General features: G+C 34.0%; 1 protein-coding gene across 2 annotated transcripts; it reads left to right on the top strand.

Moving 5' to 3' along the window:
* The first annotated feature begins 16,388 nt into the window (after positions 1-16,388).
* On the top strand, positions 16,389-41,911 carry LOC136976986 (cholinesterase-like). Of its 2 annotated transcripts, XM_067272385.1 has the most exons (4): positions 16,440-16,454; positions 20,676-20,737; positions 34,080-35,553; positions 41,432-41,911. In XM_067272385.1, exons 3-4 carry the CDS (start codon positions 34,088-34,090, stop codon positions 41,610-41,612), a joined length of 1,647 nt encoding a protein of 548 aa, XP_067128486.1. In that variant the 5' UTR covers positions 16,440-16,454; positions 20,676-20,737; positions 34,080-34,087; the 3' UTR covers positions 41,613-41,911. The 2 variants fall into 2 exon arrangements, with proteins under 2 accessions (XP_067128485.1, XP_067128486.1); XM_067272384.1 differs by lacking the exon at positions 20,676-20,737 and having other exon boundaries at positions 16,389-16,454.
* Positions 41,912-51,114: the final 9,203 nt, after the last annotated feature.

The raw sequence follows: 51,114 nt of genomic DNA, 5'->3' as shown, positions 1-51,114 counted from the left end.
TTATCCACATATAAAATGTTTAGAATTAGTCGATCGTTACTTGCTTTAAGGAAAGCACTAAAATAACGTTAATTTTATTCGATTCACGGGTTTGAGCCGTAACATATATACTGGATACATACGAGTGTTCCATAAGTTTGGAACCGTAGGAGTTATGTTGCTCTTTGCTTATTATTTTACGATTAAGGATGGCACTCGACAAGAAATAAAGAATTCAAGTTATTTTGATGGTGAGGTACAGAAAGTGTACAGACAGCTGTGTGATTGGTAGGTCTGGACTCAGCCTGTTAAAATCTGACATCATCACCATCATCAAAATAACTTGTATTCCTTATTACTTACTCAGGCCGGGACGTCACCTAAAAAAGAATAAGCAACTCCTTAACTAGTTTAAATTTCCTTTAATAGAAATAATTACCTTTAAAGGTATTTTTTTGGTAACTGGATAGATACCGCCTATCGATAGTCTCAAAGAGACTTTACCAAATCTTTTCATAAAGTCAACAATCTGAAAAGACAAAAACCAATTTATTTTCTAGTAAAAATTAAGAAGTGCTGTAAATTAGAGATGGATAGTTTCGCCTGGAACCGTTCCAAAGAAACTATTGCAGTTTCAGCAGCGGAGCTGGATCTCCCACCTCTCCTATAGATAGCTGCTAAGCACAAAACCTACTTTTAGTTTCTGTTTCAGTTCTATATTACGTTGAGCATAGACTCGAATATCTTGAAAGGTATTCTCCATCTGTAAAGTAGAATAAACAATAATAATATACACTGAAATATAAAATTTGTTTATTGTAATTGACATTACCATGAACGCAAAAGAGCATAATACGCAGCCAAGTACGATGCATATGAACGTGCAGAGAGTAAGAAAAGCTAAAACTCCGTATGTAAGTGTTGTATTTAGCTTTACAAACAGGAATACGTAACAAAAGAAGCATGTTGTAAACAGCGTAGAAAAATAAACGATCATCAAAAAAAACTTTTGTTTATTACTAAACTCTTCTAGAATGATCCACAGTTCTTCATAATTCACTATGAATTGGTTCAATCTTGCTTTTAGATTGTTATCATGCTTACTTATTGAGAAGAGTTCATTCGAAAGGTTTTCAAATTCTTTTAGAGCAATAAATACTAAAATTGCACCCATTATCAGCAAAAATACCAACCCTCCAACAATAAAATTCACGGCTAATCCAAATTCAATGCAACAAAAAAGACCTTCTCCATGATATTTCTGTGCATTTTTTAACGCTGGATAAATTAAGAACACGTTCGATATTTGAAACCAGATTAAAGAAAATATCACAACCAAAGAAATAAAATTAGCAATATAATTTATGGCAACATTCTCTTCGTCGATCATTTTTTCTCGAAAGAATTCGTGTTTTAATTTCATTACCAGATTAATTTTTGTATTTTTCAGAAAACTAAATGCAACAGAATAAGAAAAGAAGATAACTGGATAACAGAATTTCACTATTGAAGTGTCATCTTCGAATACGTCATACCATCCAACACAGATTACTTTATCGCTTAAACCTGGTATTGCCTGCAATAATACTAGAAAAGAATGGGCCCATATATATAATTCTACAAATTGAGTATAAATAATTTTAAACCAGATATTTTCCATGAGACGAAAATTGTTGCTTCGGCATTCGCATCTCTTGCAAAGTTGCAAACCGTAAATCATGGCCATTCTCCAATAAGGTTCTAGGTAACAATTAATACAAACTTCATTCATTTTTCGTATATCAATTTTTGTTATTACGAAACAGTAAGGCCTACTTTAAAATGGCAGTCATTCGCTTGCTTTTGTTTTGCATGATATAATATATTCATTTCCACTCTCCGAAGAAGAAACATTAATTTTAGCAGTGAATATCATGGGCTTATATAAACAGTATTGGTCTGAAATAATGTTCATGTAACACGAATATAGAACAATCAGCTCATCTATCCATTAAAATATTTCGGAAATCAGAACTTAATTGCTCGATAACATTAGATGTATGCATCACAAAAATCGATATCCATTTAAATTCTTCATTAGTATGTTGAATGCACCTTATTCGGTATTAAATTCTAAACGTGCACCTTGATATAATTAGTGTCCTTCATTTAACTGAATATATTATTTATATACAAGTTTTAATTCATAAATAAGCGATAATGTTACGTCTGTTACGCTTATTATAAGTCAGCGTTAATAACTCTACATTAAGAAACAGATTTAGAAAAGCGTATACTTAATAACGGACACTATATTTATATGTAATTACTTGTAATTAAAATATATATACCAAACATGGGTATGACTTGTAATTAAAATATATAACTGAATATATGTAATTACTTGTAATTAAAATATATAACTGAATATAACTGACCATGAAGAATATAGACACAAAATGTTGAACATGATATGTTCGACTTTTAAAAATATGTGTCCAAAACTTGTAAATTGTTATTATAAGTATACAGTACCACTTTAATGCAGTTCAATTCATGAAAAAATAATTTATAATACAGTATTTACTTATCCGATTGATTTTACTTATTAAAACTAGTTTCTATAGCGACCTTTTATTAAGTTAATACATAACAAGAATATTTGCTTTCTATTATATCCATGATTCATGTTCACATTATATAAACTTATAGCGCATAAAATTCTTAAAAGTACCATTTGCTATTTTAGTGGAATATTTATAAAGCTATATATAATGTATATACTGTATAAGTAAATGCATTCATATATTGTACTAACACACAAAATACTTCTTATTGTAAGCCATTGCTGGAGCTAAAAAAATCTGTTGTAACTGCACTCAGATTATTATATTAAATTTCAGAATTATCAATTTAATAAAATATGTTTAATCAAGAAGGTAATGAAAGCTAATTAAACAGCGTTATTTCTCTTCGATATTATGAAAAATGTTTTCAATAATTAAACTATAATGTTAATTAACCATTAATTTATTCAAATATACAAATCACTTTATAAATGTGTAAAATTAGACATTTTCATCCTCCATATCATCATCAACTGTTATTAAAATTTCTTCGAAAATTTAATGAAGACAAGTAATTATTTATTGTGGCATTGTCACAATGCTGGGCTGTAATTTTTAATCATATTTTTAATTAATTTAATTTAAAATATCTCCGCCTCCAATTAATAGTGGCTTGCCCCTGCACATCATACTTTTTCTTTAACAATAGAGTAATGCTAGACATCTAAATAATACCTTTTGGGGAACATATTTGAACTGAAATGACATGACTTCCGGTTAGCATCGGATGTTCGTGTATAGTTAATCAGGACCTACTAATCCAAATATTTCAACATTCTAATCTCGAATTTTATGTACCTAACTTTGATCTTGAGATTAAGGAATGACAGACAGACAACGAACGACTGTGAGAATTTATAAATTTACAATTTTTTCAAATTGCAGCCCAATAATGTAAATGCCTAATCGTTTCCTCTGTATGCCAAGTCTAATTTTCTAACTTATTAATTAAAATTAACACGTGGTCAATCTGCCAAGAGAAAATGCTTCTGGGGAGAAATTTTTACGGGAAAAAGACTTATATTGAAGTGGTATATGATAAAGAAACTCTAAATAAACATCATTTTCGTATGAAAATAAATGATGAAATTTAATACTAAAGCTAGAATACATAATAATAATAACATAATTAAATATCATTGATAGTTTTATAACAAGACAAAGCATTAATTCATTAAACTAAATATTTAAAAACTTTACATAGTGGAAAAACATGTATTCCTCCTGTCAAAAGTATACCTATATTTCATAGAAATAACTAAAATTTTAAAATACATTTTATTACATCCGTTACAAAACTAATGCTATTTCCGTGATTTCATAATGGAATTTTCAAACAATATTGAAAAATATCCATAAATATTGATTAAGCGATAAATTCGCTATACACTTCTAGGCCGTTTGATCAATTACTACGAAACACGGCAGTTAAGTTTATAATCCCCTAACTTAGATAATGTCTACGTCCCATTCTAAAATTTCTATTGGATTTCTGTAAATCATTTAATTTCTATATTAATTTGCTGATTTACACGTAGCGCCATCTATTGGCAAAAATTTAACAAAATAATAAGCTAAATATAATTCTTATGTATATTTTAAAATTATATCTTTTTTTAAATATTATATTCACTTATGGTATAGCGGGAAATAGACGCGCTATATAATTACTGTGACAGATAGCATATACACTTGCCTGTGTGAAATGGAAAGTGTTACCCTGCAAAAAAAACCTATAAGTATTTAATTTTCCACATATAACCACTTGGGTTTTTTCATTTCTGAACGGTACTTTCTTAATTCTAATAAGCGTTCTCCAGTAGCCGAGTGCATAAAACCACCGAACTCTGGTAGTTAGTTAGTCGTGGGTTCGAGCACGGCCACGTGGTTTCCGGATTTTCTTCACCTAAATAGGGTCCAGCTTCCCATGAAAGTATTCTTGGAATGCATCCCCTCGGCAGATCGCTTACGTGTCGCATTGCAGTAACCAAATAAACCGAAGTAATTTTAACGAGAGACTATTTATTGTGACATCGTCACAATGCCGGCCTACAACTATTTGTCACATTGTTCTCAACTCTTTTAGTGGTGGTCTCGCTCTATAGATTATACTTTTCCTGTTAGCAATAGAATCGTGCTGCTCATCCATTTACCTTCGTTCGGGTTATAAATTTAAATTGAAATATCGTGAAATACATTCTAAACCCGACATTTTTATATAGTTAATCTGGACCTTCTGCTCCTGATCATTCTATATCTGGTCTCTACTTTCATCTCTCTAACCTCTTTCTCGAGATGAGAACAGACAGACAACAGTTTTTTTTTCAAATTTCAGTCCAATAATTTTTCTATAAACGCGATATTCACAAGAACACACGTTCTCACATAATTTATACAATCTGTTGCAAAAATATTTAATTTAATTTAATTTAATGTTTATTGATTTAAATTATTTCTTACAACGGAGGAACAATTTAGTTACATAATGTTATTTAATATTCATAGAATTTTTGTGATAATTTATTACTAAAGATTTAGAGAAGAAGGAGAAAATCTTAAATAAAGTAATTTTTGACATGTCCTCATTTTTCAAATGATTATACTTGAAATCTCCTAGTACAAGACATTTTAGTTGATATATCACTTGACAAGATCCAAGCAAATGTATTAAGAGATTATCTTCCTCTTTACTGCCGCAATAACTACAAAACTTTTCTCTTAATATATTTATCCGGTAGCCCTTTAACATAATCCGAAATTTATTAAGTCTAAGTTGCATAATGAGGCTTTTCGTGGAAAAATTAGTCTCACAGTTTAAGTAGTTTTTTGTACACCAACCCAGGGGAGTTTCAAATAAGTTAATTCGTTTAGCTGAAGTGGACGATATATCCTGATTCCACAGCTGGTCTGACTTAGTTTGAGTGAGTTCTCAACAATGAAGCTGATCGAGTTGAAAACAAGAAGGAGTAACCCAAGCTATCAAAAATATTCTTACTGAAGCAGGCCAACTTTTCTTATCAGGTTTGACTGCTGTTAACAAAACATTATAAGTAATTCGGCGCAAGTCGTATGAGGGTAACTCCATAACTTTTGACCAAAGACAGAAGAATAGCCTTGACAAATTTCAATTCCAATGGAGGTCTTCCCAATTCAAGACGAACTGCAGAGCTTGAAGCTGAACGTTCTATTTTAAAAAGTCTCTTAAAATATTTCATCTGTACTTTTTCTAGTTTAGACAGAAACTCCAGTTTCCAGACCGGAAATAAATAAGTCATCTTTGAACCAATAAAAGCGTCAAAAAGTTTAAGGATACTATTTTTAGAACTTAACATCATTCGTTTTTGTAGAGTAAGCATATAGTCTGTCTTATTCTGTATGTCTTTGGCTATTAAATCGAAATGATGATTATACGCACCTGAAGAAGAAAAATGTATTCCTAGGTACTTGAAATATGACACAAAACTAATTTCAGTATTATTCATAAATATCTTATCAGATTTAAGTAGTCTGCCTCCGTTGCGAAAAACCATTCCCTTCGTTCTTTGTAAGTTAACTGTAAGATCATTTCTTTTATCATAATTAACTAGCAGAGAAAGTTTTCGTTGCAAACCCGTTTTTGAATCTGCCAGCAGCATCTCACATCATTAACGTACATTAAGCAATGCGGGTCAACAGATTCTCCAAGCGCAAATCCCGAAATTTCAGAGGTAGAAAACAATTGTAGTAAATCGTTAATAAATAATATAAACAACAGGGGGCTTAAAGGTTCTCCCTGAGGCAACCCACCATCAGAAATGACACCCTTAGTATTTGCCAGATTGCCTCTCACGTGATATCTTGTGTTCAAAATAAATTTTTAAGTACCTTAATGAACGAAGTTGAAACTCCTAATAAATGTAACTTTTCCCATAAAATATTAAAATTGATTCTATCGAAAGCCTTTTCCAAATCCACAAATATCGAATAGATTTTACGTCTTTTTTTTGACAGGACATACTGTATTAAACCATTAAGTATAAAGACGTTGTACATGGTTCCTCTTCCTCTAACAAATGCTCCTTGAAACTGGGAGATAACATTAAATTCTATTATCCATTGATTCAACCGATCTGCCGAAATTCCGGTGAAACAACTTTCTAAAGGTATTTAACAACGCTATTGGACGATAGTTTTGAGGATTTAGTTTGACTCTTTTCTTGTAAGTCATTTACGACAACACATTTTTCCAATGCTCAGAAAATTTCGATGTTTCCTTAATCTTGTTAAATAGTTTGAGTAATTCTAAACACATTTCATCAGGGAGGTATATAATAAATTCATTTTTTTATACCATCCATACCAGGGGCTGATTTTCTTTTAAGTTTGCAAATTGAAGTTTTTAATTCAGTGAGTGAAATTGGATCATCTAAAATAGGAGAGACATTATCACGGTCAAAATCAACAATTGAATCAGAAGTTGGATAGCAAAAGTTATATTCTACAAAACGTTCCCAGTCGTGAAGAGGAATTTGATTATCGGATTTAACCTATGAACCTATTAACAGGCTGCAACTGTCTACTAATATTTGACCAGTAGTTATTCTTTTTAGTCTTGCATAATGAACGAAAAATTGCTTTAGAATCACAATTTTTTTAAATCTTCATTATTACGGGATATTCGAAATTTCCTCAGCATCCTGTTCTTTAGTTTCTTCGCTGTTCTACAGTCTCTATCAAACCAAACTGAAGATGGTAATTTTGTCGTTCCCAGGTATGTTGTCATTCTACATTGTTTAGCTGATGACTTAATCAAATCAAGAATCGCAAAATATCTGTCCTCTATTCCATAACTTAAGACAATATTTACATATTTGGCCAAAACTGTTTCAGAATATAAACTTCTTTTTAGATTAGTCCTGTTTTCTTGTCAATCAAGTTAGATTTTCTATCCTTGTCAGTGTCTAGCAGGATTTCAGAAATGACCAAATGATGGTCAAACTTATAATCTTTAGAAATAAAAAATGTATGCAATTTCTCTACCAGACTCTCGCTCAAGATCACTAAATCGATTACTGGAGCACCCAGTTTGGAAGTGTAAGTAAAGTCTGCTGATGATTGAAAAGGGTATCGACCATTTATTATGTATAAATTATAAGTTTTTACTAGTTCAATAAGTAAATTTTCTCTTTTATTGCAAATTTTATCATTTGATAGTCGGATGTTTGAAATCGCATCCCCGTGATAAATAGTGTCCATAGTCAAGCCAATTTGTGCATTAAAATCTTCCATCAGCAGAAGATCATAATTAGAAATCAAATCTTCCAATTTTGCAATTAAAGTTTCAAAGATAGGAATATGAAGATATGCTAATATAACTATCATTTCTCGTTGCCCTTTATTTTGCCTCCGGTTAAATTTCACTCTAACAACCATTGTACGTTGCCATGACAGCAGCAAGTTTACTTCCCACAGGTCTTCGTTTATATCTAGAAGTAACCTGCCCGAAGGTCTACATCTTCCTAAAGTTTTAGTAGACATTACCTCAAAAATTTTTAATCTACAGTTAAGGCTTTTAACTTTCGAACACAGTGGAGCTGTAGACCAAGTCTCGGTTAGTCCCAAAATATCAGTTTCAGAAATATGTTTAAAAAAATCATTATCATTCAGATTAGTCAAGAGGGTACCCTGAGAATTCCATGTTGTATCTTTCAATCCAATATGTACACTTTCTTGAATGAAGATTTTGAGAATTAGCTATTCGATTTTCCACTAAAAAATCAAGTTTTAATAATTCTCCTCTATCTAGGTCGTAAGTATATCTCTTAACGTCGACTTGCAAAACATCAGCCATCAGTCGAACTTTCCTGTCTTCCAGCCTATAATCGTGTAAAAAAGGCAGAAGTTTTTTCTGTCTCAGTCTTGAACACCAGAATAAATCATCAAATATTTGTATATTCTTCAATACATCATTTGCCTTTATCTTTCTAACGTTACCAAAAATTAATTTCTTGTCTGCAAATGACTGCAATTCCACCAATACTGTATCTGATCGGTTAAATTTCACCATCTTAACTGTTGGAATTGATTTTGATTCACATATCAGTTTAGAAAACAGGTTTTGCACGTTCCTACTCAAATCGGAACTGTCATCAGTTAAACCTTTAATCAAAATATTTTTCTTTCTCATTTCATTCGACACTTTGTCTATAGAATGCAAGATAAAACTATTTTTCCCCTCCATGTAATCTTTAAGTTTGAAAATTCCTTCTAATTTAACCTTCAACTGGGTTAATCGTTAGTCGTGTTCATTATGTAAATTAACCAACCAGTCAATCCTTGTAACAACCTCGTTTAAAGTCGAAAAATATGAAATAATCTTCTTAGGAATGGACTTACTTGAGTCTATCTTTGAAAAGAAAAAATCATCCAGTCTCCCCGACTTTAAGGAAGGTTCGCTCAGAGAACGACGTCGCTTTACAGCAGATACCGATGATTGAATCTATGAATGCGGCGGAGTACGATCAACAGGACCAGGATTTAATTCAATCCCACTTAATATTAACAACTCAAACTCCATTATCCAAAACTCAATATTTCCCATAATTTTAAAATTCAAAACAAGCTCACAAAAAAGTTCACCAACACTTTTTGCAGCAAGCAGCGCCCCCTGCAAAAAATATAAACACTTTATTATAACATAAAATACTTAATTAATACACAGCTGGATGCTTCTTTACCCACACAAAAACACCTCAACTCACTGAGAAGTATTTAATAACCGTAACAAACGTTTTCAACCTGTTCTACGTGTCATCTTCAGTTTTTAAACATCAAGAAATATTGATAACATTTTTTTTTGTATAGAACAGTTAAGAACACATTTAAAATACAAAATATTGTAAACAAAAGCATGTGTTTCTGCGGTCACATGACCTGTAACGTGCTGCAGAAACACCTGCTTTTGTTTACAATATTTTTCACTATTATATTTTGTAAATTAATTAACAAAGTTAAATATAAATGTGAAAAACTACACAAAGCAATGAATAACAAATATATAAGAGCATAAATTAGTACATAAACTAACAAAATAATAAAAAAATTTATATAAGAAACACTTGGTGACGCCATTCTATTTCCTGTAATTTTCCAATGCATAAAAGCTATCTAAGAAATCAAAATAATTTAAAATATTAAATGTTTTCCATTGTTTAAAAGCGTTATTTCAGTAAATGAATTCATTTCTTATTGTTTAGATATTTATGATAAATTAAATTTTAAAATATTAAAATAATAAATGAATTTTATTATTATGAAAATAAGAATAATAAGTTATTAGAATAAAAAAAAAACAAATACATTTTAATTATTATTTTGTAATATATTAATAAGTTAAATTTTTTAAATAATATATAAAATATATTATTTGTGTATGTAAAAGATAGTTACTATTATGATCTCCAGATGGCATTAATGTAAATGTAATGTGTCAATTCCGTTTTCGCTATTTTTTTAATTAAAAAATTCAAGTAATTCAACTTATTTCAAAATTTATGAAAATAAACAATTCTAAATGTTAATATTTTTATGAACCAAATTATAAGTAACATTTCTTCTATTTTTGCTTTTTTTATAAATAGTAACTTTATATATAGCATTTTTTTTGTTTAATGAAAAGAGAGGCTGTAAAAATATATATATATAAATATTTTCGTTTTTTAATGCAAACTCATAACATTTACACTACAATGTATTAGCAGGTAAATAAATAATTTGGAGAGGTCTTTAGTTTAAAATTTCGTTACAAGATGGCATACATATAGCCTGTCATAAATGGTGAATTTTCATGTTGTATCTTTCAATCCAACTAATACTTCCTAAGTAAAAAAACACTAGAAATTATTATTTTTTACTTTAGTAATTTACATAATTACTTTTATTGATGCGCGATTAACGCTTAATTATTTTTTATGGAATTTTTTTATCAAATTAATTTAATCCTTCTAAACTTCTAATCCACATATTTGACTTCCATAATGTTAATGTAGTTTCTAATGTCACAAACAACGTCCAATAGTTTTTATAATTAATATATTTTATTACATGTACGTTTAATTAAATAGGGGGGACAGAAATAGCAATAAAAATTGGAAATTTTCTAAAACTAGTTTACCCTGCTTTAATTGTATTATTTTAAATAGAATTTTTTTCAATTATAAATTTACAAAAATGAAATGCTTTTGCTGTTTTAGAAAAGATTTTAGATTTTAATTATTAAAATCAAATTTTAGTCTTTTATTAAATTAGTGTTGTGCAATATACAATGTTTAATTAAACTGAGCTATCTTGATTTGCTATTACAAGCTAGAACACTAAATTTTGTTGCAATATGCCTTAAAATATATAGCACTATACCGCATACTGATAAACAATCCTATTTTATTTTACTTGAGAATTTCAAAATAATGGTGCATTAGTATTATCCAGATAGATAAATCATTTCATCACTTCATCAATATATGGTGTAGGCATCAATTATATTTTCTCAAAAAGAGAATGTCTGTGAATAAAACATATATAAAAGAATAAAAATACAAAAATTAATTTATAGACTATCTATTACTTTCTATATATGTCCATTATTCCCTCCAGTTATATCAATAGATTTAAATCTGGATTCAAATACTGTCATAAATATTGTTAATATAAATTCTGTATCAAATAGATAAAGGGGTATCCATCTCTGATATGTACGCATATCAGAGATGGATACCCCTTTATCTATTTGATACAGAATTTATATTAACAATATTTATGACAGTATTTGAATCCAGATTTAAATCTATTGATATAACTGGAGGGAATAATGGACATATATAGAAAGTAATAGATAGTCTATAAATTAATTTTTGTATTTTTATTAACTAATTGGCGATGTTTAAAGTATTGAATTTAATTCGATGTCACGTAAAAAGCTTACGAAACAACCTTATAATGTTTTCATTGAATTTTAATCTTGAAATATCCAACAAAAAAACACGCAATTAAAAGATAAATAATGGTTTTTTTATATATGGTTTTTTATATACAGTATATATTTATATAAGTGTAGCATAATCATGCTAAATTATTAATGATTGATCAATAACCGCTTCAATAGGAAGAAACTGTTAGTTTTCGATGTTTCTGAAATACGTTTTTGGCTTACTTTCATCCAAATGAAATCTTTATGTCTTTTCTGTAAGCTACACTGGGATTATTAGCTAAACCAGGTAGAATTGATTCATAGCAAGGTCGTTGCTTCCACTAACTAAAATACGTGTAATTATAACACTTTGCTTTAGCATCGTGTACTTCTTATTCTTAATAGACAAAGAAATATTTATAAAGATATAAAACTTTTATCTAAAAATATATTCTTTATATAGTAGAGGATTTAAAACTAATTAATATAATTAATATATAATTTTAAATATGTATATTTATTATTATATATTTATTATAGTATATTATATACATATTATATATCCATTAGTGATATAATATTGATTATATCATTAATGTCGATTCTACCAATAGGTGATCAATTATTTTCGATTTAAAATGTATCATTTTAAATCGATTTATCATGTGAAGTCATTTTTTTAAAATATTAATAATATTTTTAAACATATAAAACTGTAGGCCTATAAGAATAATAAAAAGGAGGAATTGCTAAAAGATATTCGTAATTAAAAAGTAAATGGTGAAATTATTTACATTTTCTCCTTTTTTTACACTTACTCTGAACAGTTTGCTCTATTTGTATTTAGATATTTTGCAAAACATTTTGTAATTAAATATTTAAATAAATACATTTTATAAAAATTTGCCAGGACAAATTTAAGTATACAAAAATTTTTAAGAAAATTCTTGAGTAAACAATACATACAAGATGTGTCTTTTCACTTAGTCATTTCAAACACAGTTGAGGAAATAACAATTTTACTCAAGAATTTTCTTAAAAACTTTTTATAAATATTTAAAGTTGTGAGATGTCCCTCCGGAGTTTGGATACTTATAAACTTTTCTTTTTTAAAAAACAAACAAATATTGAATACTTCCTAAGTTAAACGAGTAATTATTTATTGAGACATCGTCACAATGCCGAGCTTCAATTTTTAATCATATTTCTATTATAATTTATTTAATTTAAAACATATGCTCTTCACCTCAAATTAGTAACGGCTGGCCTCTGTATGTTATACTTTTCCTTTATCAATTGAGTCATGCCGGTCATCTGTTTAACATCATTCAGGGAAAATATTTGAATTGAAATAACGTGATTTCCGTTTGCATCGGACGATCCTATATAGTTAAGCGGGGCCTACGATTTCCATATCTGGTATAGAACATCTTTCATCTAACTCCATTCTCGAGATCAAGAAATGACAGGCAACGGACGGACGACAGTGAGAATTTATAATTGTATTATTTATAGTGGGAATGAAATTATTATTGGAATGCAATTTGAAAAAATTGCAGCCCAGCAATAACAAAATTTAAAAAGGTTGTTACGAAAAGCATTTTACAATTTTACATATTCATGTCAGGAAAAGCTAAAAACTTCAATTGCATGAACATGTGTTCGTCTGCATTAAAAATATTATAAATTTTCTGCAGGATAAAATTTTATTTCTTGTGGTTTTCGTTTTTTATATTAAAGCTATTTTGATTGTAACTGTAGGAGTTACTCATCTGTGCAAAAGTAATTACATCAAATGTGGAATAATTATGTCTATCTGACGATTATAACAATAGCTTCAAACAGGTTTCAATAATCTTCAACGAATCACAAAATATTTAAAATGTATAGAAGTACGAAATTATTATAATTTTACGTGAGTTCCAAACCGAATGGTAACATAACGTTAATTTTTCCCTTCAGGCGGAAAATTGCATATTTGTTAGAGAAAAATTTAATTTTAAAATATGTTTTTTTTTTTGTATTTAAATAAAATAATATCGAAATACAGCTGACCCTTGATAATCCGACGCTTTTGTAATCCGACATGCTCAGTAGTCGGACGCACTTCCCTGTCAAGGTCACCGTAGTCCCCGTCCCGTTACGTGTCTGCTTGCACAGAAGAATGTCGCGACATGAATCTCCCCACCCAATTCTTACAGGACGACACACATTTCTTGTGTTTTCCGTGAGCAGTTCTGTACGTACTGTATTATTTATGCCTACACATACTGTATGTACTGTATTATTTATGCCTATACATACTGTATGTACTGTATTATTTATGCCTATACATATTGTATGTACTGTACATTTATTGGCTTCCATATTTCTTTTAATAAACATGTTTTAGTTAACTGAAATGAGTGTTTCATTTCCATATTAACCTAGGTAGCATTTTACTCATAAAATGTAGGAATATTGTAGGCTACTGCTAGCAAAACAATGCCAAATATGTAATCATTTTCGGTAATCCGGACACTTTTGGTAATCCCCTTTGGTCCCATACCTGTCGGATTATCAAGGGTCAGCTGTATCCGTAAATATTACGAAAGAAATAATGACATCAGACTTATTGTAAATAACATTAAAAAAAAAATTAAGCAAATAAATCTGTCAAGATAATATAAGGAAAATTAATGTACTGTCAAGATATTTTTAAACGATTACAAAAGTACTACGAAAAATGTTTCAAGGAAAAACATTATAGTCATATATCTCTACATATACATTAGGAAAGAAAAATTTATTTCAGTATAATTTATAGGTTTTATTTGTTTAAAACAAAAATCCTTACAAATTTCAATGTATTATTTCATAGATAGTGGCCTTCAATTTGAAAAAAATTGCAGACCTATAAATTTCCACTGTTGACTGTCTGTCTGTCTGTCCTATCTTAATCTCAAGAACGGATTTAAACAGCTGAAATGCGAGACAAGAACGAGGAAAAATTTGTGGCCGATGCCACGATTAACTATATGAAATCATCCGATACAAAACGGAAGTCACGTTATTTCAATTCAGAAATTTTTTTAAAACGTGTTAGATACATGACCGACACGACTGTATTGCTAACAGAAGCAGTATGATGTACAGGGAAAGACACTACTAATTTGAGGTAGAGAGCATATATTTTGCATTAAATAAATTTAAAATATGATTAAAAATTCCAGCCCGCATTGTGACAATCTGACAATAAACAAATAATTGCTCGTTCGTGTTAAATAGTCTTTCTTACATGAAGCAAATGAAGCAAATTCGGTTTCGCTTTAAACAGGTTTCTGCCTTATTAAAAAATTTGACATTGAAAATCACCTCGTTTTCAAGTTTTTTTTTCCATTTAGGCAGTCGAATCCCTTTATATTCATTTTCCGTTTTATTCAAGTTTTACTTTCGATAGAGCTAGATAACCTAAATAAATAGGACTTAACGATTGGAAGGCTTATCACACAAGGCCGATAGAAAGAAGGACTAGATCTTTAATAAAAAAGCTACACTTTAATAATCATATTCAAATTAAGGTAATTATGCATTTCGGGTACAGGACCCCTCATCAGCTTACAAACACATAACACAAACATAATAATTATAACACCAATAGTTAACCAATACAAAGTCTTATCTAATATATACAGTATTTACAGTATTTAATGTAACCCATATACGACAGAACTATAACAATCAATCATAAATTTTAATACAATATCAATGAGGTATATGATATTATTTGGGACAAGTAAATGCCTTATTTTCTCCCACATTTTCCAAATTTGTGCCATGTGTTAGTAAGCTGACGAGGGGTCCTGTACCCGAAATGCATACTTACCTAAATTTGAATATGATTATTAAAGTCTAACTTTTTTATTAAAGATCTAGTCTTTCTTTCTGTCGGCCTTGGTGTGATAAGCCCTCCAATCGTTAAGTCCTATTTATTTAGGTTATCTAACTCTATCCAATTTATAGTCGTGGGCTAAAAGCGTTGTTTATTATTACAGGTTTTACTGCATTACCGTAATTGATAATATAAAATTAAATGTGATAAATTTACTAATTTCTTAATTAAATATAATATATTTAAACTGAACGTGCAGTATATTTTATAGAATTTTCGTCATGTCGAAAAAACATACCCGCCAAACTTGTTTTCTTGCCAATAAAAGCTGATATCAATTGACAAGGATAAACTGACATGTTTTAAAAGATTCATTTCCAAGCTATAAAATGTATATTTTGTTTTCATAACTACACTAAAATATTTAATATAACTAAGCTATGAAAGCAATATTATATAAACGACATATTTTTCTTAAATTTCGAAGTAATTATTGAAATTCTTGCAAGAAGTCTGACGTCACAGGGAATAGTAAACGAGGAAAGAAAGGAAACATAAGACTGTAATTAATGTCTACATATTTATCACTATTTACATATAATTAAAAATCTGTGACCTTGGCAATTGCAGAAATATCGAGATTAATTAATTGTAATTATTTAGTAGTGTGAAATATTTTTATTAGGATTTCTCACAATAAACTAAAATTTATATTATTAATTACCTTACTAAGTTCAAGAGTATTACTTGAAAATGGCAACTTATATGTATACATAATATATTTTTTCGCTATTATTGTTCAATTGTAAACTTGTTTTACTGCCAATATATTACAGTTTTTTCAGCAGTTTTTTTCAGTCTAACAATATAAATGTTGATGTTCATGGAATACTAACATTCGCTTAGAGTAGTTAGAACGGTTTCCAGGAAATTCTATCGACACGTGAACACTGATTGTAGGCATTTGTCCTTCACTATTCCACTTTTTGTACTCTTTCCATCTGTTATTTCAGAATTAAGCGCTAATGGAAGTGATGTTTGTTCGTATATAAAGGTAAAGAAAATTATATTTTTTACATCGTCAATTACATGAATTTCTTAAATGTGTTTAATATATAATTATATTTAATGTTATTTAGCTTTATTTTAAGTAATTAAATTGACTTAACTACTTATCTTTGAATTATATCTAACTGTTTCGCGGTGAATTCTCACGTTTGTTTTATAAATTGACATATTTAAGCAGTAACGGTTCCTATAAACAACATAAATATATCGAGAAAAATATCGGAATTCATATTTGTACAAATTTCCTGTAATTAATGTATTTAATGTTTGAAAAATCTACATGCGTGAGAGTGCTGCGAATAAGTTTAGATTCGTTTAAAATATATATATATATATTTCTTTCCGGACTATACATACAAATGAATCCAAATAAGTTTAGACTCAGTTTATACGAATCTTATTTATAAATATAACAATTTGATTTGGGTAGAATTCTTATATAGCATTGACAATATATTATATACAATATTACGCAATTTCCAAGCAAAACTATTTGATTGAAATTACAAGTATTTTATTTTTTCGTCGTGAGTTAATTTATGTTTAGCATTTATTTATGTCAGGGCTTACATAAATGAAATACAATGCAAATCTTGGAAAAATTTTATATGACTTAATGTTAGCTACTTCTTGATTATATCTAGAGTAAGGGAACGTTTCTTTCAGAAATAAGGTTGCCGCAGAATAAGTATTAATTCAATTTCAACAAGTATAATTATAGTAAAATATAAATGCAGGTGGTATTATAATATCAATTAAAGTCGAAGAAACATATAATTTTAGATCGATAGTTTTATATGTATTTTTTCCTAGTATATAAATCACTTTGTCTTTCTACATCTTCCTTCTTTATAGGCGCGCGGTTATTTAATTTTTATACGTTCCGTTGCATTTTTATTTTATATAGATTTAAAGACCGTTTACATCAATTTTCTATTTATTTTCTGAAACTGTCAATTTAATTTATCGTAAATAATACACAACCACAAAATTTATGAAAATAATGTAAATGAATTTACGCTATTAACATATTGATTATAAATAGTGGATAATAATTCATAAAATATTATCTATTTCATAGTGATTACTAAAATCATTATAAAATAAAATATATTTATAGTATCGTTTTAAAATATAAGTAACGGAGCTATTTACAAACACTATTATCGAATTAAATTCTTTAAATTTTGTTCTTATATACAAGTTCCCCCTTCAGAAGTAACGACGAAAACATAAGATTCCACTTGTTACACTCAGCTTCTATTATGTTAGCTAAATATTTTCTTACACTTTGTAGCAGAGTTTAGCCGAGAGTTTTCACAAATGAACATGTGCGTATCACGAGTACAGAAATACTTTGCAACTATTTGCGGATTAATTTCAGACAAGTATTGGACACAGAAAAAGCAATGGACAGATTGCACAAATGATCGGAAGGATTTCATCTTCACGTATAATGTAGCATGAAATAGGACTAACGATGCAGAATATAGAAGAAGAATCGCACAATTTAAATGAATTATTTCGCCTAATATGCACATATTAGTACGTTGCTCTGGAAAAAATTATTATTATTTTCTTATTCTGGTATGTATAAAATTGAATGTAACAGATATTTCTTGTTGTTCAGTAAATATTTATCGTAGTATTATACCGCAGTTGCCAAGTGATATAAAAAGTGGAAATATAACCCGAAGAAGACGAATAAGATTGAACTCCGTGAATTTGACACTCCTAATTAATCCGGTTTTTTTTTTCTTAAGTAAATGGTGCCATTCGTTTTCCCACCTTCAAAACAAATTTTGACTGGGAAAGGTGAATGATGAATATTTTGAGAAAGAAAGGAGTATATTGAGATCAGTTCTCAACTTGTACAGTACCTATATCACATAGCAGCAGTTAAAGTATATGGTCAATACAGCGAGAAAATCAAAGTTGAAAAGGACGTTAGGCAAGAATGCTGCCTATCTACGCTTCCATTCAACATATACTTGAAAAAGTTTATTACGGTAAATCTAGTAGAAGAGGAAGACATAAATGTCGGGAGAAGGCAGATTTAGTGCCTAAAGTATGCTGATGATATGACAGTTCTGGCGGAAAGAGAGGGTAAAATGGAAAGATCCTGAGTTAACTGGAAGGATGCGCGGCCTTTATAATGAAAATTAATGTTAACTTTCGATCCATAGCACTTTGGTTTTGAGCAAAGCACTATCGATCGAGGAAAGGAAAGAAAGTTCCATATCTATATAAATAATGACAAAGTGAAATTAGTGAACGGGTTTAGATACCTGGTGCTTGACTTGATTCTAAATTCAGAAGTGGGAAAGAAATCAAGTGGAGAATTGGTATGTCGAATGAGGCATTTGCCGAAATAAAAACAATTTTCTGTGGACCTTGAAATTAGAATTGATAAAAATGCTGGTCAAATGCTACATCTACAGTGTTTTCCTCTATGTTGCCGAAACCTGAATTTTGAAACAATAGGAAGTGAGGGAAATAGAGGCACTAGAGATGTGGCTGTGGAGAAGAATAGAGAAAATTAGGTGGAGAGGTAAAGTGGAGATATGACGGTAGAGTTTTGGTAAGTTTAGTAAATTCAAAAATTCTTTAGTATTACTAATCACTTACGACTTACATGATCTGTGTAATTACATTCCCTGTACACAATGTATTAGTAAATTAAATAAAAATTTTAAAACATCACACATTTCTTGTTAAAAAGTGTGATAGATCATATATTATAAATGTACACGTTTGCCAATTTTATAAAAATAAAAATTTACCTTTGTTTTATCTAATGTACTGCGTTTGACGCTATCGTTAGTTAATTAAGCAGCAATTTTAAAATTGTAGACCTAGAAATTACGAATCGTGGCCCTCTGCTGTTTGTCTGTACTTCCTTAATCTCGAGAGTTAAGTTAGATAAATGAAAGTAAACACTAAATATGGAAAGCTTAGTGACAGGATGTCCCGATTACCTATGTACGAACGTCCGATTCAAACCGAAAGTTACGTTATTTTAATTCAAATTTTTATCCAGGACAGAAGAGTTAGATAGGTGACCAGGCAGACTATACTCTTATCAGGAAACGTATGATGTACTGTACAGGGACAGGACAATAATAACGAGTATAGAAATAAATACAGATCAGTAAGAATAATTTGACAACACAATGATAAACCTTATTTGTTTTTTCTCTACTGCATTCCTCTAAAAAATTTTTAAATTATTAACTTTATTCGAAGGTTTAGATCTTTATCGGTTAACTTTTTTTATCAACCTTCTCAGGAAAAATAACTGAAAGTCCTTGCAGTTGTTATCTATTTGTTGTATAAGATAAACGTTAATATTTCCCTTGCCATCAAAATCAATTTTAATTAGTATAACTTATTTCTGGAAAAGATTAAAATTTGTTTTTACCAATATCGTTGATATTTTTTAGAGCCTGAATGAATGTCGACCCACTTTCTGAGTTTAGGTGATCAGATTACAGTCACGCACCTCACTTGAAACAGCTAAGAATATTTTTTAAAGCATCATGTTATTATTAATGATAAAGTAATGATTCAAAAAGTATATTTCAATAATAACTATATTTTGCTTGTAGGCCTATACTTATACCCTTTATATATATTAATTTATAGCTATTTCTCGAAAAAACAAAAATTTTTCGTTTGACTCATTTATATTTTTTAAATACTAAAATAGTAAGAAAAATCATGCTTAACAAGTTCGCATTATTTCCTATTATTGAAAAAATTTTAGAAATCTTTAAATAACTTTAATCTATCATCTACAGTTAAATATGATAATAGATAAAGAGTGATGAAAAACTCACAGCCAACTTTAGAAATTCATGTTATGTCGACGAATTTTGACCCTAAACACATTCAAATTTTAGAGAAATATTCATATTTAAAGAGATTTGTAATGTACACGTGTTTATATGTTTAATTTAATGAAAATGTACAATTCCTGCTACTAAATTTCACAACTTTATATTTAAAAAATAGTATTACGACCTATGTCTTGCTTTCGCTTCCTCGTTTATACGTGGCTCACCAGTATAAAGACATCGAACTGTAGTTTTTTCCACTGTCGTGAGTTTCTGCCTCACTAATTGGCTGTCTACGTAGACTTTTACACGGTTTTTTCCACATGTGTAACACATAAATAACATCGTTTTCTCATAAAATGTTTTTCCAGGAGCATTCTTTCTCGACAAATTGTCCATGTGTCGTGTTGCCGTACTTATAAAGTTAAAACAAGTAAGTTTATGCTTCTTTCTGATTAAATGATTGACAATGCTTTTTGGGTTGGTTATTTTGTTCCAAAAATTCAATATATATGCCACTCGTAGTCTTTTATATATAATGAGATATAAATACATTTTCACAAATTAATTATAACACACTTTAGATGGTTTTTTAAAAGTTATATTACTGTAAGTATTTAATATGAGTTATAACTAAATAGATCATATTTATCTTATGAAATATTATCTGTTTATATTTTTACCAAATATAAGTTACTACTAGAAACACAAAGAATCAGAAACACTTGCATTGCAGTGATAACATTATATTATAAAAATTGTCTTGCGTTGTGTCCATATGATGTGAGTGTAAGTTTAATGGTGTGTTATTCGAGTCTGCTAGAGTTACTGCTTTATGTAATTGTGATGTTTCTTGTTTTTTGTAGAAAAACTCTCGCAGTGACTGTATTTGTTTGTAGTGAAGGTTAACTATATCAATCAGGCCACGTCCGCCATCTTTACGTGGAAGGGTTAATCTTTCTGTGGCGGATTTAGGATGATGTTGTTTATGCTTAGTAAGTATTTTTCTTGTTTTCCTTTGGAGTTGCTCGAGATCTGTATAACTCCAAAAGAATATGTGAGTACTGGGATGACATATGTGTTTATTGCTTTAACTGTATGTTTTACATTTAACTGTGTTCTGAGAATAGCATTTAACTACTTTGGTATTCTTTAATTAATCTTTGCTTTATTTGTGTATGTTCTGTTAGTTTGGCCTGTTGGAATCCTAAATACTTATAGAACTCGCCCTCTTCCATGGATTCAATAACGTCTCCATTTCCAAGTGCAAAATCTTCTTTCTTCAGGATTCCTTTTTCTATGTGAACTGTTTTGCATTTATCTAGGCCAAATTCCATTTGTATGTCCTTGATGTATGAATGTGTGATTTGTAGGAGTTTATGAAGTTGTTTTTGTGTGGATGCATAAAGTTTTATGTCATCCATGTACATGAGATGTGACAGTGTAAACTGTGTTGTTTTTTCATGTCTGATATTGTAACCATATTGTGTGTTGTTTAACATGTTGGATAATGGGTTCAGGGCTAAGCAGAACCAGAGAGGACTCAAGGAATCTCCTTAAAAAATTCCTCGCCTATTAAAGATTTGGTTTGTTTGTATGGAAGTATTACTAACCCTGAGATGTAGTGTTGTGCTCCAGTGCTGCATAGTGTTTGGAAAGAATGCAATGAGTGATGGATGTATTTTGTACATGTGTAGAATATGTAGCAGCCAACTGTGTGGAACACTGTCGAATGCTTTTCTGTAGTCTATATATGCCATGTGTATGTTTCTGTGTTGTTTGTGTGCTTGCCGTAGAATGACTGAATCTATGAGTAACTGTTCTTTGCATCCCCTGTGATTTCTACGGCAACCTTTTTGTTGTTCCATAAGAATGTCAAGTTCTTCAACATGTTTGTATATTTTGTTTGCGATACAGGATGTCAATAATTTGTAGAGTGTTGGAAGACATGTAATTGGTCTGTATTGTGTGGGGTCTGTGGTATTGTTGTTTTTAGGTTTCATGTAGGTGATGCCCTGAGTAAGAAAATTTGGCATGTCTAGTGGATTGATGATGATGTGTGTTAAATGTTTAGCTAGTTCCTGGTGCAGTGATGTAAACTTTTTGTACCAGAAATTGTGAATGTTGTCTTCACAGGGGTCTTCCAGTTGTGTGTTCTGTTTACAGTGTATTGGAAATCATGTATGTTTATTTCAGCACAGGGCATAGTAGGTATGTTGTGCAAGTTTTCTGTTCTCCTTCTCGATCCAGCCTGCATCAGCATTGTGCGTGACAGCACTGGACCAAAGAGAAGACCAATATGTTGTGAGTTGTTCTTCTGTTGGTGTGCCACTATGCTGTGTGTCAGTGTTTGCTTTGTTATTAATTTGTCTGTAAAAGACTTTTTCATTGTTTGTAAATAATTTATTTTGTTGTTTTCGTAGTGTACTGTACATGTTTTGTATCGTTTGAGTCTACGTGCTTTGGCAGCAAGTTTTTGTTTTAGTGTATCAATGTATTCTGTAATGCGTGTGTTGTGGTGTTCATGTTTTGTGTGTGTTTTTATTTTCTTGAAAATGTTTTTGAGCTGTTTCTTTAATTTGGGTGTTATGTTGTTTTTAGTGTATTGTGTCAGCCTGCCTAATTGCTGTCTAATGTCATTTATTTGTGTTTCTATTCTTCTCTGCCAGGCAGGATTGTAATAGAACTGTGTTTTGTGTGTATCGGTCTGTGATTGCATTTTCAGTCCATGGTGTGTCACTACTGTGACTGCCCCAGCATAAACTAATGTATGAATGTCTGAGAGTGTAGAAATTGAATGAATGTAGTGTGGTAGTAAGTGAGTGTTTACATAATTTAGTGTTTTTCCTACTTCTTTTGACGTGTTGATTTTTGGTATTCGTGGTCGTTGTGTGGGATCTGTACCTGTATATTTAGTGAGTGTTTCCTGAAATATAAGTGAGAGCGTATTAACTAAATCCATGTCTGTGTTATCAGTGATGGATGAGGAAGTGTCTGTAATATCATTAGTGGTAACTGTATGTGTGTTATTATCAATGCTTGTTGCTGGATTATCCTGACAGGTTACATGATCTTCATTAATGTTAGACGTTTCTGTCTGTTGATGTATTTGATTAGCAACCTGTTGTTTGATAAGTTCAAGTGTTGTTTGTGGAATAAGGTTGTTGTGTATAATTGTTCTTTTTTGATCAACAACCCTTTGTTCGGTGACAGTGAGATGAGGATACTGTTGTGTGAATTTATGGTGTAGTTGTTGTCTGTATGCTGTCATGTTTGTTTCGAGTTTTGTGATGGTGTAGTAAGTACGGATGATAAACTCGTTCATTTCTACTGTCCATTTCATCCGTTGGCGTGGTTTTCCAGCCTTTGTGGACTGTGGATGCATTGCCACAAAAACACCAAGGCTGGGTTGGTTCCTCACATGTGTTGAGGGCATTGCATAGCCATACTTGGGCCGGTGCTGCTTTCTCCACCGGTAACCAAGGGAGACTGTGGCCTATTTTTCGAACGTGAGCCTCTGCCTAACCCACGAACGCGGACCTTGTTAACCCGGGCGACGTCCGAGCCGGTATCGCACTTTGATCTGGTTATTACCATAATAAATATCTCCACAGAATGTGGGTGTGGTCATTCTTAGCTTCATTTCTCCCCATAGACCTTACTGGCATGGGTGTCCCTACCAGGAGCTTGTGCTCCAGCCTGCATTGCCCTATGGATCAGTAAAATTACTGGGCTCTCCCACCACGACCAGGTTGTGACCACGGGAGAGTTGTTGTTGTTGTTATTATTATTATTATTATTATCATCATCATCATAATCATCATCATCGAAGGGGTACTTACACAGAACAAAGACTAATGAAATTCTAAAATTCTTTTTCCTTTCCAAGGTTGCAAAAATTACACACATAGGACTATTTTAAAATAGCTCTTGACCTTTAAATAGACTTAAATATTGATCTCATGTTAAATTCCTTTAAACTTTCTCAGTATTGGTTTCCTTTTGTCTGTTTGTTAACATAGTCTGTAATAGAACTGTGTTGTAATGATTCTACAATTTCCAAAATTTTATGTAAATTATAGGTTTTTGATACTTTTTATGTTGCTAGTATTATAGTAGTTAAAAAGAGAAAAAAATTGATATTTTATAAAATAAAAAAAAATTATTTAGTTACAACTCATATTAAACACTTAATATCACAGTTAAGAAACGATCTAAAGTATTTTAGAATAAATTTGTAAAAATATATTTATAACGAGTGACATACATATTGCATTTTTGAAAAAAAAAACTGTTATTAGTACTGAAATTTTCAACTAGTTTGGGGGTTCTATTGTTTTTGAACTCAAAAATTATACTCTTAACTTTAAAAACAATAAAACCCCCAAACTAAATATTAAATTAAAAACCCACAAAGAAAAAGAAAAATTTAGACCTTTAGTTGATTTTAAATATTCTGTTCTTTATAATTTAGAACAATGTATCAAGCAACAATTAACAGACATAGACTATTCTAGTTATAGCGTCAAAATCGCTGACGAAGTTATTAACAGAATACAAAAAGTGAACAAAGAAAACACTGACAAATTAATAAGTCTTGATGTAAAAAATATGTACCCGAATATAAAATGGAAATTAATACAAGAAAGCTTTATTATGCTAAATGTTGATATAACTTTAATTAATCTAATACAATTTGCATACACGAATAACTATTTTAAAGTTAATGGTGACTTCTATAGACAGGGTAGATGGCATCAGTATGGGCTCAAAGATGGGGCCAAAATTTGCTGAATTAGTTATGAAAAACATAGATGAAAAAATAAATCATATCCCAGGCATAAAACTTGTGATGAGATACGCGGATGGTTACTTGCTAATATACAATAACAAAATAACAAACGATGATATTATCCTCAACACCGCTAACGAAGTTAACGAAAACATTCAATTTGACATAGAAAAAGAAAACAATCATAAAATTAATTACCTAGATATAACAATAATGAATACACTTAATAAATTTTCTTTTATAACATACAGAAAACCCTGTAGCGTTAACAAAACCATCAACTACTATTCTTATCATCCGGAAAATATAAAAAAGAATATTTATGTCATGGAACTAAAAAATATCTATACAAGAATATCAGATGATAAATGGCAGAAAATCAAATTAAAAGAGTTAGAAACTAAATTCTTACTTAATGACTATCCCAAATCGAAATTAAACGCATGGCAAAAACAATACAGGTATAATACGAAATACAAATCTGACAAAAAATACAAGTCCTTCCCATATATAAAAAACATTTTTGAAAACTGTAATAAGTTCCTTTAAAAAAAACATCAGTTTAGCACCATCATTAACCAACAAGATATCCCACTCTATCTACAATAGTATTAATAAACAATATAACAACAAAACAAACATCCTTAAAAACGTTGGAACAGTTTACAGACTAGAATGCAACTGCCATAATCCGAAAACTTACATTGGCGAAACAGGCCGATTATTAGAAACCAGAGTTAAAGAACATGAAGCTGCTATTCGCCTAAAACATAACATTTACTCTTGGTACAACCACACAATAGAAAATAATTGCCAAATTAATAAAAACAATATCAAAGTTTTACATTCTGAAAAGGACCCATACAAAAGGAAATTTAAAGAACACATTGAAAGTAGGAAACACCCTAAGAGCACCTAAAGAACACCTAATTAATATTTCTGATGGTATGTCAACAGACCCCCAATGGTACCAATTAATAGAAGGCGCCTCCATACGTTAAACATTGTTTATAGCACACCCCCATGATCGGAATGCCAAGTATAAATTGGATAACATTACAGCACTTAACGGTGTACTGTGACTCGGTTAAGACTGGATAAACGTCTGCTGTTAGTTTTTACTCTACTTTACCTCATTGGAAATAATACTGATTTACTACAAATGTAAGTTTTCATATAAAAAATCTAAATTGAATAACTGTACCTGTTTTACCAAATTGTATTAATCGCAATAATTTTTTTAAAAAATTTTATGTTATAGAGAATGATTATACACCTGTGTTAAAATATAGAAACATAATTTTAAGATGTAGCACCATATAATATGTAAGTTTTATATTTTTGTATCCCACCTTGCATGTTATTTAATATTGTCGGGAAACTCACCATAAATTGTATTCTTTGACAGCACCGAAGAGGGGTTGGGAGCATACACCATCCCGAAATGCATTTGAATAAAAAACCCTGTAAATAAACCATAAATTTCCTAACCATTGCTGTATGATCGTCTACCAGAATCAATTTTTTTGGATTACAAGGACGGTACACACAGAATTATTAAATACGGTTGTTGCGTAATCGCAATAAAAACTAATTAATCGTATATTATAGTCCTTTATTGTATAAATCGTTGAAATGACATGTAAAAGATGTATAATATTTTCTATTTTAAGCAGAAAATTGTTAATTTAACTTGACTAAATCACCCAATTCCCACACCTCCTAAAGTTACTATGTCTATGTTTACACTCTGCAGCTCAACGTGAGGTTTGTTTTGTTTGAAAGAAAAAATATCCGTGTACGATTTAAATTATACTTTGCAAATTAATTGGGCTTTTTTTTATAACGGTTTTTTCGAAAAATTTTCTGCGAAAAAGCTTACATTCATCGCCATTAGGAAAAATTTGCAAAGATTCGCTTGTAAATTCGTTCATGTGTACTTCAGTATTGTAATAATCGGCAAAATGATATGTAAATACTATTTACATTACATTATGTAGAATAAAATTTGCTTGATCTTGACCTGCTACTGATAACTCAAAGCAGGTAATGAAAGTAGAGATACTGTAAATAATACTGAGTATACAACATACGTGAGTAACAACTAAATAAACGTTATTAAAAACACAATAATTAGAACAATATTTTTTATTATAAATACAAATTAATCATCAAGACAAATAAGTATAAAAAATAGGTACATTTATATAAAACAAATCTATGAATGCAATAATAAATAAATAATACAATATACAAAAAGAAGTAAAAAAAAAATAATAATAAATCAATTTACAATGTTTTTAAGTTTTAAATGCATTTCTAATGATGGTATCTGATAGAGAGTTGATGAATTTGTGTGCTCATTGTATATAAAGGTTGGTATAACAACCTTTATATATACAACTGTCGGGGTGGAATCGTGTAAACACGATTCCCGCCCTTTCCTTTTTACGCTGGTAACGATCATCGTTCCAAGAAGACGGTGGAGGGAGGGACTGACGAAATGTGAACGGGAAAACACCGGGTGGTCATCCAACACGTGGCCGACGTGTGTGTAGGGAAAGGTCGCTCGGGTATGGGAAAAAGGAGAGAGGGACGCAGGTGGTGGAAGTCAGTTGGTCTGGTTACGTGATTCGAGGAGTTCGCCCACGTTACGCCACCCGGACGGTTGGCGAGAGAAGTTTCGAAGATCGTTTGGACCCGAGCGGCCCCTTCAAGCAACGGAATATTCGCAAGGTGTCTTCCCGACGGACCTGAGTGACGGTGTTTTCCAACGGGACACACAGAAATTCATCGAGAGTTATTGGCGCACCGGGTCGGTCGCCAATAGTAAAAATATCGGACGTTACTTTGAACTTTACTGGCGCAGTCACGACAGGATTGGAAAAGACCCTCTTCGGGAAGACTGAGCTGCGGCGCAAGACAACGCAGAAAGCAAACCCAGGAACAGATAGAGCAACGCCGGCAATCAGAGACCCAGGTACACCATTTTACTCTCTTTCGCACAGAGATGCCGAAACGCGGAAAATCGCGGGGTTTTAGGGCAAGGGATTGGGACGACGATGAGCCGGGGACGTCGGGTGTTCATAACGGAAACCGACAGGAAGATGGGTCGCGAGGTGAAGGCAGTCCGACCATGGGACGCGGGCCAAACGTGACGAGAGACCGCTCTAGGGATGAACTCGAAGGGCTTAGGCTGCAGATCGAACTCGAAAAGATCAAGCAGGAAACGGCGAGAATCGAGTTAGAACGGAATAGACAACGTAACGAGGCCCGACACTCTGAGAACAGTGCAGTCAAGGAAAATTTTGATGACTATGCACGGAGAGTAAAAGGGGCCCTTCCCAAAATGCCGGAAGGAGAGGAGGCAGTGCCATCGTGGTTTCGTACGGTCGAAATAGTTCTGGAGACCTACGAGGTACCGGAAGAATTGCGGGGGGCAAATAGTTCTGAGCGTGCTATCGGAAAGATGCAAAACGGCGCTAACAAGATTGTCGTTAGATCAAGTCAGACACTACCCCTCTTTAAAGCAATTCATTCTCGAAGAGTTGAGGCTTTCCCCTGCGGAATATTTGAAGGGATTCAGGCGAGCCGAATAGTATGTGGGGGAAACGTAGCCCCAGTTCGCGTCGCGTCTGAAGGAACTGTATGAATACTATGTAGATAGTAGGGAGGTAAAGACGAGGGAAGAACTTATCGAGTTAACGGTGGCGGACCATTTAAAGTCAGTCTTACCCCACGACGCGAGGAAGTACGTAACCTTGCAAGAGGGGAAGGGATGGAGCAAGCCCGCGGAATTAGCAAAGTTTATCGAGAAGTTCGCGGAGGCATCGGGCGGTAATCTGGGAAACAAGAAAGAGGAGAATAGGAACCAACGGGACACCCAGGGAGAGATGGCGAGAAAGCCCGACCCGGTGACCTGGAATACTAGCGAGCGAACACCCAGGGCTAGCTGTTACTCATGCGGGAAGGCCGGGCACTGGAAGAGAGAGTGCCCTAACCGGAAGGCGACTAGCGAGCCCAAACAGGCACGGCTCGTGTCCACGAGCAAGACGCCTGAGACGGAGAACCATTTAGTGGCAAGAGTAACGGCGTACGATCGGCCAGAGGCTGGGGAGTCGCCGAATAGGATTAAGTTAGTATGTGGCGGAAATCGACTTTCGGCTATAGTCGACTCGGGAGCGGAGATTTCTGTCATAAGGGAAGCAATGGTCCCGGCGTCGGTGATGGAAACGAAGGGCGAAATTCAACTGGTTGGGGCCTTTGGTCACCGGGTAAACGCGGTTTTGGTAACGATCCCAATAGAGTTGTGGGAGGAAGGCAGCCCAGGGTCGCAGGGGCCGGTGCTGGTAACGTGTGCCGTAACGGACGAGTTAAATCAATCCACGGACGCGTTGTAATCGGAAGAGGATTACCGAACGTTGTTAGACCGGAAGAGGGAGCTCCAAGGGAAAGGGGGAAGACACATAAGAAACGTAAGAATAAAGGGAAGTGGTCTCTCCCAAGGGAAAGAACCGGAACCCCACCCGGGTGCGGCGGGCGGCCGAGATGAAGACAGTGAGGGGGACGGGACGGATCTGCGGGATGCCCAAGTCCGAGACGATTCGCTCTCCCGATTGTGGGAGGCCGCCAAACACGGGAAAGATGGGCTGGTGGTCAACGACGGGATACTTTACCGTCGGGATAGTTGGTTTGGCCGGCCCATCAAACAGGTGGTAGTGCCCCAAGAACGGAGGGCAGAAGGTTTTGAGTCTAGCCCACAAGACTCCGTGGGGAGGGCACTTAGGTAGTCGGAAGACAGCGGGTCGCATTCGTGAGGTATTCTATTGGCCGGGAATGGCGGCAGATATTCGGAGATACCGCCAGAGCTGCCACAGGTGCCAAATAAGGGCGCTGGCACGTATTCTGGATAGGACTCCGATTACTCCGCTCACGCGACCCTCTACCCCGTTCCAAGTGGTCAATATAGATATGATCGGACCGATAGAGCCCCCATCGTCCAGAGGTCACCGGTACGCTCTCTGTATGATCGACCTATGCACTCGATGGCCCGAAGTCGAGCCTATGAGATCACTTTCGGCGACGGCCACTTGTTCGACGACTCTTACAGGTGTTTACGCGGACAGGCTTTCCCGAACTCATTTGCTGTGACCAGGGGACTAACTTTACCGCAGGGCTAACGCGGGAGATGACCCGGATTATTAGGAGTACGCATTAGATTTTCGACCCCGGAACACCCACAAAGCAATGGAAGCGTGGAGAGGTGGAATCAGACATTCAAAAATATGCTAAGCCACACCATTGCGGAAAGCAAGAAGAACTGGGACAAAGTCATTCCCTTTCTGCTATGGGCGTACACGGGAGGTACCTCATGAGACTACCGGCATATCACCCTTCGAAATGCTGTACGGAAGGGCCCCAGTAGGGCCGCTAGCCATCTTAAAAAGGGTATGGACCGGATCGGTAACGCCACCTGATAGTCTGAACAACAAAGCCGCGGCATACTTGCAGACCCTAGTGGAGCGTATTAAGGCGGTCAGGGAGATAGCGACTGAGCATACGGCCGTGAAACAAAATCAGTACGCGACAAATTATAATTTGAGGGCACGGCCCAAAGAATTTAGTATTGGGGACACGGTCCTGGTGAGAAAAACGTATCCTGATAACAAAACCGACAATCGGTGGGAAGGACCCGCCATAGTGGAGAGGCGAGAACGTGAGGGCAGCTACCGAATAAGACTAGAGGACGGTAGGACGAAGTGGGTCCACGTGGACCGACTCAGAAAATACCAAAGGCAAATTTGTGCCGTTGGAGTGGTATTTGATTCGGACGCGAGTTTCGGGGAAATAGTGGAGACACCGTCGACGCGGCAGCTACACGACCGTGGACGAAAGAGCGGAGAGATTGGGGAGATTCCGGCACACCTCCCGGCATCGGCACAGACCGGCCTACGCAAGGTGCTAGAGGAATTCCACTCGGTATTCGGGAGTAAGCCGGGAAAAACAAACCTAGTGACGCACAGGATAACCCTTACTCGAGGGATGGACTCCGAAACGGTTCGCCCCGTATCGGATTCCACAAGCTTTGCGAAATAAGGTGGATGAGACCATAGGGGAACTTTTAGACGCAAAGCTAATCCGGCCTAGCGTATCGGAATGCGCTCACCCAATAGTCTGTGTAGCCAAAAAGGGGGGTGGAATGCGCTTATGCGTGGATTATCGGCACCTGAACGCCGCCACGGTGCCTGATCGATATCCGATGGTGCCCTCCGCCGAATTAGTATATCAGTTAGCTGAAGCCAGATACATAACCTCGCTTGATCTCTGTAGAGGTTACTGGCAGGTGCGGTTGGAGGATGAATGTAAACACCTTACAGCGTATGTTACGCATCGCGGTCAGTATGAGTGGGAAGTGATGCCGTTTGGTCTGAGAAATGCAGCCGCGACATTCCAAAGACTGATGGATTTGGTGTTGGCCCCTTTCAAGGACTTCGCCGTGGCGTACATTGACGACGTGGCCATCTACTCCCGGAGTTGGGAAGAACACCTGACCCATCTCAAAGCGGTGTTAAGGGCATTAAGAGATGCCGGACTGACGGTCAATGCCAACAAATGTCAGTTCGCTAGACCGCGCCTTCTATATCTAGGACACATTGTCGGCTCCGGACGGCACGCGCCGGATCCGGAACGTGTTAAAGCAATAACCGCTCTAGCTCTGCCCAAGACAAAGGAGCAACTCAGGAGCTTCTTGGGTATATGCGGATATTATCGGCACTACATTTCGGATTTCGCGAAGTTGGCTCGGGCAAGCTCCGTTACTATTCTCTCCGGACCCGGAAAGACCTTTCGTACTATTCACGGACGCATCGAATCACGCTATCGGCGTCTGTCTGGCGCAGTTCTCGCCAGAAGGGCAGGAAAGGCCAATAGCCTTCGCTAGTCGGAAGTTAAAGGGGGCGGAGATCCGATGGGCTACCATCGAGAAAGAGGCCTATGCAATTATCTGGGGCCTCCACAAGTTTAATTACTGGATCTATGGGAGGCCAGTCACAGTGGTCACAGACCACAATCCTTTGAAATATCTGACGTTGTCCACACCACAGAGTGCTAAACTTACACGGTGGGCACTCGCGTTACAAGGTTACGACATGCTGATCGAGTACCGGAAGGGGAAACTACACGGTAACGCGGACGCTCTCTCACGTTTGGAGTCGGACGGTGAAGGTCGCATCTCTGTGCGTGGAGGGGGTGAATCTCTTCCCGGATGTTCCGGAGAACGGGTCAGTCCGATCGGAACGGACCACCGCGATTTGTAAGGTTGTACGGCAAGGTGCAGGGTATCAAACAGGCTCAAGCGAGCACAGTTTGATCCTCGGCAGGGGAGGTGTCGGGGTGGAATCATGTAAACACGATTCCCGCCCTTTCCTTTTTGCGCTGGTAATGATCATCGTTCCAAGAAGACGGTGGAGGGAGGGACTGACGAAATGTGAACAGGAAAACATCGGGTGGTCATCCAACACGTTGCCGACAAGTGTGTAGGGAAAGGTCGCTCGGCTATGGGAAAAAGGAGAGAGGGACGCAGGTGGTGGAAGTCAGTTGGTTTTGTTACGTGATTCGAGGAGTTCGCCCACGTTACGCCACCCGGACGGTTGGCGAGAGAAGTTTCGAAGATCGTTTGGACCCGAGCGGCCCCTTTCAAGCAACGGAATATTCGCAAGGTGTCTTCCCGACGGACCTGAGTGACGGTGTTTTCCAACGGGACACACAGAAGTTCATCGAGAGTTATTGGCGCACCGGGTCGGTCGCCAATAGTGAAAACATCGGACGTTACTTTGAACTATACTACAACGAACACACAAAACCACCAACTCTCTATCAGATATCATCATTAGAAACCTAACAGTTATAAAAAAATATTTTGTAAAGAATGCTTGATTGTATATAATATTTTTAATAAATTGCAAAAAGACACTGATATTTTCTGAAAATATTTATCATTAATTGGATACCTCATTCTGCAAATGATTAAAAAAATTTTTTTAATCATTTGCTTAATGAGGTATCCAATTAATTTTCATAGCAAGTTATACAAACATTAACAAGATGATGTACACACGTCTATTTCTTACATTTTTTGCATTATCTTGTCGAATGATCTCGACTTCTACCACAAATATAATATCTGCAAAGAGATTCACTTGGTCCTAATTCTTGGACTCTCTAAACTGCATTGTTTCTACCAGGTAGCAAATCTTCCCTGTTTCTTAATTCTTTTGGAAGATTTTCTGCATTACATCTAATTTTTGTATTAGTGGTTTTTATTAGCTACCAGCATAAATTTTCTAAAAATTCGGCTGTTTTAGCATTTTCGTTTGATGCAAACTTGTGGTATTTGTAAATACAAAAGATTGCTGCAATATTCAATAAATTACTAGAGGCCATCTGCTTGTAGTCCGCGACACATTGTTTTTTTTTGACAAAGTAGATCTAACATGTCTACTCCTACTTTCGTCATATTATAAAAAGTAACCATTTCTGGCTTTTGTGATTCTCGGGTGGCTTCTTGTATAGTGTCATCAAAATGCATTGATAATAACATCAAAACAACGTTATTTTTCTTTGGGCAATAGAATACCATTGTGCATGTTCTGGAATTAGCGCGGTATATATGCCAGGTTTGTATATATACAATCGATATAGGCCTCTAATTACACAAATCCTGTTCACCTAAAATTAACAAACATGTTAACCTTAGGTGAACATGATTATATGAAACTGAGATTTTATTGAATCACAATATATGTAAATAAAATTGGCTTATGCAAAATTTCTAAATATCACATATAAATAAGATTAATTATAATTCAATATTAAATGCTGTAATTGAATTCCATAATTCCTTATCATAATATGTGGCAAACATAAGGTATGACATATTTTTCTAATATAATAAATATTACAATTAATTTTAATTATCTTTCAGAATTAAAGATGAAGACTTCGACAAAAACAATTGTTTATGGAATGGCCATTATACTTCAGTTCTTAAAAAATAGCAATAATTCCCCAACATATGGTAAATTCAATGGAAATACAATACAAGTATTAAACACTACACTTTATGCATATTTCGGCATCCCTTACGCTGCACCTCCAGTTGATGAACTAAGGTTTCAACAACCTCAACCTGTTCACTATAAATCGAATAATATATATAATGCAACACGAAGATCGCCTTCCTGTATGCAAGACCCACCTTTCCCGATATTAGAATGGATCGATCGCAATCCTAAAGATCTCAGCGAAGATTGCCTCTATCTTAATATTTGGGTACCTAGCTCAAAGCCAAATAGAAAACCATTTGCTACTATGGTTTGGATATATGGAGGATCATTTAACATGGGATCTTCCAGTATGAATCTGTATGACGGCGCTGCAATAGCGGCAGTGGGAAACGTCATCGTAGTTACATTCAATTATCGTGTTGCTGCGTTAGGTTTCGCAAATTTCAATAACGAAGACGCACGAGGAAATATGGGCATGTTAGATCAAGTAATGGCCCTTAAATGGGTGCATCAAAATATCGAAAGTTTCGGAGGTGACAAGAATTTGATAACTGTTTTCGGCCAGAGTACAGGAGCGATCTCCATCGCTCATCACATGATCTCTCCTCTTACTAAAGGCTTATTCAAAAGAGCGATTTTGCAAAGTGGGAGCAATTATCAAGAATATTTTGCTGTGAATACTACATTCAACAGAGAAAATACGGCTATACTATCACAGGAAGTAGGCTGTAACGTATCTGATATATTAACATGTATGAGAGAAAAGAGTGCATACGAAATTGTTGCAGCTGAAAAGCGATTGATTAAACGACAACAAACATTATTATATTATCATCCACAAGTGGGTCCTCCATTTCTATCTGACGATCCATTTTACGATATTGATGCCGGTAAATTTCATGATGTCGAGATATTAATGGGCAGTGTAAAGGATGAAGGCACTCCCTTCGTTATTGCACTGAATCCATACTTAGCAATAGAAAACCATCCAATTTTATCAAAAGCGGAGGCGAAAGATATTATGAGTAGAGCTTACAAAGTAACCGGTGAATATCTTGATCGTATTGTAAAGGAATATTTAGGAAATGTTGCAGAAAATGACTATTCAGAAATTCTAAAACAAACAATCAAAGCTGTAGGCGACGCAGCATTTTCATGCCCAATATCACATTTAGCTGAAAGACTTTCTCAGTACGATCACACAGTCTACGTTTATAAGTTCAATCATACTCGTATAAAATCTTTGTTTAAAAAATGGATGGGAGTTTTACACAACGAAGATTTGTATTTCGTATTCGGAAGATCTTTATTAAAACAGAAAGATTACACCGAAGAAGAAGTATTGTTTAGCAAGAGAATCATACAACTTTGGACGTCGTTCGCTAAAACAGGGTAAGGTTTAGTTTTATAAAGTGTGTTTCTAAGATAGAAAAATACATAAAGTATTTCATTTAAATAAATAAATTATTGTATTTAGAATTATATTAAATTCTATATTTATTAAATTAAATAATTTATTTATTAAGTTGTGTATATTAACACAACAAATTTATAACAGATTACTGTTTTATTTAATGCTGTATTACTTTTCGTTTATTCTTTTTCATCCGTTGATAAGAAAAAAGTTTTATTGAGGGGAGTCTTTCTTCTATCAGATATTCAAAATGTCTCATATTGGTTTTTGTAATCATACTATATGTAAATTACGTATTGATTATTTTATTAACTGCATTTTATAACGCGTTAGATAACAAATGCTACTTATCGAAAGCTCTATAAAAAAGGTATTCAATATGAAATAAAATACTTAGATGATACTACATTAACCACTTATAGAGATTGTTTGAGATAATCTATATGAAGTTATAAAGTAAAAATTAAAGCAATGGGATCGGTTATTGTAAACTTTAAAGTAAAAAAAACTCTAAAAAAATTCTTTGTAAATTTTTTAAAATTAACAAGTTAAAATTATTCTTTTTTATCCGACTTCGAAAGAATTTAAAACACAGAAGTGGATCAAAACTTAAAGTCAATAATCATTTCTTACGTTATTCACCCTTTTCATCACGATATGCATTTCGCTTTGTCACCCTCATCAGCGCTCATTCTATCTTACATCATCAGTGCTTTTATTTTCTATCAGCACATCCCAGCATGCATCTATGCAAGCGCCGGTATTTAAATTAACGGTATTTACATAATTTTTATACAATAATGTTCTACAATGCATCTCGTTATCAGATTTTGTATTTTATTCAGTATTATTACATTATCGCGATCAATAATACAATTTGTAACGCTGCAAAGTTGATTCCACGGGGCGAATCCCCGTGGTATCAACTTTGCAGCGTTTATCAACTTTGCAGTTCGTTTTAATCGAATTGCCGCCTTGTGATTCTTCAATCTTGTTCCAAGTTTTCTTCCTGTCTCGCCAATGTAATACTTCTTGGTTGTACAGTACAGTACATGTACTGAGTCCAAGGCAAAAGTTTGTTTTTGGTGTTATGCTACTGAGAAGCTAAGTAAGCTGATCACGTGACGATTTAAAATGTTTTTTTCCGTTAAAAAACCGTTATGAAATGGATCCCTCGAAGTTGCGCGATAATAGGAATAAGGAAACTGATTCACAGGGGCTTTTACTATTTTCAAGGTCAGCTGTAGACTGACAAAATCGCTTCCGTAACGTTAGTTGAGTAACGTCACCCGTTTTTATTTTAAAATTGTAAAATTGCGGGCACTGATTGTCAGAAATCGTAATTGTATCTTTTATTTTCATACATTTTCTTTATAACGTTTTATCTATGTTTATTTTTCTGTAATTAGATACCGTACAGCTAAAAAATAAACATATCAAGTTTCACTCAGCAGTAGATTATCTCAACTTTCACGGATTGACATCGGTTTCTTTGTAATCGAAGAGCAATAAATCGTGTTTCAAAGTCTAGTGTTAAGTTTTTATTGCTTTTGCAATAAGCCGAGAAGAGTGGGAGAAGTCCATTCATTTCTATAATAAACTGCCTAGTGTTTTATTACCATTTAAACAAGTGCTCCCACTTGTTATTCTTAGTAATTGGAGAGGGGTAGATTGTGTGTCAAGGTCAGTAAAAGTTTATTACTTTTGCAACAGACTGTCATGTAAGCTACTACTCACTCCCCACCGTTAATGACAACAACGCGCTAAATGTCTTATTACTTTGTAAACAAAAAGAAAAACAAAATCAAAAAAGTTTTTGTTTATATTCCTTTTACGCTGTAATTGATGATTTCTATTATGATTAAATCAATTTCAACGAATGATCGTTCTTTTAGAACTGTCTGTCCCTGACCAACCAATGGATTCAGAACGTGTAAACAAACGTTAAAAATGGCTATTTTCGTCATTTTTTGCCATAAATTAACTTCTCTTAGACTACAAGATGTCTTATCAAAAGCTTCCATTCTAAAAATTTACTAAAATTTACTGATGTTGAGTAATCACAGGACAAAATCAAACCAAAAGTATTTTAGTTTTGCGGGCGATTTTACCACGGAATGTTTTTCACGAAACACTTATTCGTTTAAATAACGCCAATAAGTATAAAAAATTAGCTAGAGATGGAAGACGACTAAAACAGCGATTATCTAACGTTTGTTTACAGTTTTACCTTGATTTATGTGAAGGAACAGTTTTTATCGCAGTCAATTTTCCACCAGACAATGCTAAGATGCTTATTCGTTCAAACAGAATAAAACAACTAGAAGTTAGCTAATTTGAATCTAAAAAGTATGGAATTACATATAAATAAAAGAATAATAGCGACGCGACAATCGTGTAGCGAAGCTATCATTCCTTTTATAATCTAATAATCTAATAATCTAAATTAATCTTATAAGAATAATTTTAACTATAATCTGCATTTATTATCTATTTACTTTTCATCGCGGCACAACAAAACGACAGCCCGAGCTAAATTCCCAATAATTATAAATGTGAGTTTCCAGACAAATAGTGTAAATCACGAAATTCTTGCGTTTAAATTATGACAATAGATTACATAGAAAGAAAAACTCTTGATCTAGACATCGCGACGCAAAATGCAAACGAGTGTCGGAACACGTGTCGAACACGGGCCTAAAAACGATCTGTCATGGTCAAACGGAAGGGTAGAATTCTGACACAAAGCACATAAATAAATAGAATTATGACACAAAAGCTCATAAATAGGTGAAATTCTGACTCGAGTGCTCATAAATAGGTGAAATTCTGACTCGAGTGCTCATAAATAGTCGATCTAAGAAGACAACTTCGGAAGGGGGGACAGTTTTAATAGATAGAAAAACATCGCGCTTGCATCGTAAAAGTTCCTAGATGACAGAAATCCCAATTAACGGACTAAATTATGAGTTCGAGCCTTGTAAATTTATCAACAATCCCCGGGCACAATGGTCAAAAGGGCGCCAGATGGACACCCCGAATCGGACCTTTTCCGTGACCCGAGTCGTCCCGAGTTTCGCTTAGAAACAAAGGAGGGACCAATCGAAAAGCGGGGAAGGGGATGAGGGGCAAATCTGAAATTGGAATAGTGAGCGAAAAACTATAAAAATCGGAATCTCCAAGGTCAAAGGGAAGTCTCCTCCGGACCAGAAGACGTGCTCAGTGATCTGTGTTGTGTCGTTGCTAAAGACGCCTCAGCATCTCAGCAACTTCATCTCGTCCGCCCGGGGCTCGATCGAAGCCGAAGTTCTCGCCTCTCGGAAGGACTATAGAGAAGTGGACTGTCAATTGTGGATGTAAGCATATATGTTATCCAATAAACGGTTTTCCTTATATAAAACACTTGTCATCATTTGCCTCCTCCGCCACACCGACATGCGAACTTTAGGTTCATCCTGACACGGGATTAACTGATCCCCACCTGTCGGCGACCTTACATAAATGAAATCGCTTCGTTTGATTGCGTCACGATTTTTTTTTGTCGCGTGATACTCAACGCGCCAGAAAAAGTATAAAAATATAATATGAAGATACGCATTGTGAAAATTGTAAAATTTTTGATATTTGCAGTTTTATAACATTCAGGAATTAATATGGATATAGTTTTTAAGTATTATTATGTAAAGTTTTTATATTATAATAGGAACAATTTACAGAATCGACATGTAAATTGACAATTTTTTTATGGTTCACCCATTATTTATTTGATTGCTTCATTTCATAAATAGAAAACTTTTCTGCCTAAACTGTCAGCAAACAAAGTTGATGTTTTCTGTAATGAAATAACCAACAATCGCCGTAAATATCGGGCTATAATATGGCTAATTTAATGATTAATATAAAGTAATTTGCCACTACAGGTAGACGTTTTCTGTAATATTATGCGAGATTTAATCAGTAAATAATAAAGTCGTGAGTTTGCGAAAAGGGAGGGGAATTCAAAATCAGAAGGAAAAAGTGGCAAGAAGCGAAACATAGGTGTGGAAAACACTGAGACATGTCACCTTTTCAGTTGAACCCGTTTACTTAGAAAAAATTGGAACCTTACGAATATATATATATATAAGCTTTTTATATATAAATATAAAAGTTTTTTCTCAAGATGATATTTTTCTTTTTAATGTCGTCTATGATGTTTCGTCGTGGACTCGTCGGTCCTAGGGCAGTGCTCTAGTCTATGATTAAGAGTGGTAGGATTGGTAATGAAAAGGATGAAACATGTTACTCAACAACTGGGAAGAGAAATCTGTTGTTTCTCTTTAAAATCTGGAATTTGAAAGAGTAGGTCTCCGAATTAACCCTTCATTGCAAGGCTTTTTTTCGAAATAATGTTCAGAAAAATGTATAGCTTTTGATTATTGAAAGAAATATTCATTAGAAATTTTAAAAAGTGTGTATATTTATTTAGTTTTTAATATGTCGAAAATGGTTCTTGAATGGCATCTTTCCCACTGATAAACAACTGTAAGCCTGCAATGATTGCTTTGTCGTAGAAGTTCTGTGTTTTAGGGGAAGCTGCCACTCGTGTTAAGTAAAACAATAATTCAAAACATTAAACCTGAAAAACATAAAATAAAAACAAAAATAATGACATAAAAATAGTTTTTACATAATTACTAGTAGTATATAATTACAGAAAAATAAACGTAGATAAAACGTTATAAAGAAAAGTATGAAAATAAAAGATACAATTACGATTTCTGACAATCAGTGGCCGCAATTTTACAATTTGAAAATAAAAACGGGTGATGTTACTCAACTAACGTTACGGAAGCGATTTTGTCAGTCTACAGCTGACCATAAAGGTAGTAAAAGCCCCTGTGAATCAGTTTCCTTATCCCTATTATAGCGCAACTTGTAGCGGTCCATTTCATAACGGTTTTTTAACGGAAAAAAACGTTTTAAATCGGAACGTGCTCTTACACTTTAACTTATAAACGAGTCTTGCTACATCCAGAGGATTCTTCGAGAACTTAGCGTTTCCTTTATTACTTAAACAAATACTCTTACGTAGTCTATTTCGTTGTTTCCCTACTAAATTCACAAAGTAATTTTTTTTAATGTTTTAAAAAATAATCTATATTATTATTAAGTTTCCTTAAAGAAAACCTAGCCATTTATGGAATTCTGCTTGAGGTAAATGAAAAAGTAACTCAAAATGTTTTTAGGGGCTTAATGGTTCCTTCATGGAGAACTTTTACGATTTTCAGTAGTGATACGTCATACAGAAACGGAAACAGCTACAACCGACTTTACTGTTTCAACAAGCGGTGCACCACATCACTAGGAGATTTCTGTACATAATATGCTTGATACATTTTTTCCTGGACGACAAATAATCCTTAATGACCGACAACCTGGTCACTTGGATCGACCCATTGGATTTTTTAAATAGAGTAAAGTGAAGATATTTTGTACCAAAAATGTCTTCGTAATGATAGCGGTTTGAAAGAAATGATAACCTTTCAAATACTAAATGTTACACCCAAGTGTCAAACAACACCTGGAATCAAATAAGTTATTCTTTTTGCAACTAAAGGATCACATATTGAGGTTCACTGAACATACGCTTAACCACTTCAGCTTTTTTACTTATTTTAATAATAAAAAACCTTTGGAGTTCACCTATCTTTTACTGCAAACATCATTTCGATTAATCTCTTCGTTTTCTAAATGAAATTTTGTAATAATGTAGATCTTTCTCGGATATCATGTATTATTAATTACGGTTTAATGGCTCTCCATAAACAAAAGTAACTATGATATTTTTAACAATTAAATTATTTTATTTCCCAGGAAACCTACGTATGAAAGAATGGAGTTTGAATGGCAACCGTTCGATAAGAAGCAACGTAACTCGCTTTCTCTCACTCTCGGAAACATTCGTCTTGTGAAGGCAGAAGTGGATAAAAAATGCGAATTTTGGAAAGAATTTCTCAGAGAATATACAAATAAAATGTACATGCATGGATTTTAAATTTTAACTGATTTATTGGCTATAAAGGCAGATAAAAGAATATTTCAGTGAAATAACAAAACTTAAAAACATAAAAAAAAAAAAATACAACTTGTAAAGTAAATTGCATGTTTCTTCTTTACGTAAATGTCCATATTTTGTTATGAATTTTAAGGAAAGAGACAAGACATTCCGCTATGATATAATTTTGTTAATGTTTTTCATATTGGAATTTTTAACTAATTTTATTTTTGTGCTTTCGAGCTCAAATTACTCAGTTTTTCAATTGTAAAATTTATATAAAGAAGTTTTAAATATGATTATTATATAAATTTGTTTTTATTTGAAATTATTCCTATCCTTACCATAGTAATATACTACTTTATATTTACGGGCGGACGGCCGAGCGGTTAAGGTGACAGCCTACCGTTCTGATAGACCTGGAATCGAATCCGGACGACTCGAAAAATTCTCAGAAATTTTTCTGGAGTGGTCCGATTGGATATGTCGGCTCCTCGTCCTTTTCCGGCTGGCCGAACCCATAATTGGCTTGCTAAAGCAAAATGAAGCTTTTCTAAGAATGATGCATACATGCAGCTTGGCAAGGAAAAGCGGTGTCACAAACGCATCTCGGCAGCGCGGAAGCACGCAACCACGTAAGCGGCAATCCGCTTACATTTCGGCTCATGCGTTCAGTATTCAAGATGGCGAACGATACCGACACGGCAGTGTCGGTATCGTTCGCCATCTTGAATACTACAATAAAATACACCGCATTTCAATAAAATTTGTTAACACTACCGTGTTAACAAATTTTATTGTACGGCTTGCTTTATTTAGCTAGAAGGTTCGATCTAAGATTTTGGATTAGAAATATTAGAGAGGTTGAGGCGCAAGTACAAACGTTAAACTTGTACGGCAAGCAGAAGGACACGTTTGATGTTTTAAGTCCAAGTAAAAGATCTTGCAGCACTCGTTTACAACATCACGTGACTCAGTGAACGTCGCGCATTGACTCACGAGAAATTTGTTGAAAAATTGACGGATACATTTATCATCGAGTGTTGCCAGCAAAGGTAAATAAACAAATTAAACTGTTTAAAAGTATTTTTGTTTTGTTTGGGGTCACGACTTGGTGAATTTATAGACACTTGGCAAATTCGTGTATTTAATCCATAAGCTTTACAGAAACGCATTTTGGGCTTTCGCTCCTGTTCAGTCTGTTACGTAATATTCATATGTTGTATCTGGTGGGCATATGTCCGACACCTTCCGCACTACGTTTTCCCACTTACTTTCCCTTCCCTGCTAACTTGACTGCTTCCTCGCATGTCTCACAGCGTGTAACTTCTCCCTCCCAGAATGCTGCACACAGCCACGCCTACAACTGTATAAATATACTTTTTAAGATATTCTATGTAATAGTTGTAACCAGCTTTTATGAATTTCTGTGCTTAGGTTCTTGTTAATATTATTTTTGTCTGTAGTAATTTCGTAGCTTTCTTTAAATTTAATTTTGTACCAATTTTTTTCTTTGTGTACTATTCATCAGTTTTATCTATGCTGCAGTTATGAGTTATGCAATGTTCGTAAAAAACAGAGTTTATTGTATTATATTTTAAATCCGCGATGTGTTCTTTTAATCTTGTTTCCAATCTTCTTTTTGTTTCTCCAATGTATGCTTTTGGTCGTTCGCTTGTGCAAGGTATTTTGTAAACGACGTCAGTAGTGTTGTATTTATCTGGTTGTTTATTTATGCCAGATTTAGTCTGCCGGATTTTTTTTGTAAGTTTTTATAAGTTGGTGCCAGTTTTATATTTATTTTATCGAAACTTTTATTTATCTGTTCGAAGAAGCCACGAATGTAGGGGAAGGATATGTATCTTAATCTGCTTTTATCTTTGTTTTGTTTATTTTCCAGTCTTTTATTGTAGATTTTACTTTTCCAGTTATTTATTATTTGTTGTGGGTAGCCGTTTAACAGAAATTTAATAGAAATTGTGTTTAGAAGTATTTATAGGATATTTACTAACACTAAATAATTATTTTCAATTAGCGACATTTCTTCTACCGTACGATCGGGCAATAGGTCTACCTCATACTTTTGTCGAGAGAAGTAGTAAATTCGAAAGCAGCTCGGAAAATTAATTTTTTTAAAATGTACAAACATATTACGCTGTTGATAGTAGATGCCGTGGAAGAACAAACCTACCTTAAGATAAGCTATTATGAAGATAAATGTATGTAAATTCTACAGGAATTTCGCATCACTTGCTAAAAATTTGAGTACAGTAGAGAGTCGTTTATCCGAATCAATTGGGGACTGGGGTTGTTCGGATAACCGATTATGCACGAAAAAATTTAACCTGTCCGATGTTAAAATTTTTCTCCGTTGCGTGTCGCTTCGTGTTGAATTTCCGTCGATTTTAAGCCTAACGAAAATTTTTATAATAATAATCGAGGTTATTGTATCGTTAAAACTAATTTATTTTGTACAAACAAAATAAATATATTGAAAAATATAAAAACATAAAAATTATACTTCAGAAGTAAATCTAGTAACAAAAACGTTCGATTCAGCCCGACACAATCCGACTGGAAAGCGTTCGGATAAACGACTTTCTACTGTAATTACATAATTTCCGGGTTAAAATCGTCTGTTTTTTTACAATATTATTCGTAAATGCTTAAATAATCATTATTTTAATAAAACACGTCATAATTTTAACCACAAACAGAAAAAATGAAGTTTAAGCAGATCGTCTACTCGCCATTCTAGACTGGCGTTTAATTACAGAACGATTCCGTAGCTGTAGTTCTGTTTTTTACCACGAGATGTCGCTACTTCGTGACGTCAAGAAGCTGGACAAGCATAATTCTACGACGTAACTAAATCATGTGACGGAACGCAATCGGTGTACATACACTACGGTCAGAATTAATTAATTACAAACAAAATTTGCTACTGTTCGTTTCTCGAATGGCAAATTTGTCTTTTGTCTAATATTCAATGTTTATATCGTAGCTTTAAAAGAGGACTATTGTTCATTATTTGTATCAAAATATTTAAAATTATACAGTATATTATAAAAGTTATTCTACAGAATATATAAACTTTCCTTCTTAAATTCTTTTAATCTCAAGATTTTCCTGCTGAATTTTCAGTCTCTTAATCGAAATTTTTGTTTTCTTTTGTATTATTTAATAAAATTATTCATTGCTTTTTAGAAATAATTTAAACGTTTTATATTAGAAAATTTACAATAATTTATTTTACAATTAACGTTTATCTTTGAAATGTTCGACAAAACCAAAGTCAATTTTCTCCATAGGCATCTTATTTGGTTTTCACGAGATTTTTAAAAAACCTAACCCTTGCGAATACCAACAGTTAAGTGTATCTTGAGTAATTTGAGTAAAGTGTTTTTAATTGGTAGTTTAAATCCATCAAAAAATTATCATCGTCAGCAGTGGCGTAGCGTAGTGGGGGCGGCCCGCCCCGGGCGGCACTTTTAGGGGCGGCAAAATTTCACAATAAATAGTAATACAATACACCTATACAATACACAATAATGATGATTGTTCTTGCCGAAAAGTTCTTTAGAATTACTGTATATTTTAGTCTTTTAAATTGAGATATCTAAATAAGGGGGCGGCGAATTTTCCTCCGATCCGGGCGGCTGACACCCACGCTACGCCACTGATCGTCAGTAAAATATTAGTGAACTTTTTGTAGCCTCATTTAACAGATCTGCAATGATTTATTTGAATGTTAGCTAAGAAAAAAAAATTTATTGAAAATTATACATTTGCAACATTTTTATATACAGTACACAATCTGTTATTGGATGTTTTCTTTTTATAGGTACATTTTTGAATTGAGTGTAGTCATAATCCCATGTGCTAGAGACGCACGAGTACAATTTATAAATTCCATGATTTTTTAGACAGTACGACACAGTTAACTTTAGTGGTTCTCAACTCCTCTGCGGCTTTCCAGTCGTAGAAATCTGTCAAATACAGTACATAATATTTTTATTTACTACTGAATGAGCTGTTAATATTCACGAAAACAATTATTTTAAGATATTTTTAAAATTTCAGAACAAATTTACTTGCGCTTCATATTTTTGAATTCCAACTTCACAATTTCGCAGGCAAATCCATGTATGGTACAGTACTTTCTCCAAATGTTCTCGTAATCGTAGGGAAGTAGAAAATCCTTCAGAACATGAAGTCTCGCGACAGAATATAGATTTCTCCACCCCCGGGATTTGCTATGTTCTAATCTTACATGCTTGTTAGTAAGATTTCCTTTTGAGGAGAAGTGCTTATCCTAATAACAACAAGTATTTTCTGATATATCCAATGCAATATTCTCCATAACGATTTCTTAGCAACGTAGCGGAAATACTTCAAAACCAATTATCGATGATAAAGTGTGGTTTTAAAGCTAAAATACCGACAAAAAATTTCAAGCACACCGTACCGTACGAGGTATATACTACCTGCACGTCACGAAACTAGCGGCATTTCGTGGTAAAAACCAGAACTACGGCTACGGAATCGTTCTGTAATTAGACGCTAGTCATTCTAGAGCAGTGGTTTCCAACCTTTTCTAGGATGCGGAACACTTTTGTGAGCAATTTTCTTTAGCGGAACACTTACTTAAGTTAATATGAAATACATAAGCTTGTCGTCAGTTATTTTATTAGAATTGAGCAGTTATAATTAAAAATCTCTACTCATATTATTAACGCCAATTCTAAGACAGGAAAAAATATACCTAAATAACTTTAATGGGAAACTTGTGCCTGATGTTTTTTACATATTTTATTCAGTTTTTATCATTGCCTTTATCTTATTCGAAACAGTAGTACACTCCATAAATACGAGTCGTACAGTACATATATATTTAAGTTTATGAAAATTTTATGATTTTAATTTTTTGATATTTGGCGGCTCGAATACGATTGTACACTTTCCGATTTGCGACTAAATTTGCGGAACACTTGGGAGATGCTTACGGAACACCAGTGTTCCGCGGAACACCGGTTGGGAACCACTGTTCTAGAGGTAGCAAACGCCATTATCGACCGTATAGAATTGCCAGATGGCGGCGCTCGTCCATCCGCCGTTCACGTTTTGGGCTGAATACGTGCGCCTGAACCGCTCTATTTTCTTGAATCTAGAAAGAACTGGTGTTCGTACACCAGTTCTTTCTTCATCCAAGAAAATACGCTTATTCCTCGATTAAGATCTCTTGATAAAGAATACTATTTCGAGGAAGATTCGGTTGTTTTGTTTTTCGAATTAAATTATATATGATTATTTGTGTAGAATTTGTGTTAAATTTATTATCCTTTCCTCTTTATTCTGATGCTATTTATCTCGGTTAACCGCGTCGAACTTTTCTCTATTAAAACACCACGTGATTATATTTTCTCACGTGACTACCAGACAAACGGTTATTGGCTGAACATCTTGGCGGCGGTGTCCGCAAAAGATAGAATCCAACCAACTTTTGCAGCACGAGAAAAGCGTCACAAGATCGACTTCTGTGGCGAGAAAAGGTGACGTCATTCTGCCGCTTTTCCTTTCCACGCTGCATGTGTCCATCCTCCTTTAGTGCCCACAGGGCGAAAAGAGTTTTAAAAAAAATGCCTTATATTACTTATATATCATTTAACTAAACTAAATGTAGTTAATAAAGTTCTGAATTTAATTACTACAAGTGAATTTTAGAAATTTTAGTTTTTTTAGAGTAGATTAGGGTAGCACCATTTTCTATATTTTAGTTTTATCAAACTGCAATGGGAAATAAATGGAAATTTTATTATTTTAAGCAATTAATTACATAATCAGTTTTTTTTATATTTCAAAACTCAAATAAATTTTTCAATTTTTTTCTTTATGGAAGTTCGTTTCTTTTTTTAATTGCTAAAGACACGAGTGTTTATGCTAATCAATGTCTAATTCCTGCCAAAATCATATGCTTGAAATAGGAATTGCTGTTTTCACAAGTTTATTCTTTTCCTTTTAAATAAACACTTGGTCTTCCACTTTTACACTGAAAGATCTTAGAGTAACTTGTTTCTTCCTCTGTTTCCTTTCTGTTTTTCTTATCATTTTTAATTTTATTTGTTTCTGAAACTTTTTTAAAGCGTAAAAGGCATTCACTTATTAAAGAGACTTTTCACTTTTAAGATAAGGAAAGGACTCAAAAAACAAAAAAAAGAGCAAAATTTCCATTAAGCTCGGGTCCCTATTTTATTTTTCTTTGTTTAAAAATAAAACATATCAGATCTAAGTGTGTTCATTTGTTTATGTGTAAGGTCCCAGATAGAGTCTGAATCTTGTTAAACTTACAAAAATTCAATTGATTTGAGAAAATATTTTGTTATAAAACAATGTATGAAATAAACAATACGGTCGACCCCCTGAGGTCACGAGTTGTCGCGAACTAACTGGTTGGAAAGTTTAGAATGTCAATCCGAAAGAGTGTGCTTTGACTCCAACTCTCCTAGAAATGACAAAATTTACAAGTAAACGAGAAAACGTAAGATTCGTCTAAAAGAAAATGTATCGCGTTATTAGTTATAAAAATATAAAAAAATTCTTTGTCTTCTATGTTGGTTTTCTTGTCATCTTGGACTTCACCTTCGTAGCTTCACCCACATCTTGCCAATCTACGCCAACTTACAGCCAGTTTACTCAGAATTGTGTCCAATTGTCGTTCCAAAAACGACTTATTTTGTATAGGTGACTGGTTTGGTGTTGATAACCACACCTACATTATGTTCCCATCCTTCGCTCATCTTGAAAAGAAGAGGGATTAACTTCCCTTCTCCCAACTAGCAAACCTCATGTAGGTGTTCGCAAGCCTGCCCAAAAGGACTTTTTTATGAATAAACGGACATTAAAATGCTTTAAAGAACTTCATCATGGGCATCGGGGTTACGGCAATTTCGTTCTAGGCCGTACTACTCTCTTCACTCGAAACCCATTGTAACCTGGTTAAGCTGGCTGTTTGGAGATTCCAGTCTTGTTACCACCCCCCATTAATTTCTCATGTGTTGGCTGTCAAGGGACTCTTCTGTGTTTTGTTATATTTCCTATTCTGGCCGAGTTGGCCATCTGGGACTTCTTCGTGTTGTTGCTCACCACTATAATCTGGCCTAGTTGGCTGTCAGGGGACTTTTCGCGTTTATTTTTAGTTATTTATTTTATTATTTTCGCGTTTATTTTTAGTTATTTATTTTATTATTTTCGCGTTTAATTTTTGTGCTTTTGTACACCAACCCGGAATGGGTTGGTATTTTCAGCAACTTCTTGGGCTTTGAGTTGGTTGTCCATGCACATAGCTGCCAATTGCTTACGTTTCCTGTCTCCCTAGAGGCAGTGCCATGCGCGGACTTATTCACTGTATGTATTTTGACCATGCTGTACTCTGTGGGCTACTCCCCATGTGTTGTAATTAAAGAACACTCAATAAATGGAACCGGCAGCGCCATGGTTCCCATTTCACTCTTTCGTATCATTCTTTACTTTTCTTCCCTCTTCTCACTTCCTCTAAAACTCTTCATTCTTCCTTTTCAAAGGCTATGTCATAAGGTTCGGCCTTCTAACACTTTTAATCATATATATTTTTGTATTGCTGGAGTAAAAAAATATCCTATATCAAAGAAAAGGGCTAATCGTCACAAAGACCGTTTGGGTTGAATTTACTAAGTATCCATTTAAATCAAGTATAATTATTTTTTCTTGACATTAAACCCATGTAATTGGTGATCGTGTAATTTAGAGTTTAAGACATCTATTTGTCCGGAAAACTGTTGGACTGCAATTTGAAAAAAACTGTAGAGCAATAATTTGCCCCTGTCTGTCCTTCCTTAATTTTGAGAAAGGAGTTAGATAAATGAAAATTGAAAGTATGTATGGAAAGCTTAAGACAGGAAAACAAGATTAACTATATATGAACTTTCGGTTTAAAACGGAAGTCACGTTACTTCGATTCAAATGTTTCCCTGAACAGAGTCAGATAGATAACGGATGTGACTCTTGCTAACAGGAAAAGTATGATGTGCAGGGGCAAGACACCCCTAAAAGAATTTAAAACATTGTGACGAAAAGTTGCAGCCCTGCATTTTGATGATGTCACAATAAATAATCGCTCGTTAGAATTAGTTTGATTCATTTCTTTATGGCAACACCACACTTGAGCTAGCTCCTAGGGAAATGCATCCCGGGAAGACTTTTATGCAAAACTGGTCCCTATTTAAGTGTTAATTAACGTAAAGAAATCCCGGAAAACTGCACGTGGCCAGCCCCTTAGCCATGCCCAAACCCATGACAATCTAGCTATCGGTGTTTGATCATTTTATCCATTCTGCCACTTGAGGACACTTATTAAGAAAGTATTGTTCAGAAATGAAAAATCCGAGTAGCAAGTTCTAGATGCTACCGTCGCAATAATTAAGTGAATGTAAAATTACATTTTCTTTTAGAAGAATTATATGTAACTTATGATTTTGTTAAACTTCTTGCCAATAGATGGCGTTATGTAAATCATCAAATTGTATGTAGATAGAAATTAATTGATTTATAGAATTCGAATCGATATTGTGGGATGAGATGTACGAGATTATCTAAATTGAAAGTACGTGAACGTAACTGCCGAGTTTTGTAGCAATTGGACGAACGTTTTAGGAGTGTGTGAGAAGTCAAGGGCAAAAGGGGGATTCCCTTTAAACCGCTTAGTTGGCAATGAGTCGGTTAAACCTGCTCATTTTGGTTTAATAGTCTTTTTTTTTTTTTGTAACTCTTTCCGCCCAGTGGGCACTAAGAGGGCCTCTTATAGCAAGCCCATTATGGGTTCGGCCAGGCCCACAATGAGGCGGCCGGGTGGTGAGGGACGGGGACCGACATGTCCGGACGGACCACCCCCCTGAAAAATTCCTGGGGATTTTTCGACCCGTTCGGATTCGATCCCGGGTCCCCCAGAGCGGCAGGCTGCTAACCTTGACCGCTCGGCCATCCGGCCGCTTGTTTAATAGTCTTTTAACGGTCGAGTGAGAAACGCAATGAGTATGTTGATAGGTTCAAGAGAGACAGGTAGACCGTTTAACAATTAACAAAAGTTTAATATAACTATAAGATACAGTATACAGAATTCCACGAAATACAACTAAACTACTCGTGTCAGCACGTCGCTGGTGAAGTTCTCGGGAAGTCGTTCCCATTCTATCCACGTGGAGAGAGAGAGTTTAGATAAGGACTAACAAAATACCTCTCGGAAAAAGATATTGTCTTTGATTTCTTCTGGAGGAGTATATGAAGTCTTAAAATGAGCCTTGGTCTATGTCGGAAATTAGCGGGACAACTTTACCCCCTACCGTGAAAGTCAATAAACGTTAATTGTTATATGATCCTATTTTCAAATGCTTCTTTCTGTATTGTAAATCGACCAATTGACAAAGTTTTTAGTTTGTTTTACTCATATGGATGTTGTATTTAACCTCTT

The sequence above is a fragment of the Centruroides vittatus genome, unplaced genomic scaffold (genome assembly GCF_030686945.1).
Source record: "Centruroides vittatus isolate TY-2023 unplaced genomic scaffold, ASM3068694v2 contig_438, whole genome shotgun sequence".
NCBI lineage: Eukaryota > Metazoa > Arthropoda > Arachnida > Scorpiones > Buthidae > Centruroides > Centruroides vittatus.
This window is presented reverse-complemented; position numbering and strand designations above follow the sequence as displayed.

Excerpts from the sequence above, each read along its gene's own strand:
- LOC136976986 (XM_067272384.1), top strand. The coding sequence starts at position 34,088 with ATGAAGACTTCGACAAAAACAATTGTTTATGGAATGGCCATTATACTT. Across the intron at positions 35,554-41,431 it reads ACGTCGTTCGCTAAAACAGG|GAAACCTACGTATGAAAGAA; the intron begins GTAAGGTTTAGT and ends TTTATTTCCCAG.